The following is a 71,406-nucleotide window of genomic DNA, read 5'->3' on the forward strand; positions in this document are numbered from 1 at the left end:
TGAATTGCAGCTCTTTAAAGTCAGACTTTTTTTTTAAAAGTCTTTCTTGAATTTGTTATAACACTGCTTCTATTTTATGTCTTGGTTTTTTGGCCCAGAGGCTTGTGGAATCTTAACTCCCAGACCAGGGTTCAAACCTGCACCCCTGCATTGAAAGGCAAAATCTTAACCCCTGGATCACCAGGGAAGTCCCCTGTACAATAACTCCTAAACCATCTGCTCATACTATTTTTCCAGAAATGCTCATCACCACGGAAATGTAACTGGGCAGGGGTGGGGGGTGGCAGGATATAACACATTTTCCCATCATTGCCGTGGTTCTTATGGTGCTCGAGGATGCGCACCATGAGGAGAAAAAGCTGCCTGCACTTGGCTTCCTGCTCCTGTGGGCCAAGAGGCATTGTCTCGGGTGGTGGGAGGAGGGGAGGAGGAACCCCCCCCCCCGAGGGAAAATCCCAGAGAAGTGACTTGACCACAGGTCTGTGTGCTCCTTTGTTCTATAACTCTAGGCAGAAAACGCCAAGAGAGGATTAGATGTGTGAGAGATTTAGTGGGGGGAATGCCTGTGAGGGAGAACGGGGAGGGAGCTGTCAGACCACAGTGTGGGCCCGCCTGGCTGAAGAAGAACCAGGAGGAAGGAGGACCCAGAAGGAAGAGTCTCAGTTGGAGCAAAGTCTCAGCCGTTCTTCACAAAGCTGGTGATGAGTCATCGAGCCACCTTTCAAAGGAGGTTGACCTACAGGGATGGCTCTTCCTACTCCTGCCTTGACTAGTCATTGACGGGGACAGCCTGCAGGCAGCACCGCCTTCATGCCAAGTCATGGGGGCGATAGATTAAGGGCCCAGCCGTGGGGCCCTTGGTCAATTACACCACTGTGGTACAAGGTTCAGAGTGCATTGTTGTTTTCTTTCTTCTTTTTTATTTTTACCAAAAATTTTTATTTTTTAATTTAAGTAATTAATTAATTTATTTTTAAACTCTTGGCCACACCCTGTGGCATATAGGGTCTTTGTTCCCCGACCAGGGATCTAACCTGCACCCTCTGTATTGGGAGGCTGAGCCTTAACCCTGGACCACCAAGGAAGTCCCAGGGGTGCATTTTCATGGCCACCACAAGTCCCTCTCAGCCAGCACCCTAAGCAGCAGCTCTCCCGTCCTCCTTAACCCTTTGGAGATAATTCAGAAATACAAGGTATGTGGGATTTTTTTTTTCTTCTGTTTGCCACTCTTCAGAGACACTGAGGCGAAAAATTAAAGTTACTCCACATGTGGATAGAACAACAACAACAAAAATAGTGAATCTCATCTCTCTAGGGCCCCTGCACTGTTCACTCTTTCTCCCACTCTCTACTCCTGCCTACTAGCAACCCTGGCTCCTCGGTCAACAGAAAGATGCGGCCAGCAGACAGGAATACAGTGCCCTGACTGCCTTCATTGCCACATACTCTGTTCCCCAGGGCTCTTCTTAGCCAACACTTTCACCATTTCCACCAACTGTTTCCCAGAACTGGTGCCAAAGCTAAATGAATGACAGATTTGCAATTCATTTGAACCTGAACGTTTAGGAAGATATGCCCTTATTGGGAAGCTGAATTTCTCATTAGTCTGTAAAAGATTGATGGAGAATTAGGGCTGATGAAGCCCCCACATTGTGCCAGCTGTGGTCACAGGTGCGACACAGGTCACAGGTCATCAGTTGCATAACTCACCCCTGGGAGTTCATTGTGTATGGCTGCATTTTACAAACCCTGGGCACATACTGAGTAAGGGAACAGAGATTTGGGCAGCTATGAGGCTTGGGTCCTCTGACTCCAAGTTTAGTGTTCCTTCTGGCCCCTAAATTCTATCTGCACGTTGGACAATTTGGCTGACTTAATAAGAGGAAATAGAGATACTGGCTTATAGCAAGATTTTGTCTTTTTTTTTAAAAAAGAACTATTTGTTTATTTGGCTGTGCTGGGTCTTAGTTGTGGCATGTGGGATCTAGTTCCCTGTGTGTGTGCTCTGTCGCGCAGTCGTGTCCAACTCTTTGCGACCCCATGGACTGTAGTCTACCAGGCTCCTCTGTTTATGGCATTCTCCAGGCAAGAATACTGGAGTGGGTAGCCACTCCCTTCTCCAGGGCATCTTCCCAACCCAGGGATCGAATCCACATCTCCTGTGTCCCCTGCATTGGCAGGTGGACTCCTTACCCACTGAGGCATCAACCCAGGCCCCCTACATTGGGAGCCCAGAGTCTTAGCTACTGGACCACCAGGGAAGTCCCGAACCCCTTTAGTTTTATCTAGAAGTATCTTGTGTTGCAGTCTTTAGATTTGTATGTGTTTAACACCTAACCTGTTGCTTAATGCTCTTGGGAAACATATTTTTCATTCTTGATTGTACTTTTTAAAAATTTGTGTTCATCTGGTAGTTATGCAACAAATATTTGCCTAAAAAAACAAAGTTCTGGGGTAAATGGGATGTGAGGATCAAAGCAGATACGCCCCGCCCGTCATCCTATCTGAGCACCAAAGTGTCAAGGGCCATGTTGCCTCAGCAGTGCTTGAGAGGCCCTGCTTACTGGCCGTTTGCTAATCTGTATTCCAAATTTTCATTAATTCAGCTTAGCCATTGGGCTATATTGAACTTTTTTTCTTTTGGAGGTTAAATTCACACAATGTAAAAATGATCCATTTTATTTTATTCCCTTTATTTTTTATATTTAATTTATTTATTTCACTGTGCTAGGTCTTAGTTGTGGCAGTTCCCTAACCAGGGATCGAACCTGGGCCCCCTGCAGTGGGAGCTCAGAGTCTTACCCACTGGACCACCAGAGAAGTCCCCACATGACCCATTTTAAAGTGTACATTTTAATGATGTTTAGCGTCTTTGCAATGTTTCCCAGCCAGCCACCACCTCTATGTAGTTCCAAATCATTTTCATCACAAGATAGAAACCTGTACCTACTCAGCAGTTACTCCCTTCTTCCCTCAGCCCCTGACAATCACTGATTTGCTTTCTGTCTCTGTGGATTTACTTATTCTGGCTATTTCACATAATGGGATCATACAGTAGGAGAGCTCTTACATTTGGCTTCTTCCATTGGGCGTCCTGTTTTTGAGGTTCTGTTTTGAGGTTCCATGCTGTTAAGTGTATGGACACTTCATTTCTTTCTGTGGTTTAAGAACGTTCCACGATTCGTTTATCCCTTCATCTGTGGATGAACATTTGGTTTGTCTCCACCTTTTGGCTATTGTAAGTGATGCTGCTGTGAACATTCATATGTCAGGAGTTGTGTGAGTCCCTATTTTCATTTCTTTTGGGCATATACTTATAACTGGAATTGCTGGGTCATATGGAAATTCTATATTTAACTTTTTTTCTTTGTTTTTGGCCACACTACTCGGCATGTAGAATCTTAGTTCCCCCACCAGGGATAAAACCTGCGCCCCCTGCGTTGGAAGTGGAAATTAAACACTGGCCCCCAGGAAGGTCTCTGTATTTAAGTTTTTGAGGAACTGCCAAACGTTTCACAGTGAAAGTTCGTGAAAACTGTTCTACAATCCTACCAGCAATGCAGGAGGGTTCTGATTCTTCTGCTTCCTTGAATTTAAGACCTCAAAAACTACATTAATCACTTACAGGATGAGGAAGTGGCTTGTCTTTGAGACATTTTCCTCTTTCACATTTTATACTTTCTCTTTCACATGCAGCCCACGCCTGAAAGCGACCAGGAGGAAGGATAGCTTTAGATGATGCAAACAGAAATTCCACTGGCCTCCAGATACCATCATGTGTCATGTTTCGCCAGGCTCCACAAGCTTGTGCTTCAGACTGGCTTGGTCACTCGAAGGTGAGCAGGCTGAAGACTCTGCTCCCGGGAAAGGAGAAGATGACTGACACTGAGTTCAACTACGTTCACAGGCTGGCCGAGGACTATCTGAAATATGTGTTGCAGATACAGCAACCTGGATCCGGCCCAAGCAAAACATCCAGGGTGTTACAAGTCGTGGCTTCCTCTGTCCAGAACGAAGTGGAGAGAACGTTGAAGCAGTGCTTGGATAAGTTTGATGTGGTGTCCATAGACACTGCCAGAAGAATATTCAACCAAGTGATGGAAAAGGAATTTGAAGATGGCATTGTTAACTGGGGCAGGATTGTAACCATATTCGCCTTTGCAGGTATTCTTATCAAGAAACTTCTGGGCAAGTGTATTGCCCCAGACATGGACATGTGCAAGGACATTTCTTACTTTGTGGCGGAGTTCATCACCGAAAACACAGGAGACTGGATAAGGCAAAATGGAGGCTGGGTATGTGTGATGGAAGTATTCTTTGTTCTTTACTTTAAAACAGGAATTGAAATAGCAAGTCTCTTTGCTAATTTAAAAAAGAAATATACCTAAAGGATTATATTTTCTTTGAGTAGTTTGCTTTAAAATTTTTTTAAATTTTAAAATAAAGAGGAATTTCCCTGGTTAGTGGCTAACATTCTGCACTTCTAACCCAGGGGGCCCAGATTTGAAGCCCTGGTCAGGGAACTAGATCCCACGTGGTGCAATTAAGACCCAGCACAGCCAAATAAATTAAAATAATTTAAAAAGGGCATTTCCAGCTGATTTCCAGTGAATCTTAAACCTTTATAGCTGGGAAACACTTGTGGTTTCAATTTTTATTCCTACAGTGTAAATTGGAGGAGTGAGTTTGGGGGATTAATAAAGCACCTCCCTAATACTTCTTCAGAGTCTAGTCCACAGGACTGAGCTCTTGCCAGGGTTGTCATGACAATGTAGAATTAGTACAGAATGAGTTGGTATTAGAACCTGTTATATTTAGGTATTTATTATGTTGCAAAAGACAGGTGTAAATTTTTGCCAGTTTGTTGCTTCCTGCCCCCTCTCCCTGCCTCACCCAGTTTTCTAATATACCAAATTCTGGCTAGTAAAGCTGATGATTAAAAAAAAATGTACTGTATCACCAGCTAGAATCTATTCAAGATTTTCCAAATAAAAATTCACTTTATTATCAATGCCTCAAAAACTGAGACCATGCAGGGGTCCTAGATTACAACTCAAATCGTAGCATATCATGCATGCTCAGTTGTGTCTGATTCTTTGCGGCCCCATGGACTGTAGCCCGCCAGGCTCCCCTGTCCATGGGATTCTCCAGGCAAGAATACCGGAATAGGTTGCCATGCTCTCCTCCAGGGGCCTCTTCCCGAGCCAGGGATCGAACCCGGGTCTCTTGCATTACAGGCAGATTCTTTATCACCTGAGCCACCAGGGAAACCCCACACAACTCATTGATAAGGGGCCTGTCCCGGCTGAATGTACATGCTTTTCTTGATATTCCAATAAACTTAATGCTCACTTTTCTTACGGTACTGATTTCCCATAGAACCTCTCTTCAACCCACAATCCCTGGCCTCCTCTCTTCTCAAAGCTGTCCACTGTTATCAATTATTTTACATGCAAAGCATCCCTATTAATAAAAAAAAAAGCTTGTTGGATATATCCATAGAAAATATACATAGCACTTCTTTGTAAAAAATTATAAGTTGTTAAATAATATTTAACAATACTAATATTAATATTTGAAGTGAAAGTTGCTCAGTTGTGTCCCACTCTTTGCGATTCCATCGACTACACAGTCCATGGAATTCTCCAGGCCAGAATACCGGAATGGGTAGCCTTTCAGAAATTGTTCATGTAAATAGTTCTTGGTACTTATTCTGCTTTTTTTCCCCACCCAGGGATATGTAATAAGTATTTTAGAGGGTACTACAGGGATTTCCTTGGGGCTCCCCTGTTGGCTCAGTGGTAAAGAACTTGACTACCAACGTAGGAGACATAAGAGACATGGGCTTGATCTCTGGGTCAGGAAGATCGCCTGGAGGAGAGCATGGCAAACCCACTCCACTATTCTTGCCTGGAAAATCCCATAGACAGAGAAGCCTGGCGGGTTACAGTCCATGGGGTCCAACAGAGTCAGACATGACTGAGCTCAGCACAGAGACTTCCCCGGAGATCCAGTGATTAAGATTCCTGCAGGGGGATGGGTTCCAATCCCTGGTTGGGGAGCTAAGATCCCGCAAACAACAGGGCCACACACACACACACACACAAGAGTACTACATATATGCTGTTGTATGTGAATGCTGTTGAACCACCATTTCTAGCTGATGGATAGTTTTTTATTTCCAGCGTTATTCCAGAGCTCTCATGAACAATACTTCATTGAATATCTTTAGTCATGTCTTCCCTGTACATGTGTGCTTTTCTAGGGTGAATACTGGGATATAGAATGGCTAAGTCATGGTGTCAACACATTTTCAAACTTAGTAGATGCTTGTCGTCTTAAGTGATTCTAACCTAGTTACCCTCCTATCACAGCTAGATGGAATACACCACATTTCCTTTCTTCCCGGCTGACTAATATTACATTACGGTGCTCTGTCATAGTTTCCCTACGCTGTTGGCTTAGAAATACATACCTAATTATCTTTTTGTTGTTGTTGTCCACACCCTGTGGCACATGGAATCTTAGTCCCACGCCCCCTGCAGTGGAGCGCAGAGTCTTAACCACTGGACGGCCAGGGAAGTCTTCTGTCTTGCTGTTTTAATTCTTTTTTAAACCAGTTTCCTTGATTACTAGTGTCTTTTCACATTGAGCATCTTTTCATATGTTTATTGACTATTTGTAATTCTTATTCAGGGAACTGCCTATTTCTCTCCTTTGTCCATTTTCCCATTTTTTTGTCTTTTTCTCACTGATTTGTGGGAATTCTTGGAATATTCTGGACACAAATTATTTTTATATATGTTTTATATATGCTAAGTCACTTCAGTCGTGTCTGACTCTTTGCTACCCTGTAAACTTTAGCCTGCCAGTCTCCTCTGTCCATGGGCTTTGCCAGGCAAGAATACTGGAGTGGGTTGTCATTTTCTTCTCCAGGGGAATCTTCCCCAGGGATCGAATGTCTCTGACATCTTCTGCATCGACAGGCAGATTCTTTACCACTAATACCACCTGGGAAGCCCCTTGTATATGGTGGATATCTTCTAATATGTTGACTGCCTTTTAAAACTATAGATGTTTTCGGTGCTTACAAATGTTTTAAAAAATGATGAAATCACACGTATTAATCTTTTACTTGATGTCTTTTGCACTTTGATATCTTTCTGCATAATGAAAGGGCTTCCTTCAATCGCTCTCCTTTCTCTATCACCTTTTTTTCTTGGAACTCAGCCTGAGCTGGGGCTGGACAAAGCATGCGAGATGTTTGGTCATGATTTCTTCTGGTTGCTGTGGGGAGCTATACTGAAGGATGGGTGGAAATTGCAGCTATTATGTTGCATAGATTTCAAGTGAATGCAGAAGGTCTCTAGCACAGAGGTCCATGTGTAGAGAAATCCTAGTTGGCAAATTCTATATGAGTGGCTCAATGGTAAAGATTCTGCCTGCCATTTCAGGAGATGCAGGTTTGATCTCTGGGTCAGGAAGATCACCTGGAGGAGGAAATGGCAACCCACTCCAGTATTCTTGCCTGGAAAATTCCATGCACAGAGGAGCCTATCTGGCTACAGTCCATGGGGTTGCAAAGAGTCAGACACGACTTAGTGACTCAACAATAGCAACAAAAACAACGTATGAGCTTGGACTGTATTTGTAACACACACAAAATTAAGAAATGTTCCTGAAAAATTTTAACTTATTCACAGTGAATGTTGTAAGTTCCTGGAATTCATAATTAGTGGATGGTATGGAAATGTCTCTGAGAAATTCTAGAAGGGAAAGGTCAGTACCTGACCTTTCAGGTGTATGGAGGTTTGTAACATTGTATAGGAGGCGGTAACCAAAACTATTCCAAAGAAAAAGAAATGCAAGAAGGCAAAGTGGTTGTCTAAGGAGGCCTTACAAATAGCTGAGAAAAGAAGAGAAGCAGAAGGCAAAGGAGAAAGGGAAAGATACATCCAACTGAATGCAGAGTTCTAGAGAATAGCAAGGAAAGAAAGAAAGCCTTCTTAAGTAGTAAACTCAATACAAGTTTAGGGCTACTGTTATTATTAGTAGCATCATAGTATTGCCTAAGTTTCCTGAATATCTGCTCAGTCGCTCAGTTGTGTCCAATTCTTTGCACCCCATGAACTGTAGGGCTCCTCTGTCCATGGGATTCTCCAGGCAAGAATACTGGAGTGGGTTGCCATTTCCTCCTCCAGGGGATCTTCCCCACCCAGGGATCGAACCCGAGTCTCACATGACTCCTGCACTGGCAGGCGGGTTCTTTACCACTGGAACCACCTGGGGAAGCCCAACTTCCTTGAATAGATAGGTGTAATCTCCAGAAATTATATCACCCCCTATAGTTAGATATTAGCTACCATCTATAACAGATGCCCTACAGGAAAAAAAAAAAGACCAGTGAGATTTATTCTTTTTTTCATTGATTTTTATTAGTTGGAGGCTAATTACTTTACAATATTGTAGTGGTTTTTGCCATACATTGACATGAATCAGCCATGGATTTACATGTGTTCCCCATCCTGTAACCTCCCCTCACCTCCCTCCGCATTGCATCCCTCTGGGTCTTCCCAGTGCACCAGCCCTGAGCACTTGTCTCATGCATCCAACCTGGGCTGGCGATCTATTTCACACTTGATAATAAACATGTTTCAATGCTATTCTCTCAGATCATCCCACCCTTGCCTTCTCCCACAGAGTCCAAAAGTCTGTTATATACATCTGTGTCTCTTTTTCTGTCCTGCATATAGGGTTATCGTTACCATCTTTTTAAATCCCAATATATATGCGTTAGTATACTGTATTGGTGTTATCTTTCTGGCTTACTTCACTCTGTATAATGGGCTCCAGTTTCATCCATCTCATTAGAACTGATTCAATGTATTCTTTTTAATGACTGAGTAATATTCCATTGTGTATATGTATCATAGCTTTCTTATCCATTAGTCTGCTGATAGGCATCTAGGCTGCTTCCATGTCCTGGCTATTATAAACAATGCTGCGATGAACACTGGGGCATACGTGTCTCTTTCAGATCTGGTTTCCTCATTGTGTGCGCCCAGGAGTGGGATTGCTGGGTCATATGGCTCTTTTTTTCATTTTTATCATCTTGAGCTGCTTTCCTTTCCTTCTTCCTTCCCTCCTTTCCCCTCTCCCTTGTTTCTCCCTTCCTTTCTTTCCTTCTTTTCTTTGCTGCTTCTCATGTCACTTTTTATTCCTCTTCCACATTTACCATTACTTCCTCCTGTCTCTGCCAGCATGACGTACTAGAAAGAAAAGGCTCTCGTAGATCTGACAGGAGAGCTAGTGCTATTTTTTCTTTTTTTAAGCAGTTTGGCATTCACGAGGAAAGGCTGTTCTTAAAAACCAGCAGAATGCATCTGAGAAGACACTCATCTCACTGCCTGGGACTGTCTTTCCTTTGCAGCCAGGTGGCTTTCCTGCTTTGCCCACTTCAGTAAAACACTCTCCTGCCCCGTGCTGGTCAAGTGGAAAGGATACCCTACCTACAGTTTCACATGAGAGGAATCACCTCTATCTAATGCACACTGAATACATCATGCTTGGCCCAGGGCCTGTGGTATAGAACAGAGCCAGCAAATATTTGTTAATGGGGTGATGGAATGAACTAGCATTGAAAGTGAGATCTAAATTCCGGTTTTCCCACTCACTAGAAGTGCGATCTTGGGCGAGTTACTGAAGTCACTTGAGACCCAAATTCCTAATATAATATAAAATAATATTTTCCGTAATATATGGGCTTCCCTGGTGGCTCAAACAGTGAAGAATTCCCCTGCAATGCAGGGGACGTGTGTTCAATCCCAGGGTGGGGAAGATCCCCTGGAGAAGGGAATGGCTGCCCACTCCAGTGTGCTTGCCAGGAGAATCCCATGGACAGAGGAGCCTGGGTGTCTACAGCCATGGGTTCACAAAGAGGGACACAACTGAGGGACTGACATTTTCACTTCACCTCACATAATATATAATAAAGACAATAATATATATCGTTAAAAGTTAAAAGTTGAAAGAACTTTTCTGTAAGAGTGTTTTGTAAACTGTCAGATACAATACAACTGTGAAGGTTACATGGGAAATTCCAAAAAGTTTAAATATGCAAATTCTCAAAACTACTCTAATACCAAAAGAAAGCCCCTTCTGAAAGTAGGAATGTACAGTCAGAACTGGTGCTTTCCATGTAACCAGCATGTTAAAGTCTGAGTCATAAGAGTTATGCAAAGTAGGTTTTATTTTCTTATGATCATCTAGCTCTCAATAATGGTCTGGTAAATTTGAGGGCAGACCAAAGGACCTACACAGGTGTGTAGATGCTTGACCAAGTGTTCAGCCTGGCAAAGGCATTTCCAAAATGATGTAATACAAGCTAAAAATTTTTTATATATCCTTTGATGTATAAAATAGATTTGGGGGCCAGATTCTTCTTGTATGTCTTTTTGAATTTTAACTTGAGATTTAAAAATCATTTAATGAAGAATAAGGTTAGATGTAGTTCAGGTCTCCCTGAGGGCTCCTCCAGGGAGTTTTTGTGGAGTATCCTATCCACTTGACCAGCTCAGCTCTCTCCCCTTGGGAGTCCTCTGTGACTCCTGTGCATACCCGGCATTTGATGCATCAGCAAATTCTGATTCTGCACACCCAGCACATTGGAGCAACTCTCTTTTCTCACTTAACTGTGTCAATAGGCTCCTCTCAGCTTCCCTGCTTCCAAGCTTGCCCTGTGATGCTCTGTTCCCCATATAGCAGAGCGATCAGAGCCATCAGAGGAATTTTTAAAATAACTTGCCTTACATATTCCATGTTAACACTTCCAATGTTTAGAGACTATCCCACTGTTTTTATGCATCATAATTTACTTAAGCAGTTTCCAACAGCTAGACATTTGGGTTGTTTTCTGTTTTTCCTTCTTAGAGATAATGCTTCAGTACTAAACATGGAGATGGTTTTCCACCCCCCACCACATAAGAGAAGACTGCCTTTCACTGCCTCTCCCTCTCCATTCTGCCTTTTGACTCTAGTTCCTCACTGCTTCTCTCTCTGACACTATAAAAGAACTTGGTATCCAGGGCCAAACAGATGGTTACTTTGAGACTAAAGTCTGCCATCTTCTCAGTCAGCTGGGTTTCTGAATAGTCTTATTCCTTGCCTCAAAAGAAAAAAAGAAGGCTGCCTCATGATCACTTTCTTACAATAGAATGATTGGTTCATCTATAATCACACTACTCATACATTTTGGAATACACATTGCCTTCAAAATTTTGTTACCAATGGGACAAGCTCACAATTTGATCAGCATTAGGTGGAACCATTAAAAAAAGATTATTCTTGAGGGTTTAATAGACTTCTATTAACAAGGTCAAGTTAATAGGTCTAAAAAACAGTAAGATTCTATTAAAATGTGAATTTAACAGCTGATAATGTGGAGTTTTTTTCCCATATACTTGCTTGTGATTGATATTTATCTTCTCAACAGCCTTTGCCTTTTAAATTAATGAGGGCTTGATGATTTTCTCTTATGTTTGAATGAACTCTTTCATGGCAAATGTGTAACAAATAGTATCCTGGTCTGTTGTTCTTATTTTAGTTTCAAAAAAAAAAACCAGAATCTTCATATAGCTGAATTGTCAGTTTTTTTCCTTTGTTCTTGCTTTAGAACTTTAATAAATATAAGAGGGTGACATATTAACCCATTAACTGCCTGATCATAATGGTGATCATTGTTGATAATAATAAAAATCACTGTAGAGTGTCCCCACAGTACGGGGTTTATAGAAATTCTAGGAAGAGGAGCACTGAAGTGGATCTCACACCTGGGACGTGTGGGAAATGCCTGAGTGTGTAAAGGCAGGAGAAAGAGGAAGAGACGCAGGAGCAGCCTGTCCCCTCTGTGAGCTTGTGACAGCAAGTGCCTCCGGGCCTGACATCACACTTCACTAGGAGGCAGAAGTTGGCTTTCTTATGCAATCTTTTCAATGGAAAATTCCTCTGAATGGTGTTAGTCTTCGCTGATGGTGATGCTCCAAAAGACAGTTCCACAGCATTATGGAGTTCTCAGTCAAAGAAATATGTTTGGTTTACACTTTGGTGTTAGTCACACTAGACTGTGAACTACGAACTACTTGAAGACGTTTGTAACCCCAGAAATGGAACTTTACTAGATGAACATCTAAAAAAAATTTTTTTAAAACAATTTTCTAATCTTCTTGGGAGTGGTTTGAAAATTTATGGAGTGAAAAGAGCAGTGCTTGCATTTCAGTTTTTTTTCTGGATCTCTGTTTCCTCATTTGTCAAAATAAGAGAAGACGTTAGGCTGGATGAGCTTAGAGGTGCTTTTCAGTGAGGGTGCTCCATAATAATATATCAAAAGTTAATTAAATACAGTGTCCAGTTTATGTGTACATGCATTCTCAGTTGCTCAGTTGTGTCCGACTCTTTGCAACCCCGTGGACTATAGCCTGCCAGGTTTCTCTGTTCATGGAATTTTCTGGGCAAGAATACTGGATTGGGTTGCCATTTCCTACTCCAGGGGGTCCAGTTTATATGCTTCTTTTAAAAAAAAGTCTGATTAAAAAAGGAATGAATGTAATCTGGCTTTACTTTTGCATCCTCATGACTCTCAGCACAAAGGAGTTTACAAATAAATGCTTATTTCAGGGGCTTCCCTAGTGGCTTAATGGTAAAGAATCTGCCTGCCAATGCAGGAGACATGGGTTCGATCCTTGATCCGTGAAGATCCCACATGCCTTGGAGCAACTAGGCCCATGTGCCACAACTATTGAGCCTGTGCTCTAGAGCCGGAGAGCCATGTCTACTGAGCCCACATACTGCAACTACTGAAGCCTAAGCACCTACAGCCCTTTCTCTGCAACAAGAGAAGCCACTACAACGAGAAGCCTGAGCACTAAAACTAGAGAGTTACTCATTTGCCACAACTAGAGAAAGCCTGCATGCAGAACAAAGACACAACACAGCCAAAAACAAATCAATAAATAAAATTATTTAATAAATGCATATTTCAGTCCCAAATATTCAGAAGAAAAAGTGGGGTGGAGGGCAGGGGGGAAAAGATAGACTCTCTACCCTCTAGCGCTATGCCGTCCAATACAGTGGCCACTTGTCACTGGTGACTGTTGAACAGTTTCAATGTGGCTGGTCTGAATTGAGATATGCTGTAAGTTCAAACACACATTGGATTGTAAAGATTTAGTACCAATAAAGTAAAATATCTTATTTCCATCGTGCTTACATATTGAAATCAAAATTTATTTGTTTGCTTATCTATTTATTTATTTTTGGCCATGTGCAGCAAGGCATGTGGGATCCTAGTTTTCCACCAGTGATCAAACCCACGCCCCCCACATTGGAAGCACAAAGTCTTAATCACTGAACCACCAGGGAAGTCCCAAAATCATAATATTTTTAGATAAATTGATTATATTTTTAAAATTAATTTTGTCTCTTTTTACTTTTAAATATGTGGCTACTGGAAATTCCCTGGCGGTCCAATTGTCAGGGCTCCATGGTTTCAATGCCAAGGGAGAAGATTCAATCCCTGCTTGGGGAAATAAGATCCAGCAAAAAAAAAACCTGTGGCTAAAAAGATTACATATGTAGCTTGTACTATATTTCTGTTGGACAGTACTGCTCTAGGGTGGTCTGGAATTGAAGATAGAGAATGGTAATGAGGATGAATAGAATAAAACCAGTGAAAATATAGAGACTACCTATATTAATTAAACGAAAGTTTATTTGCTTTTCATTCTAACAAATTTAGTCTCCACTGATTTTTAAAATGTTAACTTTGTTTTCTTGTAGGAAAACGGCTTTGTAAAGAAGTTTGAAACCAAATCTGGCTGGCTGACTTTTATGGAAGTTACAGGAAAGATCTGTGAGACATTATGTCGCCTGAAGCAATACTACTGACTGAAAAGGACACTCCACATTGTGAAATTTGTCTAATTTTTTATCTCATACAAGAAGTACTGTCAACACTTACTTCTACTTCTAAACAGAGAACTTTGATGATGTAACTTGACATTCTGGAGTTATGGGAATTTTGTCCCCATTTTACTGAATAAATTGTATATATTACTTGTAGCTATATGTGATGTGTACCATCTGGGAGTCTAACAACAAAACAATAAAGCTCAATATAGGGAACAGGGGCTGAACTAAGAGAAGGATGACAGGGAAGGTGACGACTTTGGCAGATTTTCTTAAGGGTGTGTCCACTACCCCCAAATCATTTCCAGTGTCAGTAGTCTAGATTGATGGGCTTCCCAGGTGCTGTGCTCAGTCGTGCCCCGACTCTTTGCAACCCCATGGATTGTAGCCCACCACACTCCTCTGTCCATGGGAATTCTCCAGGCAAATATACTGGAGTGGGTTGCCATGCCCTCCTCCAGGGGATCTTCCCGACCCAGGGGTCGAATTACAGCCAGATTCTTTACCATCTGAGCCAGCAGGGAAGCCCCTTCCCAGGTGGCTCAGTCCGTAAACAATCTGCTGCCAAGAAGGAGATGCAGGAAACCCAGGTTCGACCCCTGGAGGAGGAAATGGCAACCCACTCCAGTATTCTTGCCTGGAAAATTCCTTGGGCCGAGGAACCTGGCAGGCTATAGTCCTTGGGGTCGCAAAGAGTCAGACACAACTTACCAACTAAACCACTACACCACAGTCTAGACTGACAGTGGGTGAGGTCTGCGGCCCACATGCCTCTGGGATCCAAGCTTTCTGAAGAACCCAGGGCCCTTGAAGGGCTACGTATGGTTTTCTACTGATGCCTTCTCAGCTCACTTCAGAGGTGTCCTTTAAAGTTTATGAATATGGCAGCGAGATATGGAGGATACCTTGGGAGAATCTGAACAAGGATAGTCAGGTAAATGACTCAACGTTGAGCCACTGTTAAACTCTCCATTTAAGAAATTTCACAAAGTAGGGACTCCCGTGTGGTCCAGTGGAAGGTCCGCCTTCCAATCCGGGGGACATGGGTTCAATCTTTGGTTGGTGAACTAAAATCCCACATGCCACAGGGCAACTAAGCCTATGATCTACAGCTACTGAGCCTGTGTGCCTCTACAACCTGACCCTAAGATCGGACGCAGCCAAAAACAAATAAAAAAATTTTTTCACAAAGTGGAAAATGATGTCATTTATTAGCCCCTGTGTTCTGATTTTTAGGTCAGCACATCTGATTGTTATATGGGAGCACTGTACCTTGTTCTAGACTTTCTCCTTCTTCCTCTCCTCCCACAATACAATCTCTACCCATCCTGGGGCTTGTTTCACCCTTCCTCTGAAGCTGTTGATGGATCCAGTAAAGAAACCAGAGCCTCCTTTCCCCACTCCCCTTCAGGCTATGGGCATGTTCACAGGGGGTTTCAGTTAATTTATGTTTTACCTCTCATGGTGATTCTTTTTCTTTTTTTTTGGTTGTGCCATGCAGCATGTGGGATTCTAACTCCCTGTTGTTGTTCAGTTGCTGTCGAGTCTGTCTCTTTGCAATCCCATGGACTGAAGCATGCCAGGCTTCCCTGTCTTTCACTCTTTAGCTCTCCGACCAGGGATCGAACCTGTGCCCCCTGAAGAAGAGTTGGATACAATTTAGTGACTTAATAGGAACAACTGCATTGGAAACTTGGAGCCTTTAGCACTGGACCACAGGTGATTCTTAATGGTGGGGATTAGGACACTGGGGTGAGTAAGCAGGGAAATATTTCTGATGAAAGTAGCTCTGGCTACTTAGCAAATCCTAGATCACCTGGGCAGTGTCTGCAGCAGGCGAAGAGCATTTTCCTTTTCCTCCTTCACCTCCCCTCCCCCTACCAAATTGTGTTCAGTATTAATCACTTTTTGCATTAATCAGCACTAATGGTGGGAATGAATAATCATGAATGGACGTCAACAGGAAGTGTGTGTCAGAGCACTGCTACCTGGAATAGGTTTGCACAGGAAACCACAAACCCTGGCTTTTATATTCTGCAATAATCTATTTAACAAAGTGACGGGGAGATATCACTGACCATTTCCGACTTGGCTGGTGACTTGGTCTTTCAAACTACAGCTTGCTGTGTGCTTTGTTTAGCACCTTACTTAAAAGAAAAAAGCTTTGAGGAATCTCAACTTCTAACTGATGCCATAAACAAAAATGAAAGTGAAACAGATCACAAACATAAATGTTAAGTTGAAACTATAAAGCTCCTGGAGGAACACACAGGAGAAAACCTTCACAGCCTTGGAACAGGTAGATTTCTTAGTAACAACACAAAAAACCTGAACTGGAAAAGAAAAGATTGGTAATTTAGAAATCACCAAACTTTTAAAAATTATTTTTAAAAGCTACAGTTGAGAAGGCAGAGAGGGTATGTGAATTATATCCAATATAACTGTTTAAAAAAATAAAGCAAGTCACAGAATGGGAGATAATATGTGTCACATTACTATCTGACAAAGGACTTGTATCCAGAATGAATATAATACTCTTACAATTTGATAAAAACATGACCATTGACCTAATTTAAAAATTGGCAAAAAATTTGACCACACACTTCGAAAATGTAGATGGTCAACAGACATGAAAAAAATTCTGGACACCATTAATCATGAGGTAAATGCAAATTAAAACCACAATGAGAGGACTTCCCTGAAGGTCCAGTGGTTAAGAATCTGCCTGCCAATGCAGGAGACATGGGTTCTATCCCTGGTCTGGGAAGATTCCACGTGCTGTGGAGCAACTAAGCCTGTGTGACACAACCAACAGGAGCCCATGCACTGCAATCAAAAGTCCACATGCTGCAACTAGGGAGAAGCCCCTGCATGCTGCAACTAAGACCCAGTGCAGCCAAAATATAAAAAATCTTAAAGCAAAAATAAAAGCCCACAATGAGACCATTGCACAGCCTCTAGGATGGCTAAAATGAAGAAGATTGATAATACTATCCTTGGGGAAGATATGGAATAACTGGAAGTCTTGTCCATCTCTGCTGGTAATGGAAAACCACAACTGCTTTGGAAAACAGCTTGGCAATTTCTCATAAAGTAAAAGTATACCTACTGTAAGACCCAGACTTTCTACTCCTAGGTGTTTACTCAAAAGAAATAAAAACATATGTCTGTACTATTCATCATAACTCCATTCACAATGGCCAAAAGAAAAAAAAAAAAACCCAAAACCCTGGAAACAACCCAAATGTTTATTTGACAGGTGAGTGGTTCAGCAAATTGTAGCATATCCACATGATGGAATATTATGAATTGAAAAAAACAAATGAAGAACTGATACACACAATGGAATGGATAAACCTCAAAAACATGGAAGAAGCTGGCCACAAAAGCAGTATATATCATACTGTATCATCTAAGTGAAATTCCAGAAAAGACAAATCTAATACATAGTGACAGAGAGCAGCTGAGTAGTGGCCAGGGACTGGTGTGTGGGTGAAGGGAGTGAAGAAAACATTCTATGTCTTGCTTGAGCTGGTAGAAATTTGCCAAAATTCAGAGAGGTTCACACTTAAAATAGGTGCCTTTTATTGTAGACAAATAATGTATCAATGAAGTTGACTTAGAAAAAAAGCCTCTTGTGTGAGGGAAAAAATGATAAACACTCATTATAAATGATGTAAACAATAAGGAAAAATACACAAGGAGAGAAATAAATACCACCCTCAATACTAATTTGAAGTGAAATGCTATTCACACTCAGATAAAACCATGTAGCACTTGATTTTCACCTCCTTGTCATGCAAAAGGACTTGGCCAGATATTAAAGACTTGCTGATGCCCTACTAGGCACTGTGTATATCTGGCCCTCCCTTCATTCATCCCCCTCGTTTCCAATGCTTCCTCCCAGTGTCTTTGTCTTTTCTGCAGCTTCACTGGTCTGTTTTCACAACCCTTGAGACCACGGTCTTTTTCATCTGTTGTTCCCTCTGCTCAGGACACATCTTTGCCCCCCACACACCTGGTCATGTTTACTTGCCCTTTGGATTTCAGTTTAAAGGTCATTTGCTTAGGGATGCCTCCCCTGACTAGGTTAGACTCTCCTATTATAGTCTCTGGAAACACCACAGTCTCAATTACAGTTTCATATTTGTGTGAGTTTGGAATCTATAGACCTGTTTCCTCAACAGGAGGGCAGGATCCATGGCTCTCTGTACTCACCGTTCTCTCTCACAGTCCTGTTCAGAGTCAAATGAAAGTTCAATAAACATGTGTTTCAAAAATAAATGAATGAGGACTTTTCTGGCAGTCCAGTGGTTAAGACTCCATCTTCCAGTGCAGGGGGTGCAAGTCCCATCCCTGGTCAGAAAGCTAAGATCCTACATGCCCTGAGGCCAAAAGAAAAAAAAATGTAAAACAGAAGCAATATTGTAACAAGTTCAATAAAGACTTTTAAAATGGTCCACATTTTTAAAAAATCTAAAAAAAAATAAATGAATGGACGTCAACTGGTTTGGGGATGGGTCACACATGAGGCTGCAGCGGGGCTGAGTGTTGTGTGTGGAAGGGAGTGATGACTGTTTATTGGTTGTCTTCCATGTGCTAGGAGCTTCGGATATTCAATCTCTTTCTATTTTTATGGCAGTTCCCTGAGGTAGGTCAAACAAATCAATCCTAAAAGAAATCAATCCTGAATATTCATTGGAAGGACAGATGCTGAAGCTGAAAGTCCAATACTTTGGCCACGTGATGCAAAGAGCCAACTCATTGGAAAAGACCCTGATGTTGGGAAAGACTGAAGGGCAGGAGGAGAAAGGGATGAAAGAGAAAGAGAGGATTGAATGGTATCATTGATTCAATGGACCCGAGTTTGAGCAAACTCCAGGAGATGGTGAAGAACAGGGGAAGCCTGGAATGTTGCAGTCCATGGGATCACAGAGTCGGACAGGACCAGCGACTCAACACCACCACCAAGAACAAGGTATTACACCCATTTTGTATGTGTGTGTATTAATCATTTGGTCATGTCTGACTCTTTGTGACCCTGTGGACTGTAGCCTGCCAGGCTCCTTTGCCCATGGAATTTTCCAGGCAAGAATACTGGAGTGGCTAGCCATTCCCTTCTCCAGGGGATCTTCCCAACCCAAGGATTGAACTGGGGTCTGCTACATCGAAGGCAGATTCTTTACCATCTGAGTCACCGGAACAGCCTACTCCCATTTTACTAACTGGAGAAACAGGCATAAAGGCAGTGAGAAACTCGCCCCCTGAAGTTGCATGGGTGTGTCACACTGGCCCCTGGGCCCCAGACTGGGGCTCACTGCCCTGGACCTCCTCTCTCTGCTGCACTTCCTCCTCTTCTCCTGGGGGTGCCCAGACCCTCCACTTCCTTCTCTAGCCTTTTCACAAGCTGGGGATGTGTGTGAAGGCCAGCTGGCTCCCAGCTGACTGCACGTGTCTTTAGCAACACTGTGGGTGTCCCCAGCCTCCCCCCTCATCATCTTCATTTCACTATGCATGTCCTCCTTGGAGCATCAGCTCAATCCAAGTTGGCCATTATGATTCTGGATCTGGAAACTTAAAAAAAAATTTAATTAATTAGTGGCTACACTGGGTCTTTATTGCTGTGTGTGCTTTCTCTAGTTGTGGTGAGTTGGGGCTCCTCTCTGTTGGGGTGCTTGGGCTTCTCATCTCGCTGGTTTCTCTTGTTGCAGAGCATATGTTCCAGGAGAGAGGGCTTCAGAAGTTGTGGCTTACGGGCTTGGTTGTTCCTCCACACGTGGGATCTTCCTAGACCAGGGATGGAACCTGTGTCTCCTGCACTGGCAGGTCAATTCTTTACCATTGAGTCTCCAGGAAAGTCCTACATCTTGAAACTGTTTTCAGAGGCTGCAAAGCTGCTGACAGGGAAATGTTGCTTTGTATTAATATAATTCCACGGAACATAAAGATAAAACAGACTGTTTCCTTATAATCGGTTGCTCTGTGTGGCCATTTCTGCTGGAAGATGCAGTTAGGGATTGGGCACTGGGGTTAAATCATTTCCCCACAGTGCTGGCGGGTTTCTCTGATTCATCTGCCTGATGACCAAAGGTGGGACTTCAAGACAGCTGAATGAGCCTATGGCTATTTTATCGCCTGAATAGCATAAATGCAACTGACTCACATGAGAGTCAAACCCATTACTAACATTCTCTGAAACTATGCTCAAATTAAAGGTTGATGATTGAGACATGAGGACGTCTACACAAGAAGCATTTTTTAGAAACACTTGCAACATGATTATTTTTGACACAATTTGATTTCCATTGACTCTGCTTTTTATTTCACTGAGAATTTCCACATATCTTCCCTCCCATATGTAGTTACCTACCTGCATCGAAACTGGTTTATCTTTCCTTCCCTCCTATTATTATTGTGAGTCAGCTGTTGGAAGGTCAACCACTGTTGTTGTTGTTCAGACACTCGTGTCCGACTCTCTGCGACTCCGTGGGCACACTATCTCCCGGAGTTTTCTCAAACTCATGTCCATTGAGTCGGTGATGCCATCCAGCCATCTCATCCTCTCTCATCTCCTTCTCCTCCTGCCCTCAATCTTTCCGAACACCAAGATCTTTTCTAATGAGTTGACTCTTCACATCAGGTGGTCAAGTATTGGAGCTTCAGCTTCAGTATCAATGCTTCCAATGAATATTCGGGGTTGATTTCCTTTATGATTAACTGGTTTGTTCTCCTTGCTGTCCAGGGGACTCTCAAGAGCCTTCTCCAGCACCACAGTTACCCTGTTCCTTACTGCCTCTGCAGAAACAGTTCTGCAGCCTCACTCTTCTGCATCCTAGAATGTTTCCTCCACTGGACCAGTGCAGTTAGCCCACAGACTTCCCTGATGGTTCAGTGGTTAAGACTCCTCGCTTCCACTGCTTCCACTGAATGTTCTGTCAGAGAGGTGAGAAGGCTCACATCCACCATCAGATAGCATCCAACTGAGAAAATCCTTTCGACATTTTTGTTCTCCAGAGTTCCTCTTCCTGGCTGTGTTGCTCCAAGGGCTTTCCTGCCTCCTCCTTGTCATGGCAGTCCAAACGCAGGTTGGAAAAGAATTTCCAGACAGAGTATTGCAGAAAGGAGTGAGCTTATTAAAAACAAAGAGCTGAGATAACGTGGGCAATGCAAGCACAGCAGGCTGACCTCCTGACAGCCCAGAGAGAGTAAACGCTTTTGGGTTAATATCCAAGTTTTTAAAAACTTTTCTTTTTTATTGGCATATAGCTGATTAACAATGTTGTGATAGTTTCAGGTGAATAGCAAAAGGACTCATCCATACATATACATGTATCCATTCTCTTCCAAACTCCCCTCCCATCCAGGCTGCCACATAACACTGAGCAGAGTTCCATGTGCTATATACAACAGGACCTTGTTAGTTATTTATTTTAAATACAGCTGTGTGGACATGTCCATTCCAAACTATCCTTTCTCCCATCCTTCCCTCACCCCCAGCAACCAAAAGTTCATTGTCTAAGTCAGTGAGAATCTTTCTGTTTTTAAGTAACTTCATTTGTTATCATTTCTTTTTAGATCCCACATATAAGGGATGTCATACAATATTTCCCCTTCTCTGACTTACTTCACTCAGTATGACACTCTCTAGGTCCATTCATGTTGCTGCAAATCGCATTATTTCATTCTTTTTAATGAGTAGTCAATTCTTATAGCCTCAAGTCAAAGAAAATTTCTGCTGGAATGTTGGTGTTAGGTGATTTGTTAGGGTGCTATGGGGAGACTATTGAGGTGGGTGTTTTTGCCTAGTTTGGGGCCAGGAAGCCTGCTGGTGATGATCGGGAGGGTTTTGGCAATGGTTACAAAGGGGCTCCATCAGCTGCAGAGGTGACCTTGGTTCTGGGCTCCACGTCGGTGGCCTTGGTGCAAGGCCTCCTATCGGTGGCCTTGGAGCAGGACTCCACACTTCTCTTCCCTCAAACACAGCGGAAACTAGCTTCATGAGCTCCACAATCTCTCCCCTTCTTTTTTTTTTTTTTTTCCCAATTTGAGTCACTACCCTCCTTCTCTTCCTTTGAGGAGCAACGTAAAGTCATCTTATGCACAGCAGTTTAGGGACTATCTTTTCAGTACTCTGATGTTCATTCTCTAACCCAAGTGAATGAAGCTTTCTCCGTATCAGCACATTGTGACAGCTGTGACATCAGCCATGCACAGAGGTCTATAGGAGCACTGCACGCTGTGGCCCAAGTGGTGAGTTATGGAGCTGCTCAGTTCATCTGGGTCCAGGCTGAGAGGAGCCTTGTGTCCCATGATGTGAGGCTGGTTTTGAAAGTAATTTTTAAAAGAGACAGTGATATGGACAGAACCTTTTCTTTGTAAGGAAGCTGGGTTTGGTGGTGGTGGTCTGTGTGCTCTGACTGCAGGAGAGCTTACTGGCTGGGAGATGCGTGAGGAACCTGCTGGAATGGATGGTTAGTGAATACTTGATTTACACCTGGGTCAATTAAAATTTCACAGTAGGAGCTTTCCCATTCCATGCTTTCACTAGTTTATATCTCAGACTTTTATTGTGAATTGGGATTTCCCTGGTGATCCAGGGATAAGACTGAGATCCCAGTGCAGGGGGCCTGGGTAAGATCCCTGGTTGGGGAACTAGATCCTGAATACCACAACAAAAGATCCTGCATGTCTCAACAAAGATCAACAAGCCTGAGTGACGATGCAGCCAAATAACTGCTCCCTCCCACTATGTTTAAAACCATGGGTGTCAGTAGACACTTCTATTTTTGTGTGTTAGTTCAAATACTGACACTTCTTTTTTTTTGGCCATATGGCCCAGCATGTGGGCTCTTAATAACCCCACCAGGTATTGAACCTGTGCTCCCTGCAGTGGAAGTGCAGAGCCTTAATGACTGGACTGCCAGGGAAGTCCTGGTTCCGAGACTTCTAATTACAACATGTTATTTTCTTGGACTCCAAAATCACTGCAGATGGTGACTGAGGCCATGAAATTAAAAGACTCTTGCTCCTTGGAAGAAAAGCTATGACAAACCTAGACAGTGTATTAAAAAGCAGACATCACTTTGCTGACAAAGGTCTGTATACTCAAAGTTACGGTTTTTCCAGTAGTCACATATGGATATGAGAGTTGGACCATAAAGAAGGCTGAGCGCCAAAGAATGGATGCTTTCGAATTGTGGTACTGGAGAAAACTCTTGACAGTCCCTTGGACAGCAAAGAGATCAAACCAGTCAATCCTAAAGGAAATAAATCCTGAATATTAATTGCTGATGCTGAAGCTCCAATACTTTGGCCACCTGATGCGAAGAGCTGACTCATTAGAAAAGACCCTGATGCTGGGAAAGATTGACGGCAGGAGGAGAAGGGGATGATAGAGGATGAGATGGTTGGATGGCATCACCAATTCAATGGACATGATTTTGAGCAAGCTCCTGGAGGTGGTGAAGGACAGGGAGGCCTGGCATACTGCACTTCATGAGGTCACGAAGAGTCGAACACGACTGAGTGACTGACAACAGCAACAACGATTGCAAACCTGCACTAGAGGGTTCATTCCCCAAGTCTTTATTTGTAACTTGTTTTTCCAACAGAGAGAAACCTGGCTGTCACTATCCACAATATCTTTCGTTATTGTTCAACTCTAGAATAAAGTCATTTCACAAGTGTTAATATTCACCCCTGTGAAAAACAAATGTACTAACTAGAGTGCAATATTTTTATAAAGCTATTTTTGTCTTTGGCCTTATGGTATACAGTCAAAATACTCTTTTCCAAAGTTACTTAACTTAGTTCTTTTTTTCTCTACCCACTTCTTTGTGGTTACATTAATCATTTACATTACAGTTCAGTTTGTTTGTCCCTGCGTGTATTCTAACATTTTGACATCTCTCCACACTTGGCTTGCATGTATATGTATGTAGAACATTATAATGGTTTCAATTTCTCCTAACTCTTATCAACATTTATCTCTGATTTTTTTGACTGTTGACACTGTAGTGCAAAGTGGTATCTCTCTGTGGTTTCGATTTGAATTTTTCTAATGACTAATTATGATCTTTTTAAGTGCTTATTGGTCATTTGGATATTTGATATGGAGAAATGTCTATTCAAGTCCTTTGCTCATTTTTAAATAGGATTATCTTTTTTTCTTAAATTGCTGAGTTTTATGAGTTTTTGTATATTTTAGATACAGGTCTCTTTTAGATAAATGACTTGTAAATAGTCTCTCCCATTCTGTAGGCTGTTTTTTCATTTTCTTGATGGTGTCCTTTGATGCACAAATGTTTTTAATTTTGATGAAGTCCAATGGACTTCTCTTGCTTGTGGTTTTGGTGTTATAACTAAGAAACCATTGCCTAATCCAAGGTGATGAAAATTTGTGCCTATGTTTTCTTCCAAGAGTTTCATTTGAGCTTTTATATTTTAGCTTTTTAAAATCTATTTTTTGTTAACTTTTGCATGTAGACTTTCAGTTGTCCCAGCATCATTTGTTAGAAAAGACTATACTTTCATTATAGAATTATCTTGGTACTCTTGTAAAAAAACAAAAACAAAAAACCCCACAATTGACTATAAATGTAAACACTTATTTCTGGATTCTCAATTCTGTGACATTTTCCTATTTCCCTTTAATCAAACACTGTACTGTCTTGATCACTGCAGGCTTGAAATAACTTTTAAAGTTGGAAAGAGTGAGTTTTCCAACTTTGTTCTTCAAGAGTGCTTTGGTTATTCTGGGTTCCCTGCATTTCCATATGAATTTTAGGACTGGCTTATTGGTTTCTGCAAAAAGGCCAAGTTTGATAGGTATTGCATCAATTCTATAATTTGTGGAGTATTACTATCTTAAAAATACTAAGTCTTTCAATCTACAAACATGGGCTCTCCTTTTGCTTATACAGGTCTTTCTTTCAAACAATGCATTTGGCTTTCAGAAGTTTAACACCCTCTTTGTTAAATTTATTAGTAAGTATCTTGTTTTTACACTGTAGTGGTGGTGGTTTAGTTGCTAAGTCATGTCCAAATAGTGTGACCCCATGGACTGTAGCCTGCCAGGCTCTTTTATCCCTGGGATTCTCCAGGCAAGAATACTGGAGTGAGTTGCCATTTCCTTCTCCAGGGGATTTTCCCAACCCAGGAATTGAACATAGGTCTCCTGCATTACAGGCAGATTCTTTATCAACTGAGCTACAAGGGAAACCCCTTTCGATGCTATAGTAAATGGAACTGTTTTTTAAATGTGAGATTGTTCATTGCTAGCATATAGAAATCTATATTAATCAGTTTTCTTCAGAGAAGCTGATCCTATAGAATATAAATACATATGTCTTATATTATATATACTTAATAATGTATCTATTAGCTTTTGATATGTGTATATAAATATATATATATATACACACACTATGGTTTTTTCAGTAGTCACACACAGATGTGAGAGTTGGACCATAAGGAAGGTTGAGCACCAAAGAACATGCTTTCAAATTGTGGTGCTGGAGAAAACTCTTCAGAGTCTCTTGGACACTAAGATCAAACCAGTCAATCGTAAAAGAAAGAAAGAATGAATATTCATTGGAAGGACTGATGCTGAAACTAAAGCTCCAAAACTTTGGCCACCTGATGCAAAGAGCTGACTCACTGGAGAAGACCCTGATGTTGGGAAAGATTGAAGACAAAAGGACAAGGGGAGGTAGAAGATGAGACAGTTAGGAGCATCTCTGACTCAATGGACACGAGTCTGAGCAAATTCTGGGAGATAATGAAGGACAGGGAAGCCTGGTGTGCTGCAATCCATGGGGTGGCAGAATTGGATACTACTGAGCCACTGAGCACACCCAACAGATTCTGTTGAGCCAATGATGCCATCCAACCACCTCATCCTTCCAGCTGCTGGAAAAGAAAAAGAGGAAAGCACTGAAACAGTAGGGAAAGGAAGCAGGGCACAACCTTGAACAGAATGACACAGCCCAAGGACACAACATAAATTGATTAGATTAGAACCAAACAGGTCCAAGATGGCATATCTCAACAGATCTTGAGCTGCAAGACCTTGACCCTCAGTGTAGGTTCATTATAACACATCAGAAAGTAGATAACACACCCACCAACACCAAGACAGTTCCACAAGGCTGACCACAAAGGTCAAAAAGTGGGCAGTGGCCCACTTTCTGGAAATCCCCACCCCTTTCCCAAAATAGCTGGAATAGGCCTCCTACTTATTAGTCTATGAATTTATCCACCCCTATAAAAAGTGACAACCCAGTAACCCCCGAACCCTGAGGCTGCTCTTGCTCTCTGAGCGGGCTCACACTGTGGACTGTCTCCAAGTAAATCCACTTCTTACCTTTCACTTCATCTCACTCTTAATTCTTTCCACAATGAGACATCAAGAACCTGAACTTCTTTAAGACCAGAGGCTAGGTGTAAGATCTCAGTTAACAGATCATGGTTTCTGGTCCCGATCTGAGTTACACAGTTTCAGAGTTATTACAAACAAAAATGGTCGTTTTCTCTTTAGCTAGTAGGACTGCCACGTCATGTAAATTTCTCAACTCCACCTGCCTCTGCTTTTTCAGGCCCCAGTACTGCAGGGGCCGTGGCACCCAGGGAATCGACAGGCCGAGAGGTCAGGCGTGTAGATCTGTCACCGCTGCTGAGCCAGCGAGCAGCAGGGGAACCCCTTCCCTTCATCTGCTGGGGGTGGGGCGCGCATCGATCGCGAAGGCTGTACGACGCCGGGTCGCCAGGGCGGGAGGCGTGGTGCACCCGGGGCCGGAAGCGGAGGGGGTGGGGGGGGGCGGCCAGACCCACCCTTGGGCCGGCGGACCTCGCGGAGTGCGGCCTGGGGCTGGATACCACCAGGAGATGGCGGCAGCGGTAGCCGTGAGCGGCGCCAAGCGGAGCCTGCGGGCAGAGCTGAAGCAGCGTCTGCGGGCGCTAAGCGCTGAGGAGCGGCTGCGCCAGTCCCACCTCCTGGCCCAGAAGGTGAGAGACCACGACGACAGCCACCTCTGAGCCGGGGCTGCAGCTGGGCGACGCCAGACCTGCGGATCTGCGCAGGCGCGGCCCTTTTGGGCGCGCGCACGTCCGCCCGCCGCGCGCACGTTCGCTGAACGCGCGCGTGCCATGTCCCCGTAAGCGCGCGCGAGTCTCACTGTGGGTGTCGGGGTGCTGTTGGGCACAGTGTGGCGGGAATCAGCGCGGCGTGGAGAGTTATAGGCCTTGTGAGGGAGAGGATGGAGGTGGGTGACAGGGTGCTGAGGCAAGAGCAGCGTGAGAACAGAAAGATCTGGAGGGCGGGACCACCTGGGTCCAAGGAGCCTTTAGTGACGCTTAAAGAATTACAGGGACTTCCGATGGTTCCGACTGCGGACTCCCAATGCAGGGGCCACGGGTTTGATCTCTGGTCTTGGAGAACTAAGATCCTTCACGCTTCGTGATGTGGCCGGAAAAAAAAAGTTATGAAAAAGCGTCCATAGCAGTAAAATGACCAGAGAAAGATAAAATTACTTCAGAGGAGCGAGTGCAAAATAGGGTGCAGAGATGCTCAAGGATGGAAGCCTTTCGGGGCCTGTGGAGGGCTGGGCCCTGTCTCCGTGGCCTCGGGCCTATCCTTCTTCTGTGACGCTGTAGGTGAACGTTAAGTACATTTTTGAATTAATGACAGAAAGAACTGATTCTCATACTCAGTCTGCTCAAGAAGATAGGAAGCAGGAGAGAGAGGGAACGGATTCCGGTTTCCTGTCTCTTGGTTATGGTGCACCCAGTTTGTTACTTTCGCAGACTAACTTGCTATACATTGATACTTTGTTCATGTGATGATACCAGTTTCTCTTATCAGTAAAACGGTCGACAGATCCTGTCCCAGAGGCATGTGCCAAAGGTGTCTGTGCGACTGGTTTTTGTTGGACACCAGAGGGGGAAAAATGAGTGTCCTGTGAATAACTAAGTATTAGTGATTCTCTGTCAAACTAGTGATCCGTCTTCCTCAACATGCGAATGTTATATTTGGATGTTATCAGGGTGTTAATATAACAATGTTATATTTGGTAAATATATTTGTTAAATTAGCTTCTTTGCCTTGATGTGCCTTGAAATTAGATGTGCCATAAGAATTTCCTAATTACCCTTTGCTATTCTACCATCCATTCGTTTCTCAAATTCAAAGTTCCTATGGTTTAAAAACAGTAAAACGAATACAAGCATTTCATTCCACTCTTTGTGTATATAGGTGTGCATGAGGGGTGCTCTATGCAGATGTTAGTTTCTTCAAACTCAGTATTTTTAGCGATTTTTGAGGATGGCATTGGTTGCTTTAGTGAATGTAGAGACGCATACCATCTTATCCTTACTCTCCAGGTGCTTAAATTTTAGCTAATTAATTCACATATACTGAACCCTTTGTTGTTTAGTCGCTAAGGCATGTTTGACTTTTGTGATCCTATGGACTGTAGCACGCCAGGCTCCTCTGTCCATGGGATTTTTCTGGCAAGAATACTGGTGTGGGTTGCTGTTTCCTTCTTCAGGGGATCTCCCCGGACCAAGGATTGAACCCATGTCTCCTTCACTGGAGGAGCCATCAGGCTTTACCACTGAGCCACCAGGGAAGCCCATTTTGAACCCTACTGTGGCCCATACTTAGCCATGTGCTTGGTTATAGGATGAAAAAGATAGGATTGTTGCTCTAAAGGAGCAGAGTCTGAAAGAAGAAACAGACATGTGAATAAAGAATTCCAGTACTTTCAGATAATCTGGATCTGGTAAACAAACATCCACTGTAGAATTATAACTTAGGGGAGGGGGACTCAGAAGGCTTTCTTTCTATATGGAGATGTTTGAGATGTTTTATGTAGTACAAGATGAATTTTGTCAGGTGAAGGGAAGGTAGGATGGATGAACATGTACAGGAATAATTTGGCAAGAGAAGGAAAGGCACAGTTGAACATGGATTTTGGAGCTCTGCAGATCTGGATTAAATCTGGCTACACTGCATTTTAGCTGCCTAGGGCCTTGGATCAATCCCTTAATCATTCTGAGCCTCTGGTTCCTTATATGTAAAAGGGATAATGCCATCCTTGCAAGACCTATTGTGAGGATTATATAAGTGGCTAAGGGATGTATTGATAAATCCTGTAGGAAGAGAATATTGGCAGCACTTTTGGAATATAGGTTGGGGATGGAAGAATGAGGAAGAAATATATGGAGGGCAGTAAGGGGCTGTTGTGATAGTTTGGATGAGAGATAATAAAGCTGTAAACAAGGGTGCGGATGGTGAAGCTGAGGGGAAAAAGGCAGGTGAGTGGGAGACTATGCAGTGAGACCCAGCAGGATTGGGCAATTGGATGACATTAGAAAGTACTGGGAATGGGGAGTCACTTATGACTTCAGAATTTAGAGCTGGAGGTAAAGGTTTATTTATTTATTTTTTAATACTTATTTATTTGGCTGTGTTGGGTCTTAGTTGAGGTACATGGGCTTAGTCGCTCCCCAGCATGTGGGGTCTTAGCTCCCCAACCAGGGATTGAACCTGCTTTCCCTGGATTGCAAGGTGGATTTTTAAATACTGGACCACCAGGGAAGTCCTGATAAAGGGTTTTTAACATTTCTAGGTGCAAGGAATATAGGTGTTGGAGTGGATTTTGGAGGGGCATGGGGAGAATAAAGATGAGTTCAGTTTGGTTTCTTTGTCTTATGGTAGATTAGAAACAAAACACTCGAGGTGGGAATAGGAGCCATATAGAGACAGGACCACTGCTAGTAGTATACTGACAGCTGAGCGCTGGCATCTGAAGAGAGACCCACAACTCTCAGTAATAAATACACTTGAGCCCATATACCCAGATGTACTCATATAAGACATCTATTTCATAACCAAAGATTTGATAACTTACTGTATATGGTGAACTCTAATATTTTCTATTTCATTTGCTGATTATAACTCACTGTTGTTTCATGACCAGCCCATGGATCAAGGCCCAAAATATCAACATAACGGGACTAGAACAGTGATGTGCCATAATGTGTGTTCAATACAATAAAGGTATTAAATGATGTCTTTCTCCAATAATTTTAAAGTAGGCATATTCTTATTGACACAGAAATTTTTAAAAAATAATTTACAATTTTACCAGAAAATGACATATAGTAAAGAAATTAAACTTTATGCTGTGTTTGACTCCTCAGCAAATAAGATGAGGAAATGAGTGCCCAGTACTCATTTTATCTTACATCCTATGTGCCAATTTCTTTCTTTTTTAAAAAATATTTATTTGACTATGCTGCGACCTGCTTCCCTGGTGGCTCAGATGTTAAAGAATCTGCCTGCAATGCGGGAGACCTGGGTTCGATCGCTGGGTTGGGAGGGTCCCCTGGGGAGGAGGGCATGGCAACCCACTCCAATATTCTTGACTGGAGAATCCCCATGGACAGAGGAGCCTGACAGGCTACAGTCCATAGGGTCTCAAAGAGTTGGACACAAGTGAGTGACTAAGCACACAGGAGGGACTTAGTTACAGCAGGTGGAATCTAGTTCCCTGACCAGGGATGGAACCCAGGACCCTTGCATTGGGAACAGAGTCTTAGCCACTGGACCAGCATGGAAGTCCCACTTCTGAATTGTTTTAACTTTGGTAATCTTAATTTCCAAGTATTCAAAAAAAATTCTCTGCTTTCTTTCCAAAGCAGCCTTTTTTTTGCCCTATAGATGCATCTATCTTCTTGAACTTGTCTGAGAAGACTAATTAGAATTTAAAAAAAATCCATGTTCTTTGAATTATAATTATCTGTTTCCTGCTGGATCACTCCCCTCACCTCCCCTTTTAAAAAATCCTTCTTAAAAAAAAAATCCTTCTAATTAGTGTTTGGCTTTCTAAAATGTTTGATGAACCTTTATTGTCTATACATATTTATGAATGAGGGTGTGATCACTAAAATGGGGATTTCCTTTGCTTTTAGTAGTCACTTTGGAATTCTGTGGTAAGAACGGATTCTTGTCTGACCTATATCCTTGTTCTCCCAGTGTTGTAATCTGTTGCTTTTATCTGTAAATATTGTCCTATCCAGGGCTTTTCTGATGGCTCAGTGGTAAAGAACCCATCTGAAAATGCAGAAGATGCAGGTTCCATCCCTGGGTCGGAAAGATCCCCTGGAGAAGGAAATGGCAACCCACTCCAGTATTCTTACCTGGGAAATCCCATGAACAGAGGAGCCTGCCACGCTACAGTCCGTGGGGTTGCAAAAGAATTGGACAGGACCGAGCACTTAGGTGCACGCGTGTGTGTGTGCACGTAAATGAGATTTGAGGAAGAAAGGTATGTGTGTATACACAGTCTCACCCTGAATTTTAACTGATGTTTGTTACTGCTTGTTCAGGTTTTGATTTTCTATGTTCTGCTTTAAAGAGCCCAAGATAGACACTTAACTTTCCCAGAAACTACTTGGGTGCCAAAAGCCTCAGGTCTGCCCAGTATCCAGGTCTCACAGTTCCATTTGCTTTGCCCACTTCGGGCCTGATAACAGCTTTGTAACTGCTCAGAAAGATGGAGTTAGCTTCCTTCCTTGGCACTGGTTTGGTGTGCTTTGTCTCCTTAACTCTGTGTCCCTTTTTATTAGGAATAACTGGACACTGTGCCTGTGTCTTTCTGGCACTCATATTTATAAGCCACCTTTGCAGTCACTTTTCCTTCTTAGCTCGGAGAACAGGGCAGAACAGAAAAGGAAGAAAAAGGGAGCTGAGGGACTGGGGATGTTCTGGGATTATTAACATTTCTATAGTGAGCAACGCTCAGCCCATTGCTCCTGCTTCTTGTTAAACTGAGTACAAAAAAATGCTTTCACCCAGGTCCTCCTTCTTATTAACACAACATGGCACTCATTTTAGAGGGCCTTTGCTTATCCAGGATCCCCCACCTTCCATTTTTGTGAACACTTTTATTTTTTATATTATTAAAAAAATTATTTTTGGTGCACCTACTAACCCTAAATATTCACTGGAAGGAATAATGCCCAAGCTGATGCTCCAATACTTTGGCCACCTGATGTGAAGAGCCGACCCATTGGAAAAGACCCTGATGCTGGGAAATATTGAGGACAGGAGGAGAAGGGGGACAACAGAGGATGAGATGGTTGGATGGCATCACTGACTCAATGGACCTAAGTTTGAGCAAACTCTGAGAGATGGTGAAGGACAGGGAAGCCTGGTGTGCTGCAGTCCACGGGGTTGCAAAGAGTTGGACATGACTGAGCAGCAACAACTGTGGGATGTGGGATTTTAGTTGCCCGACCACTTGCCCCGTGCAGTGGAAGTCTTAATCACTGGACCATCAGAGAAATCCTGGTCTTTTTAACATTTTAACATTGATTTGAATAGAAGAGCTTTAGGAATTGGGAGGGACGTGGATAGTGCCAACAGAATTGTATGGCATGTAGTCTGCCCCAGGGAGTTTATAGACTGGCTAGGATGCTCTGTTTAGGACACACAAAACAATGAATAATTGACTTACAGCAGCAGCACATAGCTGTTAGGTTGTATAGTGACTCTACATATAGTAAGGGTTCTGCAGAAGTCAGGAAAAGTTAGGACTTGAATTGGGCTTAAGTGGTGGAATTTGAGAGGAGAGAAGGCTGACAATCTAGGGAGTAAAGAAATTTGTGCTGGTTGGGGGTTGGGGGGTGGCTTCCCTGGTGGTCCAGTGCCTAAGACTATGTGCTTCCAATGCAGGGGGCTGGGTTCCATCCCTGATCAGGGAAATAGATCCCACATGCTACAACTAAATACCCCACATGTTGCAACTAAGATCTGATGCAGTCAAATAAATAAATATTAAAACAAAGACAACAACAGCCACAGAGGATAAAAAAAAAACAAGCTTGTGGGAGCCAAGCTTCAGAGTTAAAGCAGAGACTCTCAGGGAAAAAGACAGAGAAGTCTGCTAGAATGGGCACTACACACCTCCTTCCTAATTGCTAAAGCTCTTCTATTCAAATGAATGTTAAAATGTTAACAAAGACAAGGACTTCCCTGGTGGTCCAGTGGTGGTGGTCAAGTTTGGAATTTTCCATATTTTTAGACAGCAGGGTCCCACCGTGACCTTTTAATGAAGTTTTGCATCTGCTAGAGTAGGAAAAGATCTGGGAAGAATGAAGGCAAAAGGAGAATGGGCCAGCAGAGGATGAGATGGTTATATAGCATCACCGACTCAGTGGGCATGAATCTGAGCAAACTGTGGGAGATAGTGGAGGGCAGGGGAGTCTGGCATGCTACAGTCCATGGGGTCCCAAAGAGTCGGACATGACTTAGAGATTCAACAACAAAGAGTAGATGTGCCAGAGAGGTGTTAAGGGATCAGAGAAGTAAGCGTTGGGTCCAGAAGTACGAGTCAGGCTTCAGGATGCAATATTATTTGACATATTTTATCACTCCACTGTTTGTATGTGTGTTTTTGGTTAAAGAGTTTGGAGAAGTCTGAGAGAAAAGGGAGGAAGTGTTAAACCTGTTAAGGGGAGCCACTTGTTTTAAAAGTATCATCTGGGAAAATTTAACTGCCATCATTTCTCGCTTAGGTGTTTACCCATAGTGAATATCAAAAGTCCAAAAGAGTGTCCATCTTTCTGAGCATGCCGGATGAAATTGAGACAGAGGAGATCATCAAGGACATTTTCCGACAAGGCAAAACCTGCTTCATCCCGCGGTACCAGGTGCAGAGCAATCACATGGATATGGTGAAGTTAGCATCACCAGAGGAGATCGCTTCACTGCCCAGAACTTCCTGGAACATTCAGCAGCCCGGGGAGGATGCGGTTCTGGAGGAGGCCTTGTCAACAGGTGAGCGTTACAATGTTAGAACTGCCACCGTAGGATGCTGTCCTGCTGCGCTGGCTGTTAGACCTCTGATCTGCTTGTCGTGGTCGAGTCAGGAGGGTCACTTTTTCTACAGGGATGAATGTGCATTTCACTTATGTTCCAAGCCACCCACCTAACCTGACTTAGGGTGAGATGCCCTCTGTGACATGTCAACTGTAATAGTAAAGTATCAAGATATGTTAGGGGCTTCTCTGGTAGCTCAGTTGGCAAAGAATCCATCTACAGTGCAAGGAGACCTGGGTTCACGCCCTGGGTCAGGAAGATCCCCTGGGAAAAGAAATGGCAACCCACTCCACCTTTCTTGCTCGGAGAATCCCATGGACAGAGGACGTGGCGGACTGCAGTCCATGGGGTCACAAAGAGTCAGACATGACTGACTGACTAAGCAGGACAAAGGTATTGTTCCTTTTCACAGACTGTTGCCCTGAGCTTCTGGGTTGGATAATACATTTTTCCTAAATAATACTCTGTTTCCCAGGACTTCCCTGGAGGTCCAGTGTTTAAGAACCCGCCTTCCAATGCAGGGGATGCAGGTTCAGTCACTGGTTGGGAAACTGAGATCCCACATGGCTTGGGGCAACTAAACCCTCCAGCCGTAGGAAGAACCCTTGTGCTTCAGCAAAGACCCAGCGCAGCCAAATTAAAAAAAAACCCTGCATTTTCCGTGGTTTCAGTTGCAGTCTGTCTGGTAATCAGTGAGTGAGTGAAGTCGCTCAGTTGTGTCCAACTCTTTGTGACCCCGTGAACTGTAGGCTCCTTCATCCATGGAATTTTCCAGGCAAGAATACTAGAGTGGGTTGCCATTTCCTTCTCCAGATCTTCCCGTCCCAAGGATTGAACCAAGGTCTCCCACATTGTAGGCAGATACTTTACCGTCTGAGCCACCAGGGAAGTCTGGTCATGAGTACGTTATTATTAATGCTATGAGCATTTGTGTCTCCAGCACAGACTTGTCAACTACTTGGGCGTCACATGGTCATATCACACACAACATGTTCCAAAGTGAATCATGCTCCCTCATGCCTCCTGTCTTGTGTTTCTCTTAGTGTATTGTACGATCACTCACCCAGTTGACCACGTCAGAAGTCTCAAGATCACCCTTGATTATTCTCTTTCTCACATGTTCCATGTGTGGCCCATTGCCAACTCCTGGTGATTTTACTTGTTGTTCAGTCACTAAGTTGTGTCCAACCCCACGGACTGCAGCCCGACAGACTTCTCTGTTCATGAGATTTCCCAGGCAAGAATTCTGGAGTGGGTTCCCATTTCCTTCTCCTGGGGATCTTCCTGATCCAGGGATTGAACCCAGGTCTCCTGCATTGGCAGATAGGTTCTTTACTACTGTGCCACCAGGGAAACCCCTGAGGATTAATACTTGTTGAATCTATCCACTTCTCTCTTATCCCACTGCAGTCCAAACCACTATCCCCCCTTGTCTGGGTTATAATAGCCTCCCAACTCTTCTTCCTCTCCACGCCTTTTATTCTGTCCTCCCTCTCAGTCATATTATTTATATAGTCATTGCAACAAGATTTCTGAAATGCAAAGTTGACTTCTCTCCCCAGTTTAAAGTCTTTCATTGACTTTCTGCTGCCCTTACTTTGAAGTAAACATTCCTTAACAAGATTCTTCCTGGACTTCCCTGGAGATCCAGTGGTTTAGATGCCACCTTCCAGTGTAAGGGGTGCAGGTTAGATCCCTGGTGAGGGAACTAAGGTCCCACATGCTGCAAGGTGTGACCAAAAAAATAAAAATAAAACAAAAAATCCAAGGCTCTTCCTGATTGAGCCTTGCTATTCTTTCCGTTTGTACATCTTTCTACTCCCTTACTTTATCATCTGAATTCCAGCCCACTCTGAATCTCTTTCAGTTCCCCAACCCTATTTAAAAAAAAATTGAAATATAGTTGCTTTACAACATTGTGTTAATTTTAGGTGTGTAGCAAAGTGATTCCATCATACATATGTTACATATATGTATTTTTCCCATTGTTGTCCATTAAAAGTTATTTTAAGATATCGAACATAGTTTCCTGTGCTATATAGTAAATCCTTGTTGCTTATCTATTTTATGAATAGTAATTTGTGTCTGCTAGTCCTATACTCCTAATTTATCCAAACCTGTTTCCCCCTTTGGTAAACATAAGTTTGTTTTCTGTGTCTGTGAGTCTGTTTCTATTTTGTATATAGATTCATTTGTATTATTTTTTTAGGTTCCACATACAAGTGAGATCATATAATATTTGATATTATATCCATCCATGATGGGCTTTGCCAGTGGCTCAGTAAAGAATCTGCTTGCAATGCAGGAGCCACAGGAGACATGGGTTGGATCCCTGGGTCAGTCAAGAAGATCCTCTGGAGGAGGAAATGACAACCCACTGCAGTATTAATGCCTGGAGAATCCCATGGACAGAGGAGCCTGGTGGGCTACCGTCCATGGAGCCACAAAAGAGGTGGACATGACTGAGCGACTAAACAACAATAATAGCATATCTTGCACCCTGCACCCGCAACTCCTCTGCACCACTGGCTCTAAGGTGCCTGTTCTTGTCCTTTATCCTCTGTCCGTTTGACTGAGGTCACCTGTGCCTTTCAGCAGCAGGAGCAGCGTATGCTGTGGAATTGCAATCCACCTGGACTGCAAGCCCTCAGCTTCATTTCTTACGAGCTGAATGCCTTCAAGGAGCAGTTAGACCTCTCTGAGCACTGTATGTATCTTTCTTCAGGGGATGGTAGTAATGCTTGCCCTCCTGCCTCACCAGGTAGATGAACTGATCAGTTTATGTGATTCATCGTTCTGTCCCAGGGGTATAGAATGGTGCCTGCCACATTGTAGACACTTCACAAATGTTAGCTTCTGTGCTTCTTCTCCTCTTCTAGAAGGTGGACTTTGGATAAGAGTCAGATGTTGCATAGGATGATCTGAACAGGTAGCTACTTGAATATAGTCAGGAAACTTAGATAACAAGAGATGTCTTATTTTATCTTTTACTCTCATTCTTCCCTTCATAGTAAATAGAACTGAGATCAGCATCTTTTTGGGGAACCACAAAAACTGTTCCCAGAGGTAGGGGAAAGGATTCTGCCTGCTTAATGGACCATGGGCACCTCGCAGTGTAGGATATGAGCTGGTCACATCAGACTGCATGGGCAGGGATAGCTGGATGAACATTTCACTGTGGTCTGTGAGGACTGTTATAATAGACAAATTGATGAAAAGATTAAACATGTGCACACTGCTATATTTAAAATGGATAACCAACAAGGACCTACTGTACAGCACAGGGAACTCTGCTGAATGTTATGTGGTAGCCTGGATGGGAGGGGAGTTTGGGGGAGAATGGATACATGTATATGTATGGCTGAGTCCCTTCTCTCTTCACCTGAAACTATCAAACTGTCACAACATTGTTAATTGACTATACCCCAAAACAAAATAAAAAGTTAAAAAAAAAGATTATTTGCAGACATGGAAAATAGCATCCCAAGAGCAAAAGCAGGAAGTCATGGGGCAGACGTGTGGGACAAGGAATCTATCCATTTATCTAGGATCGCCCAAGTGTAATGGGAGATGCTGTGGGCGAGGTGATTGGGGTGAGAGTGTTGTGGCTGTGCCCCCAGTTAAGGATGTGGATGTTACCTTTAGGAGATTGTTATTGACGGACAGTTTTGGGACATAGGGAGTCATGGTGAAGATGGATTTGGACCAGCAGGGCCTGGAGCTGGGATGACAGTTGGAATTCCAGGAGAAATGGCATCTTCAAAAAGTTGAGCTGAGGTTTCTGGCAGGATACAGAGCGTGCATGGAGAAGTTTATCAAGTTCCTGCAGAGGATTTTGTGGGAGATGTGGCCATGACACTGAACTTGGCAAGAAGAGCAAGGAGAAAGAGAGAGAAGGTTATGCATAGGATGTGTTGAAAGGAATGTTAGAAAGCTCCGTTTAACTGCTGGACTCTTACTGTTTTCAGCTTTCTCTTTAGTATTAAAAGGAGTCCTCTGGCCAAGCTGATTATATTGTCCTACAAAACCCAGGATGGACAGTTTGAGTTCAGAGCATCCTAAGAGGTGTCTGTGGCCCAGCTGCTGCCTCCTTGGCCAGAGGTAAAAAGGATGTTTTGTGAAGGTGAACTGAATCCTCAGTGCCTAGCGTGTACTTTCAGTCTCAAGAATAAATTAAGGCCTTTAGAGAATCCTCTTTCCTCATTTTTTTTCAGGGCCTAGTTCCTAGGCTTTTATTTTTTTGCCAGGGAGCGGGGGAGTGTCGATGAAGATTGTACAGCTCCGCGTCTGCCCCATCTCCCAAAGTTAACCTTACCCTGCCAATTCCCTTGTTGCTGACTCTGATGATAGTGTCCTGTCTGCACCTTACTGTCCTTTTTGCCAGCTCCTGACGTTGTTTCCACTTCCTTCTACGGGAAACTCTTTCCTTATGTTCTGTGACGTGGGTCCGCAAAGGAATGGAGGAAAAGATGTGTGCAGATGTGTTCTGGGCGTAATGACAGAGCTGAACTCTAAGCTCAGGAGGAGGACTTGGAGGGGGTGGAGTCTAAGCCAGAAGACACTGTGATTCCTGAGAGAGATGAGCAGAGCAGGGACAGGGAGGGAAGGTGACGGTCAGTGGCCAGAGCCCTATAGCAAGTTGGGATTAGAGTAGATGAGCAGGTTTCCTCAAGAAGGTCATGCCTGTCATTGGAAGTGTGCTCAGCCAGGTTTTAGCAGGCTAGGGTTGGCAGGTATGCTGAGTGCCCAGGAGAAGCTGAGTTCATCTTGCAGTTCCGCAGGCAGTCAGAACAGCTGCTGATAGTGGGCGGCCAGCCTGGCTGGCAGTCTGAACACTTCTACCCTGAACAGCCCATTCCAGAGAATACATGGCTCCCAGCCCTTGCTGGTACGTCTTTGCCAGCAACACTGCGTGCGTGGTCAGTCCCTGCTAAGCTGGAGGTCACTTGGAGCCCCCCAGGACAGCCCTCAGAAGGCTGAGGCTCGATACAGGATGGCCACCAGGTAGACGGCTGGGTTGGGTGTGTTCTGCTGCTTGTGGGCAGTGCTGGTGTGTCTGGCTCCCCGCCAGGGGCTGGAGGGTCACTCCCTGGACCTCACAGAGTCCACGGAGCTCCTTAACGACCTTTGTGGCCTTCTGCACACCTCTAACTGTGGACAGCTTTTTGTAACCTTGAAGACCCTGCCCTCCTCTCTGAGCCCTGTGCTGACAACAACACCGTGGCCATTCTGGTCCTTGTGTCCCTGGGAGAGTTCCGGCCAGAGGACCAACCACGGGACCCCATCTGGTACCTTCGGAATGTTCCTGAATAGGTCAAAGGTCGCATTCACATGAATCCAGGAAAGCAGGACAATTTGGCCTCCCCACTTCTGTAAGAGGGGAGATGAAAAGGGTCAGCTTGGCCCTCCTAACAGCTTACCCTACTGCTGCTCATCGACTTTGACAAGAGCTCTGTCCTCCCTGATTTCCCTCTGACCCTCTCCCGCTCTGCCAGTTGTCAGCGCCCTGGGACATTGGCTCCCAAACTTGGCAGGAGTGTGTGTAGGGTCATCTGTATGCTTAGAGAAAGAAATTAAGAGAAAAAGGACTTCTTAGGCCCTATCCTTGGAAATTCTCTTTATCTTCTTTAACATTTATTTTTAGTTATTTGGCTGTGCCAGGTCTTAGTTGTGGCATGTGGGATCTTTAGTTGAGCCATGTGAACTCTTAATTGTGGCTCGTGGGATCTAGTTCCCTGACCAGAGATAAAATCCAGGGCACCTGTGTAGGGATAGCAGCCTCTCAGCCACTGGACCACCAGGGAAGTCTTGAGATTCTCTTTAACTAGGTGTGGATAGGGCCTGGGAATCTAGCATTTTTGTACATGTATACATGAAAAATGGAGAAGGGCATGGCAATCCACGCCAGTATTCTTGCCTGGAGAATCCCATGGACAGAGGAGCCTGGCAGGCTACAGTCCATGGGATCGCAGAGTCAGACACGACTGAAGCAAGTTTAGCATGCATACTTGAAAGAACTGCCAGAGGATGGATGATGGGCTTACTAGTTGCTGAGTAATTTTTATTTCTTTCTTTGTCTTTTCAGTTTTTTCAGAATTTCTACAGTGATCATGTATTTCATTAAAAGTCAGAGAAGAAATAGAAATCATTTATCAATCCTTATATACACTACCATGTGTGAGATAGCTAGTGGGAAGCTGCTGTGTAACACAGGGAGCTCAGCTTGGTGCTCTGTGATGACCTAGAGGGGTGAGGGTGGGAGATCCAAGCAGGAGTGGACATATGTAAACATATAGCTGGTTCACTTTGCTGTACAGAGAAACTAACACAACATTGTAAAGCAACTGTACTCCAAAAAAAAGAAAAAAAGGACGTCGTTGAAAAACAAAATCCAGATTGGGAAGTGATCGGTATTTTCCTGCCCACATTGGACATTGTGCCATGGTAGGGCCCGAGGAGAAAGATGGGTGGGTTGTTACTGACATCTTGCACCTTGATAATGAACTCCGATGGGGGCTCCGGGGGTCAATTGGCTGTCTGATCCACGGCTTGGGCCAGTAGCACATACTGTGCCTTCCCCTCCTGGCCCAGGCTCTTGGTGACATGGATATTGCCTGTGGCCTCATCAATCACAAATACAGTAGCTGCCCCCTCTCCGGTCAGTGGGTACCTGGTGTGGCCCTCGCCCCTGTCCATATTAACCTTCCTTATAAATTTGCTCCTCTTTTCCACAGGGGGACTTGACCTCATCTTCATGCCGGGTCTCGGGTTCGACAAACAGAACAACCGTTTGGGACGGGGCAAAGGCTACTATGATGCCTACCTGAAGCGCTGTCTGCAGTCCCAGGACGTGAAACCCTACACCCTGGCCTTGGCTTTCAAGGAGCAGATCTGCCTCCAGGTCCCGGTAGATGAGAATGATGTGAAGGTAGACGAAGTGCTTTATGAAGACTGCTGAGCATCTTTGGCTCTGACGACCACAGCTGAATAATCAAGGTTTTGTGCCAGAAAAAAAGTCAACTATATGTATTTTCTCTTTGTCAGAAATAAGTAGAAATTGCACACTAATGTGAATGTGGGCTATATTGTTTTTAACGTAAGATACACCTAACATGAAACCAGTTTTAAAAATCAATAGCCTTATGTGTAATAGAACATTGATTAAAACAGAGGCTATCACTGTGTGATTTTCAATTTAACTTTCTGGCCTTAATGTCCCATGTTGGTCCATCTGCTTTGTGGTGGTGGTGGTTTAGTTGCTCAGTCGAGCCTGACTCTTGGTGACCCCATGGACTATAGCCCGCTAGGCGCCTCTGTCTATGGGATTCTCCAGGCAAGAATACTGGGGTGGATTGCTGTTATCTCCTTTCGACTCAGGGATTGAACCCAGGTCTCTCACATTGCAGGCAGATTTTTTACCACTTGAGCCCTTAGGGAATCCCTGGTTCTGCTTTGAAGTGTAAACTGAACATTCATGAGGCGCTGTGCTCCAACTCAGTGTCTGAGGGGAAAGGAAACTTATGGGGAATGGACACTGTCATGAAGTCCTGTCAGGGGTCTGGGTCAGTCTGGTGGGCACACAGAGACCCAGCAATTACTGAATTACTTGGGGTTTGCTTTGCATTCAAAGTTCCCCAAGAATATTCTCCCCTTTCATCATAGCTTCACTTACTCAACCTGAAATTGTGTCTGATGCTTTCTAACATTTGATGGACAACAGACTGAAATCTTTTATGATTTAAATATTTAAATCTGGCTGATGTGTTCCCATCTCTGCTGTTCCGGGTGTCAGTCACTGATGAATTTAAGATCTGGTGTCTTAAAAGGACGCATTTGAATCAGTTCTAATGAGATGGATGAAACTGGAGCCAGAGTGAAGTAAGTCAGAAAGAAAAACACCAATAGAGTATATTAACGCATATAGATGGAATTTAGAAAGATGGTAATGATGACCCTATATGTGAGACAGCAAAAGAGACACCGATATAAAGAACAGACTTTTGGACTCTGGAAGAAGGCGAGGGTTGAATGATTTGAGAGAATAGCATTGAAACATGTATATTATGATATGTGAAATAGATGACCAGTCCAAGCTCAATGCATGAAACAGGGCACTCAAAGCTGGTGCACTGGGACAACCCTGAGGGATGGGAGGGGGAGGGAGGTGGGAGGGGGGGGTCAGGATGGGGGACACATGTACACCCGTGGCTGATTCATGTCAATGTATAGCAAAAACTGCCACAATATTGTAAAGTAATTAGCCTCCAATTAAAATTAAAAAAAAGTAAAGGTTTGGTGTCCTGCAAGTTAGATGTTATTTCTGTTGATTGGTGGTGTCTGCTTAGGAAATGAGATTTGAGCTGATGGCTGGTAGATGGGATCACAGCCATGGATCCCATGGCTCGTGGGGGAAGTCTGGCTATAGCCAGAGACCCAGGAGGCTTCCAGGGTGCTGCTCTTTCACTCACATCCCACACCGTACCTATCCCCAGGTCCCATTGTTTCTGCCTCTGAGCATGCATACTAGCTCAGTCTCTTCAGTTATGTTCGGTTGTCTCTTTGAGACCCTATGGACTGTAGCCCACCAGGCTCTTCTGTTCATGGGCTTCTCCAGGCAAGAATACTGGACCACTCCAGTGGTTGCCATGCCTTTCTCCAGGGGATCTTCCTAACCCCAGGATCAAACTCATGTCTCCTGTGTCTCCTGGATTGCAGGCAGATTCCTTACCCACCAAGCCACCTGGGAAGTCTCTCTTAACCTGTTCCCTCCTCGCCTCGTCCTATTGTCCCTTTTGTCCAGGCTCTGAGTGTCTAAGCTGAACTGGGCAAGAGCCCCACCCTGGGTTCCTGCCTTTTGTCTACTTCTCTTCCCTTTCTTTCTCAGACCACAGTCACGGTGATCTTACCAGACATGAACCTGACCACGAAGGACCCCTGCTCATTTCCTTCCAGGCTCAGCTCTCCTGGCAGTCTTCCCTGTCCCAGTTGTGTGGACGACCACACAACTCCTCAAACGCCACCAGTTTCTTCCACCCTTCCTGCCTCTTGGGCTAATTTTTCTCTGGCTGCAGTGCTTCTCCCTCTTTTGTTCATCTGAAAAACTCCAGTTTATCCTTCAAGACAGCTCCATTGCCTCCTCTTCTGTGAAATCTTCCCCTGTCTCTTCACTTGCATAAATGGCCCTGGGCATTGTCTGCCTCATCACATCATCCTTCATGTCAGTTTAGTTGTCACGGGACCTCCCATGCTGATCCCGTGGCCCCGTGGCAAGAATCCATCTTCCAATGCAGGGGATGTGGGTTTGATCCCTGGGTCAGGAAGGTCCTCTAGAGAAGGAAACGACCACCCACTCCAGTATTTTTTTTTCTTTTCAAATTTATTTTTATTCTTTAACACCAAAAACGTTTGTATTGGGGTATAGCCAATTAACAACGTTGTGATAGTTTAAAATGAACAGTGGAGGAACTCAGACATACATATACATGTATCCGTTCTCCCCCAAACCCCCCTCCCATTCAGGCTGGCACATAGCATTGAGCAGAATTCCATGTGTTATACAATAGTTTTTTGTTACCCATTTTAAATATAGCAGTGTGTACATGTCCCAGCAAGATGGTAGGAGGGGCAAAAGCACATATAGAATCAAACCCCATGCCTACCAGAGACACTCAAAGGGCTCAAACAAAACCTTGTGTGTACCAGGAGAAATCCACAGAGACTGAGCCAGACCTGCCTTTGTTTGAGTGTCTCCTGTGGAGGTATGAGTCAGCAGTGGCCTGCCACAGGGGCAGGGGCTCTGAGTGCAGCAAAACTGGGTATGGCATAAGCCCTCTTGGAGGAGGTTGCCATTAACCCCAACATAGTGCCACCAGAACTTACACAGAATGGGGGAAACAGACTCCTGGAGGGCACAAACAAAACTTTGTGTGCACCAGGACCCAGGAGAAAGGAGCAGTGACCCCACAAAAGACTGACCCAGACTTGTCTGTGAGTATCCAGGAGTCTGGCAAAGGCATGGGTCGGCTATGGCCAGGTGCACGGTCGGGGGCACTGAGTGTGCTAGTGCCTGCATGGGACCTTTTGAAGGAAGTTGCCATTATCTTCATTACCTCCTCCATAGTTTGGCCTCAGGTCAAACAATAGGAAACACAGCCCCACCTATCAATAGAAAATTGGATTAAAGATTCACTGACCATGGCCCTGCTCTTTAGAAAAAGACCCAGTTTCCCCCTCAGTTAGTCTCTCCCATCAGGAAAGACTCATTCGTATCCATCAGAGGGCTGGACAGAATGAAAACCACAATCACAGAAAACTCAACAAACTGATCACATGGAACACAGCTTTGTCGGTAACTCAGTGAAACCATGAGCCATGCTGTGTAGGGCCACCCAAGACAGACGGGTCATGGTGGAGAGTTCTGACAAAACGTGGTCCACTGGAGAAGGGAATGGCAAACCACTTCAGTATTCTTGCCTTGAGAACCCCATGAACCGTGTGAAAAGGCAGAAAGACAGGACACTGAAAGATGAACTCCCCAGGTTGGTAGGTGCCCAATATGCTACTGGAGAACAGTGGAGAAATACCTTCAGAGAAAATGAAGAGACAGAGCCAAAGCAAAAACAACACCCAGTTGTGGATGTGACTGGTGATAGAAGTAAAGTCTGATGCTATAAAGAACAATATTGCATAGGAACCTGGAATGTTAAGTCCACGAATCAAGGTAAATTGGAAGTGGTCAAACAGGAGATGGTAAGTGTGAACATCGACATTTTAGGAATCAGTGAACTAAAATGGACTGGAATGCGTGAGTTTAACTCAGGTGACCATTATATCTACTAATGTGAGCAAGAATCCCTTAGAAGAAATGGAGTAGCCCTCGTAGTTAACAAAAGAGTCTGAAATGCAGTACTTGGGTGCAATCTCAAAAATGAAAGAGTGATCTCTGTTCGTTTCCAAGCAAACCATTCAGTATCACAGTAATCCAAAACTATGCCCCGACCAGTAATGCTGAAGAAGCTGAAGCTGAATTGTTCTATGAAGACTTACAAGACCTCCTAGAACTAACACCCCAAAAAGATGTCCTTTTCATTATAGGGGACTGGAATGCAAAAGTAGGAAGTCAAGAGATACCTGGAGTCACAGGCAAATTTGGCCTTGGAGTACAGAGAAGCAGGGCAAAGGCTAACAGAGTTTTGCCAAGAAAATGCACTGGTCATAGTAAACATTCTCTTCCAACAATACAAGAGAAGACTCTACACATGGACATCACCAGATGGTCAATACTGAAATCAGATTGCTTATATTCTTTGCAGCCAAAGATGGAGAAGCTCTATACAGTCAGCAAAAACAAGACCGGGAGCTGACTGTGGCTCATATTATGAACTCCTTATTGCCAAATTCAGACTTAAATTGAAGAAAGTACGGAAGACCACTAGACCATTCAGGTATGACCTAAATCAAATCCCTTACGATTATACAGTGGAAGCTACAAATAGATCAAGGGATTAGATCTGATATGCAGAGTGCCTGAAGAAGTATGGATAGAGGTTCATGACATTGTACAGGAGGCAATGGTCAAGACCACCCAAGAAAGAAATGCAAAAAGGCAAAATGGCTGTCTGAGGAGGACTTACAAATAGCTGAGAAAAGAAGAGAAGCTAAAGGCAAAGGACGAAAGGAAAGATATACCCATTTGAATGCAGAGTTCCAAAAAATAGCAAGGAGGGATAAGAAAGCCTTCCTCAGTGATCAATGCAAAGAAATAGAGGAAAACAATAGAATGGGAAAGACTAGGGATCTCTTTAAGAAAATTAGAGATACCAAGGGAACATTTCATGCAAAGATAGGCACAATAAAGGACAGAAATGGTATGGACCTAACAGAAGCAGAAGATGTTAAGAAGAGGTGGAAAGAATACACAGAAGCACTATACAAAAGAGATCTTCATGACACAGATAATCACAAGGGTGTGATCACTCACTTAGAGCCAGACATCCTGGAATGTGAAGTCAAGTGGGCCTTAAAAAGCATCACTACGAACAAAGCTAGTGGAGGTGATGGAATTCCAGTTGAGCTATTCCAATCCTAAAAGATGACACTGTGAAAGTGCTGCACTCAATATCAGCAAATTTGGAAAACTCAGCAGTGGCCACAGGACTTGAAAAGGTCAGTTTTCATTCCAATCCCAAAGAAAGGCAATGCCAAAGAATGTTGAAACTGCCACACAATTGCACTCATCTCACAGGCTATCAAAGTAATGCTCAAAATCTTCCAAGCCAGGCTTCAACAGTACGTGAACTGTGAACTTCCATTTGTTCAAACTGGATTTAGAAAAGGCAGAGGAACCAGAGATCAAATTGCCAACATCTGTTGGATCAGAGAAAATGCAAGAGATTTCCACAAATACATCTACTTCTGCTTTATTGATTATGCCAAAGCCTTTGACTGTGTGGATCACAACAAACTGTGGAAAATTCTTAGAGTTGAGAATACCAGGTCACTTGACCTGCCTCCTGGGAAACCTGTATGCAGGTCAAGAAGCAACAATTAGAACCAGACATGGAACAACAGACTGGTTCCAAATCAGGAAAGGAGTACATCAAGGCTGAATATTGTCACCCTGCTTATTTAACTTATATGCAGAGTACATCATGAGAAATGCCAGGCTAGATGAAGTACAATCTGAAATCAAGATTTCTGGGAGAAATATCAATAACCTCAGATATGCAGATGATACCACCCTTATGGCAGAAAGTGAAGAGATTCTTAATGAAAGTGAAAGAGGAGAGTGAAAAAGTTGGCTTAAGACTCAACATTCAGAAAACTAAGACCGTGGCATCTGGTCCCATTCACTTCGTTGCAAATAGATGGGGAAACAATGGAAACAGTGACAGACTTCATTTTGGGGGGCTCCAAAATCACTGCAGATGGTGATTGCAGCCATGAAATTAAAAGACGCTTGCTCCTTGGAAGAAAAGCTATTACCAACCTAGACAGCATATTAAAAAGCAGATATATTACTTTGTCAACAAGGTCCGTCTAGTCAAAGCTATGGTTTTTCCAGTAGTCTTGTATGGATGTGAGAGTTGGACTACAAAGAAAGCTGAGCGCTGATGAATTGATGCTTCTGAACATCAGCTCCAACATCAATGTTGGAGAGGACTCTTGAGAGTCCTTGGACTGCAAAGAGATCAAACCAGTCAATTCTAAAGGAAATCAACCCTGAATATTCATTGGAAAGACTGATGCTGAAGCTGAAACTCCAATACTTTGGCCACCTGATGTGAAGAACTGACTAATTTGAAAAGACCCTGATACTGGGGAAGATTGAAGGTGGGAGGAGAAGGGGACGACAGAGGATGAGATGGTTGGATGGCATCACTGACTCAACGGACATGAGTTTGAGTAAGCTCCAGGAACTGGTGATGGACAGGGAAGCCTGGCTTACTGCAGTCCATGGGATCACAAAGAGTCGGATACGACTGAGTGACTGAATTGACATGTCCATCCCAAACTCCCTAACTATCCCATCCCCCCAGCAACCATAAGTTTGTTCAGAAAGTGGTATTATTTCAATGACAGTAGTGTCAAGATCCCTTGGAAAAGGGAATGGCTGCCCATGCCAGTATTCTTGCTGGGAAAAGCCCATGGACAGAGGGGCCTGGTGAGATACAGTCCATGGGGTTGCAAAGAGTTGGACATGACTGTGTGACTGAGCACACAAACACACAGACCCATTTTAAGAGGATGGATTTAGTAAAAACTATATAATATAACACATAAATCACATGTCTGGAAATATTGGAAAAACACAGTACATCTCAATATGTTGAAAGGAACTAAGCACCTCCGTTCACACTTCCAACAACTATTTTCTGACTTGCATCTTAATGACATGGGACTTTCTGATGTGCCAGTGGAGTTCAGGGCAGATGCCAATCTGTGTTTTAAGTTTTAGCAAAACTTAATTCATTGTCTTTTGAAGATAAAAAGTAAGTATAGGTAGGGACTCTAATTTCTTCTTCTGAAGCCCCAGTGGTTCACCTTGCCCACTCCCTGGTGCATGTCACCTTGTTTGGAGACCACTGCTCCAAGGACTTGTCCTCCTAGTGGGATTGGTAGAGGTTTCAGTTCGCTGGTCCCTCCACTAACAGACTTGCCTGAGCTTTGGAGCACTGACTTCATCCACCCCTTCTCTCCTTGCCTCTTTACAAAAAAATTTTATTGATTTATTATTTTTGGCTATGCTGGGTCTTCATTGCTGCTTGCAGGCTTTCTCTAGTTGCCACAAGTCAGGGCTACTCTCTAGTTGCAGTGCATAGGCCTCTCATTGCAGTGGCTTCTCTTGTTGTAGAGCTCTAGAGTACAGGCTCAGTAGTTGTGGTGAACGGGCTTAGTTGCTCCACAGCACGTAGGATCTTCCAAGTCCAGGGATTGAATCTGTGTCCCCTGCCTTGGCAGGTGGATTCTTAACCACTGGACTAACAGGAAAGTCCCTCTCCTTGCCTCTTATTGACCACATGTATCTGGCCTCCCGCAACCCCTTCATCTCTCTGGTCTTGTCTTCCGAGTGCTCTGCCAGGCTATTCTCTTGCTCGTGTTTGAGTACTAGGAGAAATCATTTCTCTAAGTTTTTCTTTGAAAAACAGCATGGCCTAAAGAACCCTTTTGCCTAGAAAACAGCAGATCCCTATGTCTTGGTTCTTTCCCTCTCAGAGACCCTGGCTGACCAATCTCCACCCTTTTGGTGCATCAAAGGACTTCTGAACCCGGATAAAAGATGAGGAACGCTTTTTAAGTCCTTCACTTTCTTGCATGTCATCCCTCTGTCCACCCCCAGTTGCAGCTATTCTTCATTTTCATGTTTGTGACAATAGACCACATGAATACTAATGGGAAAGATATCTAAAGGAAAGTCCATTGTTTTGATTTTGTGTGTTCCGTGAATATCCTCCTTATATTTTAGCGTGTAGAAAGTACACTTTATCTTTTAAATTTTTTACACTTTAATTTTTAAATGTATATTTACATTATTTTTACTTGAGTCTAATTGGTTTGTAATGTGTTAGTTTCTGCTGTACAATGAAGTGTAAAAAAGTATACTTTACACCTGTGGCTAATTCATGTTAATGAATGCCAGAAATGAAACCAATATTGTATAGCAATTATCCTTCAATTCAAAATAAATAAAATTTTAAAAAAGTATACTTTAGAAGCAAACAATTGTTGCAGGGGTGAATCGGATCCCAAACAGTTCACTACTAGAAATGGTGGACTTCTGGTTTATCGCTGAGAAATTATCTCTTAGGGATTAAAATACAAAAAGTATCTGTTATTTTCTTTCAAGAAAAGAGAATACTACATTATTCTGAAGATCTGGATTGAGATACTTATGGCCATGGATGCTGGAGGATAGACAGATTTTGTAAGTCCTAAATATTTGCTGTTCCTCAAATCTAGTGATAAGATTGGATAGCAAATGCTTCTCCCTGTAATTACACTTTAAGACCCAATGGACAATGGAGATTCCTGTGTGACCACCCCATCCTCCACAGTTAGGAGCCTTATTGTCAGAAAACAACCGTACTTATATTATCTGCTTGCTTAACATCTTTGATGGTTCTCTATTGCCGAAACCCTTGGTTAGCATATAGGACCCATTCTAACTGGACTACACCGTCTCTTCATCTTTCTCTTTCCCTCTTTATATTAACACTCACACACGTCCTCTTATTTCTTCTAAACCAATAATACTAGTTACTGGAGAAGGAAATGGCAACCCACTCCAGTATTCTTGCCTGGAAAAATCCATGGACAGAGGAGTCTGGCAGGCTGAAGTCCATGGGATTACATGACTGAGCATGTGTGCACGAGGGTGGAGGGTGATGGGTTGGTAGCAATAAACTGGTAGAACTAAAACAAACAAAAAAAAAATAATACTAGTTACATCAGAATCCTGTATTCTGGGTAAAAATTGGTTTAGACTGTTAATACAGTTGGATAGTAGAATTTGTTTATAACAAGAAGGTGGTGTTAACGGATGGCAGGTGGCTCAGGAATGGGGCATTTCAGTGAGGCACCAAAATGTTCTTGAAAGTGAGTGTCAACCTTCATTGACTTATGGTTTGCCTGAGGATCTTGTTCGTTTTTAAATTTTTATTTATTATTATTATTATTTTTTGGCATGTGAGATCTTACTTCCCTGACCAGGGATCAAACCCACTCCTCGCTGCAGTGGAAGCTTGGAGTCTTAGCCACTGGATCTCCAGGGAGCTTCTGCTTGGGCATCTTGTTGGACTGCAGATCTTGATTCAGTAGGTCTAGAGTGGGACCTGAAATTCTGCATTTCTAACAAACCCCAGGAGCTGCTGTTGGTTTGCTGTGCACCCTGGGCATCAAGGCCTAAGCTGTGCTGTTCAAGATGGTGACCCTCGTCACCTGTAGCTATTTAAATTGAAATTGATTAAAACTGAATGGCTACCCACTCCAGTATTCTTGCCTGGAGAATTTCATGGACAGAGGAGCCTGCTGGTCTCCGTCATGTCCATGGGGTTGCAAAGAGTCAAACACGACCGAACGATTACACTTTCACTTTTCAGAACTGAATAAAACTTAAAATTCACTTCCTTTGTCACACTAGCCACCTATTAGGTGCCTACTATACTGAATAGTGTCGAGATAAAACATGGCCATCACTGCAGAAAGTTCTATTAGACAGCACTGTTTTCTAGAGCGCTGTTTTTCAAGCTGTTTTCTACAGGCCATCTACTAAATCAGAATCTCTAGGGGTAGCAGCCTAGGGATTTGCATTGTAAGCAAGCACCCCTATGGGTTCTTATGCATGTTAAAGTCATAGGAAAGCTTTTATAGAGAACTAGAGTCTGATGTTTAGAGATAAATGTAATATTTACTCGCTCAGTCATGTCTGGCTCTTTTTCGATCCCATGGACTGTGGCCCACCAGGCTCCTCTGTTCATGGGATTTCCCAGGCAAGAAATCCCGTGCCATTTCCTTCTCCAAGTGTGGGGATGGGTAATGGAGAAGCTCAGCTTAAACTGGGAAGCCCTTTCTGCCCGCCGTGAAAAGTATATGCAGTTATCTACAGGTATAGTAGGTTTCACCTGGTGGGACTAACCTCTGACACCAAAGTTCTGTAGGGTGGAAGAGGTGTGAACCCCACAAGTCAGCAGTGTTCTGCAGGTGTGCGACCTATCCCAGTTGTGTTCTGTGGTCCCATGTGCATTCTGCGCTTGCAATGCAGGGGGTCTGGGTTCGATTCCTGGTCAGGGAACAAGAACCCATACATGCAACTAAGACCTGGCATATGGGCTTCCCTGGTGGCTCAGACGGTAAGGAAACCGCCTGCAATGCAGGAGACCCAGGTTCGATCCCTGGGTCAGGAAGATCCCCTGGAGAAGGGCATGGCATCCCATTCCAGTATTCTTGCCTGGGAAATCCCATGGGCAGAGGGGCCTGGAGGGCTACGGTCCCGTGTGGGGGTCGGGTCACAGAGAGTCAGACATGATTGAGTGACTAACACAGACACAAGACCCAGTGCAGCAAGAACAACAATAACAAAATGTAGATACCTGTCTCCCATTGTCCCTGCCTTGGAGATTCCCGAAATTCCACACAGAAGGCAAAACCTGTGTAACGACCATTTTCACATAGTAATTGGACCTGGAGGGTCAACAGGCAGGGACTTATGCCAAGGCAGAACTCTACGATGGGTAGCAGTCTGCAGAGTTTTCCTTCTGATAGAAGTTCACATTCTTGTGCTCGTTTTTGACTGGGGTCGTGCAAAGCGGACAGACAAAGCTGGAGTTAGTTGTTGAAGAGAGCTCTCCAAAGGCAAGAGGTCCGAGATCTCTTTGTGTCTGAATAAATCAGCTGTGGTCCTTTACCTCAAGCAGAGACTGAACTTAAGTCTGAGAAGAAGATGAGGGAAGGAGCAGCGGGTGCTGTGACGAGCTGCCCGACCCCTCCTTGAGGTCTAAACTTTGCTTTCTCCAGGTGCTCGTGGCCCAGAGCTGAGCCCCTCCCCTGGAATTGCTCCTGCCTAAACAATTGCTCCTGATGCTGCAGCTCCAGTACTTAGGCCACCTGATGCAAGGAGCCTGATGCTGGAAAAGATTGAGGGCAGAAGGAGAAGGGGGCAGCAGAGGATGAGATGGTTGGATGGCATCACTGACTCAATGGACGTGAGTTTGAGCAACTCTGGGGGATGGTGAAGGACAAGGAAGCCTGGTATGCCACAGTCCATGGGGTCGCAAAGAGTCAGACATGACTTAGTGACTGAACAGCAACAACAAAACAAAGGCATCTCTTCTAAGGTTAGAGCCCCTTCTTGGTGACAGCCCACACTAGCATCTGGTCACTGAAGAGGTGGGAAGGTCTGGCCCCTTTGCTTCAGGGCAGGCCACCGGTGAGGGGCCATCCCAGGGCAGCCACCATGGGCCTGGCTGAGGCCATGTGCCCATGCATGCCTGCATTGCAGTTCCACTTCTCCCCCTACCTGGTCCTTTTTTTAAATTATATTAACTTCATTTTTTTTTTTTTTTTTTTTTGCTGTTCGGGAGATTCTGCACTCGGGCTTTCTCTAGTTGCAGAGAGTGGGGGCTACTGTAGTTGCAGTGCGCTGGCTTCTCATTGTGGGGGCTTCTCTGGTTGCAGGGCACAGGATCTAGGGCTCATGGGCTTCAGTGGTTTTGACATGTGGCTCAGTAGTTGCAGCTCCTGGGGCTTAGTTGCTCCGCAGCATGTGGGATCTTCCCCGATCAGGGATCGAACATATCTCAGGCATTGGCAGGCGGATTCTTTACCACTAACGCCACCTGGGAAGCCCCTTCTGCAGGCTGCTGCTGCTGCTACTGTTAAGTCATTTCAGTCGTGTCAGACTCTGTGTGACCCCATAGACGGCAGCCCAACAGGCTCTGCCATCCCTGGGATTCTCCAGGCAAGAATACTGGAGTGGGTTGCCATTTCCTTCTCCAAAGCATGAAAGTGAAAAGTGAAAGTGAAGTTGCTCAGTTGTGTCTGACTCTTTGCAACCCCACGGACTGCAGCCCACCAGGCTCCTTCATCCGTGGGATTTTCCAGGCAAGAGTACTGGAGTGGGGTGCCGTTGCCTTCTCCGATCTTCCGCAGGCTACTTTCCTCAAATCTGGGTTTTCTCTTGATTTCCCTATCAGCCTTTCCGGCACCACTGAGTGAGGATGTTTTTTGCTTTTCAGTTTCTACATATGGTCCAACCATCACACACCTGCATCCCCTCCCGTTCTTTCTTCTTCCCCCGACCCCTGCATCTCTTGGCCCCCTCTCTTTTGTTCTTTCTCTGCTTCTTCCTTTGTCTCCCTCCAAATCTGTCTCCCATCTCTGTGTCTCTCTCTTCCTCTCTCTTCTTCCCCAAGCCCCCTCACTTTGAACCCTACACGGACAGGGCTATCTGCAAAGGAGGGGTCTCAGTCACATGAGTATGAGGCACCCCTCCATATTTTTTTTAATTAAAAAAATTTTAAATCATAGTATCATTGCTTTACACTGCTGTGTTAATTTCTGCTGTACAGAAACATGAATCACCTATATGTATACATATATTCCCTCCCTCGGGAGCCTCCCTCCCCCCCTGAATCCCACCCATCTAGGTCATCATAGAGCACCAAGCTGAGCTCCCTGTGCTACACAGCAGCTTCCTGCTAGCTGTCTATTTCACACAGTGTAGTGTGGGGCTTTCCAGGTGGTGCTAGTGGTAAAGAACCTGCCTGCCAGTGCAGGAGATGCAAGAGACTCAGGTTCGATCTCTGGGTTGGGAAGATCCCTGGAGAAGGAAACGGCAACTTGCTCCAGTATTCTTGCTTGGAGAATCTCATGGATAGAGGAGCCTGGCAGGCTACAGTCCTTGGGGTCACAAAGAGTTGGGCATGACTGAGCTCATATAACACACACACACACACACACACACACACACACACACAGTGTATATGTGTCAATGCTACTCTCCCAATTTGTCCCTCCCCTTCCCCCTCTGTGTCCAAAAGTCAGTTCAAGACCCTCTCTCCCTTTATCTAACAGAAAGCAGTACCCTGGGAATGTTCTGCTGGGGGCTGAGGGCTCATGAAGAAGTCCTGAATATGATGAAAACTCTCTGAAAGGTGCTGGGCTTGGGGCAGCTGCTGTGGGAAGGAAGGTGGGTATCTGCCCCTCCCACCCCCTGAGTGAGCGAGAACATGACAGAAGGAGAGGGGAGGGGTTCCCCACCTCATTTTATCCTCTTGACAGTTTTGCCCAGAACTAGTGCTGCCAGTGTGATTTTTGCTTGTAAATGCGATTTATTTCTACTGTCAAATCCATCCTTTTTTAAAAAATTATCATTAAAATTTAGATAAAGTTAAAAAAAAATCCCCTCAACATCTGGCACCAGAAGGGAGATTTCAGAGAATGAGATGTTCAGATTTCCAAGTTTATTGAAAAACCTATAGATAGATAACTGCATGGCTGCTCAGGCCATTTTAAAAAACAAGAGCAGCTAGGCGGGCCATTTAAAAATGTGGGAGTTGTTGGCCGTGTGAGTTGTGGTCAGAAGCAGGGAGATGAACACTGGCCCGAGGCCAGCCAACAGCAAAGAGTCACACTGCAGACTGAGCCTCTTAGCAGCCTCCACCGTGCTGCCGGCCCCCTGAAGGCAGAGTGTCTAGGTGTGCCTGAGAGCAACAGAACCCAAACTCACCCCCTTCCATGTCAAGCCTCACCCTGGAGCTCCCTTTTTGAGCAGTGATAGGTCTCTAGAGGCATTTAATACCCATCAGAATCCTGAGATTCGTATCATTACCCCTGTTTGCTAGGGGAAGAACATTGATGAGCACAGGAGGGAGGGACCACAGGGCTTCACTGGTGGGCCAGTGGTTAAGAATCAGCCTGCTTGTATAGGGGACACAGGTTTGATCCCTGATTCGGGCAGATCCCATGTGCCGAGGAGCAACTAAGCTCGTTACTCCTGAGCCTGTGCTCTGGAGCCTGGGAGCTGCAATCACTGAAGCCCATACAGCCTAGAGCCTGTGCTCCACAGATCGGGACACCACAGTGAGAAGCTCACGCGCCGCAACTAGAGAGTAGACCCTGCTCACTGCAACTAAAGACAAACTTGCTCGGCAGTGAAGACCCAGTGCAGCCAAAATAAATAAATAATTTAAAATAATTAATTAATTAATTAAAAAAATAAATACAGAATCATAGAATGGAACAGCAGAGCTAGGGCAGTAGCCCAGATTTTCCAAGTCCTAGTCACGTGTGCACTTTGCTCTATCAAGTTACCTTACCACCAAAAGCAGTCTAGAGGGAGATGTTAGGGGAACCATCTTTTGGCCACAGGGATAAATGTGCAAGAATTGATAGGTGAAAGGGGCACGGGAGTTAGGTAGAGGCTGTGGAACATAGAGGTTACAAGTATAGATCTAAAATCAAGCTCTGGGAGTTCAAGTCCTGGGTTCCCCACTTAGGAACTGTGTGACCTTGTATAAGGTACTTAATGTCTCTGTGTCTCTTTGTAAAAATGGGAAATGATAATAATATCTACCTTGTAGGTGTGAGGTAAAGGTTAAAAAAAATAAGGGGGAACTTCCCTGGTGGTCCAGTGGTTAAGACTTTGCACTCCCAGAGCAAGGGGGGGTCCTCGATCCCTGATCAGGAAACTAGATCCCACATACTGCATGGCCTTATTTGCTATTAAACCCACCTATGGAATTCTTAGTTATTTTATTTTCAGTTCTAGAATTTTTATTTGTTTTTAAAAACACATTTTCATCTTTCATTAGTAGTAATATTCTCCATCTTGTCCTTCATTTTCTTGGGCATATTACTTGCAGTTATCTTGAAAGCCTATCTGATAATTCCACTATTACATCTCCCTGGATCTGTTTTTGTGTCTGTTCTTTCTCTTGGTCTTTGGCCTTTCACATCTCCTAGGACGCTTTGTGGGCTTTTCTGGTGGCTCAGATGGTAAAAGTATTTCCCCCCAGTTTGGGAGACTTGAGTTTGATCCCTGGGTCGGGGAGATCCCTCTGGGAGTGGAATGGCTACCCACTCCAGTTTTCCTGCCTGGAGAATCCCATAGACAGAGGAGCCTGGCAGGCTATTGACCATAGAGTCGCAGAGTCGGACATGACTGAGCAAACAATACACACACACACCCCGGTTGCTTTATAATTTGCTTATTAAGGGTTAGATATTGTTTATGAAGAATTGCGAGACAATCCGAGACTCTGAGAGGATTTATTCTTGTCCTTGGAAGTTAAAGGAGGGGCGGATAGTTGTGATCCAGTCTAGGATTGAGCAGATTTGAAATTAGGCTTTAGTCTATGGTATCACTGACTCAATGGACATGAGTTTGGGTAAACTCCAGGAGTTGGTGATGGACAGGGAGTCCTGGCATGCTGCAGTCCATGGGGTCCTGAAGAGTCAGATACGACTGAGAGACTGAACTGAACTTTAGTCTTTGTGAAAACGGAAATGACTCTTTCTGGTTAGTCCATATTCCTAGGCTTCAGATCCCATCTGAAATCTTGGGGTGCACGCCAGGATTCTACTTCTTGCCCTGAACCCCCATCTTTGCTCCACCAGTTTGCCAAGAGGACGAAAACCCTGCTTAACTTCAATCTGCTTGGCTGATAGTTTCTACTTTGTTTCTCCTTCTCTTGGCTTCCTCAGTGATCTGTTTCAGCAAAGCACGTCTCTGCTTTTAGGTTTCTTAAGAATCAGCAAATGCCTCAAGGCAAAAAGCTGTGCCAAATATCAGGTTCCCCTCTTGTGACTTCCTTCTGTGAGATCTCAGTGCCTTAAGATCTTATCACCTTTGATAACTCTGTTTTGTTTTAGTTTTTGGCCACAACATGTGGCAGGAATCTTCCCTGATCAGGGGTTGAACCCATACCTTCTGCATTGGGAGCACGGAATTATAACCACTGAACCACTAGGGAAGTTCCCTCTCTGTTGTTTTTAAACAGAATTTTTAAAAAATATAGTTTTGTTCATAGTTTTTATTTGTTTGTGGTAAAAATGTTGATCTGTATACATTCAGTTCAGTTCAGGTGCTCAGTCATGTCCGACTCTTTGCAACCCAATGGACTGCAGCATGCCAGGCCTCCCTGTTTCATCACCAACTCCCTGAGTTTACTCAAACTCACATCCACTGAGCCAGTAATGCCATCCAACCATCTCATCTTCTGTCATCCCCTTCTCCTCCTGCCTTCAATCTTTCCCAGCATCAGGATCTTTTCAAACGAGTCAGTTCTTCGCATCAGATGGCCAAAGCATTGGAGTTTCAGCTTCAACATCAGTCCTTCCAATGAATATTCAGGACAGACTGTGTACATTAGTCTGTCACAGAAATGGAGCTCCTTGGTATTGTTTGTCAGATCTTCTCAGAGGATTTTAGTGTGAGAAGTGCTGGATAGAATCAACTCCTTGACGGATCATGAGAAGCACCTGAGGCCCTTGTTTAAAAGTCTTATTTCTGGTCCTACCTTAGGCATACTGAATCACAGGCTCCAGGGAAAAAGACTGATGATTTGCAGTTCCAACAAGTACGTCTAACACAGGCACAATAGGGAAACACTGAACGTGACCAGGTCCAAGTGCGTGTGTGCATGTGTGTTTAGTCGTGTCCAACTCTTTGTGACCCCATGGACTGTAGCCCAGCAGGCACCTCTGTCTATGGGATTTCCCAGGCAAGAATACCGGAGTGGATTGCCATTTCCTCCTCCAGGGGATCTTCCCCACCCAGGGATGGAATTCATGCCTCCTGTGTCTCCCACATTGGCAGGTGAATTCTTTACTTCTTGAGCCATCAGGGAAGCCCTGACTAAGAGTCCAAAGCACATTCCACTTGTGTTCTGCTTGTCCAAGCTATTCCAGTTACTCCAGGGACCCCTCTGTACCTACCAGCAAGCCCTATGTATATGGATGAGAAAGAGCCTGGTTGCCCTGAGACACAGGCAGGGCACAGAGCTGCTTTTTCACTACCTCCTCCAAATTTCCTTTGCATCCCACAGCTTCAAGAGTGGGAGCTTCCTTTTGCTGAATTATTTCCAATTTCCTCCTCAGACATTTTAATCAGAGATGAAAAATGATTGGTCTTCAGCCAGCCTTTTCAGTCTAAGAGGAAGTTATTTTCCTCTTAAAGGTCCATTAATTTGCAATGGCTTTAGCGCAGAAGACAGAGTGGTGCTGTAGAAAGGGCCCTAAAATCTGGGGTTGGGGTGATGAGCCCAGAGTACCTGGGTGGCCTAGGAGTCCCTCCTCACCTCCACTCCTCCCTCTGTTAGTGTAAGTTCCCTTTGCCACCTTGGTGGCTCAGTGGTGAAGAACGCGCCTGCCAATGTAGGAGACTCGGGTTTGATCCCTGGGTCAGGAAGATGCCCTGGAGAAGGAAATGGCACCTCACTCCAGTACTCTTGCTGGAAAACCCCATGGACAGAGGAGAGTCTAGCAGTCTGCAGTCCATGGGGTCACAAAGAGACAGAGACGACTTAGTGACTGAACAACAACCAATAAGAAAGCAAGGAAATATGCCCAAGGAAAAAGAAAAAAAGGATGTGAATAGGTAATTCATAAAGGAAAAGGCACAAATAGCCATAAATGTATGAGAAAAGATTAATTTCATATATCATCACAGAAAGCAAGTCGAACCATGGGAGTGATAAAAAACTAATCAGAATAATCATAGTGAGTTTGGGCTCTGAGTTTGGCAACTGACCCCAGTTTTCTTGCCTGGAGAATTCCATGAACAGAGGAACCTGGCAGACTACAATCCACGGGGTTGCAGAGTCGGACATGACTGAGCAACTGAGCACGCACATGTGCATATAGTTCTGCGAGATTATAAATTTTTCAGTCTTTCTGGAAAGCAATTTGGCAAAATGTAACAGAAATCTTGTAATTTTCTAAGACTTTCGACTCTGTGAGTTTTGTTGTTGTTTTGGGTTAGATTTTTTTGTTTCTTTCAATTCGGCTGTGTGGGCTCAGTTACTGTGTGTGGGCTCCAGAGCATGTGGACTTAGTTGCTCCACAGCATATGGGATCTTAGTTCCCTGACCAGGGATTGAACCTGCATCCTCTGCATTGGAAGGTGGTTTCTTTACCACTGGACCCCAGGGATGTCCCAACCCTGTGTTTTTACTTGCAGGAACTTTGCAAAGAGTTGGACATGACTTAGCAACTGAACAGTAACACCATCATCCTAGTGAAATAATGTAAGCTATTTTCCCAGAGAAATATACAAGGATGTTCGGCATGGGGCTGTTTTCATAGTGATAGTTGGTGTTATCTGGTGAAATACAGCCACATAACAACAGGGGACTGGCATTATTATACCAATGATACACTGCATAGCCATTAAAAATATTGCTGATGAATGTTTAAAGAGGAGAAATGTTCAAGTTTTAAGCTTTGAGAAGAAAAACAGCTTACAAAGCAATATATCACAACAATTGCATTTTATAGAAGGAAAAAAATCAATGAAAAAAATATACTAAAATGTTAATATGGCTATATCACTTTATTTTATTATACACAAAAAAATCACAGAGACATGAGTTATTCAAAAAGACAGAAAGAAAGTAGGAATATTATCACTATTATGTGGGAAGAGTGGCTTCCATTCTAGTTGTGAATTTGCCTACTTTGCTCTAAGAGAACCTGAGCAGGTCACCTTGGCTCTTTGAGGGGCCGTTTCCTCATCTGTAACATAGAAGTGGTCTTTGCTCCATGTAATAGCATCCATATATGTTTGGGACTTTCCTGATTACAGGTCCTTTTTTGGTTTGTTTTAAATTTATTTGGCTGTGCCGGGTCTTGGTTGCAGCACAAGAACTCTCTCAGTTGTGGCATGTGGAATCTAGTTCCCTGACCAAGGATGGATGGTAGAGAATCCACCTGCAATATGGGAGACCTGGGTTCAATTCCTGGGTTGGGGAGATCCCCTGGAAGAGGGTATGGTAACCCACTCCAGTATTCTTGCCTGGAGAATCCCCTTGGACAGAGAAGCCTGGCGGGCTACCGTCCATTGGGTTGGTGAAGAGTTGGACACGACTGAGTGACTAACCACAGCACAGTGGCCGAGTTGAGGCTGGGCAGGGCCTGGGGGGAAATTGGTCTGCACTGTTGGGTCTGTGGTCAGTTACTAGTTGAGGATGGAGAGGTTGGTAGCAAGCCACAGCCAGGACTGGAGAAGGCCAAAGAGAAATGTTGGAAAAACCAGAAAGTGTTGAGGGAGAGAGGTGCAGGGGCTGACCTAGCAGTGATGGTCTCCCTGGAGGTCCAATACAGGGTCCTGGTGGTCAGATATAGGACTTGAAGGCCCCCCCAAAAAAGAGCAGAAACCAGACCAGGAGGATCCAACTGGGCAGAGGAGAGACTGAATACTTTTGGGTCTGGGAGCTAGCCTGGCAGGCATTACTTTGACACAGGTGGACTTGTGTGCAAGTTGCAAGTCTGCATTTATGCAAAACCAGCAGCAGTGGAGCATGGGTAATAGATGAACTGATCTGCAGATAACCTGGACAAATGAACTCACTTAAGTGAAAATCGAGCAGTTCATTTCCTGCTCGCTAACAAGTCGAAGCCTAATCTTTAAAACTGATGCCCCTGATCTCAGGGTGCCTGCGGTGGTAATGTTGGCCATCACTGACATGGTATATCTTATCTTTTAAGTACATTTCCTCTGATAACAACTGAACTGAATGCCTCAGTTTATGGAAAAGGCTCAGCATGAAACTGCAGATTGACTCTCCCATCTCAATCTTTTTAATTACTGCACGAACCCAATTTTATTATCCAATTATGAGTAAGGTTAAAGTTCATCAAACTACTCGCTTTATGTGAAATTCCTTTATTTCCGAAAGAGCTGAGGAACATTAAAGAACAAATGAAACAGTCGGCTGCAGATTACACAGGGTGATTTATCACCCATCTTCCACAAACAGCAAAATGGCTCTAAGACTTCCCCCAGTCTAACAGTTCTGGGTGTCCAGTGGACTGTAGATTTTTTCATTTCAGCCTTGAAAAAAAATATGATCTACCCCCGGCGGGAGTCATAATTTCACCGAATGTACAGTGCTTAAAGCTGCACAGGGCTCAGCCAGTTTGTTATGGCAGATGGATGACAACCCACTGTTTCATGAAATTGCTTTTGAATATTTGCAGAATGACCTTTTCCCACTCAATCCCATCGAAATGCACTAACTCATTCTACACACAAGGAAAAAAAAGGCAAACCGCTCTCCTGCAACATCTGGTTGAAACAACACATCTTTTTCTAGGAAACCTATGGTCCAAGCTTCTGTCAGATGGCCCCCACCCGTATCACTTTAATCTATACTCAGTCTCCAAATAAAAACAATGACAAAGTCATGCTTGTGTGTGATATGCTACAACGAACCTACATTCAGTCAAAGAGGCACTCACCGTTTTCTCAGAAGAGGATATAGAGTCCTGTTTTTTGTTTTTTGTTTTTTTTTGTCTTGGGGTACTGTTCCCTCTTCTCTTAGCCAGTTACCACTCTCCCTTTGAGATATTAAGTACTGACCGATAAAGCTAAATGTTGCTAATGCACCTTATGCAGATATTGAGGGGGTGATAGAACAGTACTTGGTTTACTTGTGCCAGTATTTATATCAAAATAAGAAACAGTCATGAGCATGATAGTCTCCTTTTCTACAGCTGGTTACCTGTCATAGCTGGCATTTATAGGTACCTTATTTCCTTGCTCATTCAGTATTTCCTTTGCCTACAGTAGGTACCTGGGTGGTGGGTTTAGTCCAGGAATTTGCAAGTTTTTTTGTGAAGGGTCAGATAGTAAACATTTGGGCTCTGAGGGTCATAGAGACTCTGTCTCCACTGAGCAGTGGAGATTTTTGTGGTTACAATGGAAAACAGGCATTTGTTGTTGTTCAGTTGCTAAGTAGTATCTGACTCTGCCATCCCATGGACTGCAGCACACCAGGCTTCCCTGTCCTTCCCTATCTCCCAGAGTTTGCTTAAAATCATGTCCATTGAGTTGGTGATGCCATCCAACCATCTCATCCTCTGTCACCCTCTTCTCCTCCTGCCCTCAATCATTCCCAGCATCAGGGTCTTTTCCAATGAGTTGGATTTTGCATCAGGTGGTCAAAGTAATGGAGCTTCAGCTTTAGTAACAATCCATCCAATGAATATTCAGGGTGATTTCCTTTAGTGACTGGCTTGATCTTGCTGTCCAAGTGACTCTCAAGAGTCTTCTCTAGCACCACAATTCGAGAGCATTCATTCTTTGGTGCTCAGCCTTCTTTATGGTCCAATTCACACAACTACTGGAAAAGTCATAGCTTTGACTAGATGGACCTTTGTCAGCAAAGTGATGTCTCTGCTTTTTAATACACTGTCTAGATTTGTCACAGCTTTTCTTCCAAGGAGCAAGTGTCTTACTTTCATGGCTGCAGTCACCATCTTCAGTGATTTTGGAGCCCAAGAAAATAAAATATGTCACTGCAAAACAGTCACAGACAACATATAAACAAATGGGTGTGGCTGTGTTACAGTAAAACTTTATTTACAAAATACGTGGAGAGACAGATTTGGCCTTTGGGCTACATTTTGCTGATCACTACCTAGATCATTAACAGTCCTGCCTGAAATGGGTTGTTGCAGTTTTCCCATTAACAAAGTGGAACTCTTGCAAATTGGGATGATTCAGTTGACTCTGCAAGTGTTCTCGTGTCTAGAAGTACGTGTCTTATAGAGCATGCATTGGCTGCACGTCATGGAAAATACTTTTTTTTTTTCTTTCTGGTGCAGTTCTTCTGTGTATTCTTGCCACCTCTTCTTAGTATCTTCTGCTTCTGTTAGGTCCATACTGTTTCTGTCCTTTATTGTGCCCATCTTTGCATGAAGTGTTCCCTTGGTATTTCTAATTTTTAAGAAATCCTAAGTCTTTCCCATTCTATTGTTTTTCTCTATTTCTTTGCGTTGTTCACTTAAGGAGGCTTTCTTATCTCTCCTGGCTATTCTTTGGAACTCCGCATTCAGATGGGTATACATTTCCTTTTCTCCTTTGTCTTTCACTTCTCTTCTTGGCTATTTGCAACCATTTTGCCTTTTTTGCATTTCTTTTTCTTGGGGATGGTTTTGATCATCGCATCCTATACAGTGTTATGAACCTCTGTACACAGTTTTTCAGACACTCTATCAGATATAATCACTTGAATTTATTTGGCTCTTCCACTGCTTTAAGGGCTGTTGCCAATTTTCTTCCCGTCAACAGCACAGGGGGATTCTTCTTCCTCCAGGTTCTCTCTTCCATTTATTGTTTGTAGACATATGAGGATGACCATTGTGACTGATGGGATTTGATTTCCAATTGTTGTTCTAATGGCATTCCTCCAGCAATTAGGGATGCTGAGCATCTAGTCCTGTGGTGAAGGTTTGCGTTCTTTTTTTTTTTTTTCAGTAAATGGTGTGAGGAAAATTTCCCAGTGGAAGTTGCCTTCCTGATAGTCGGTTGTGTTTGGAATTTATTTCAGCAATACCCACCCCATGACATTTCACGAGGCCAGGTGTCAGTCACAGAACCCCAGGTCTTGAGAATTAGAGGTGCCAGTTGGCACCTGTGATTAAATTGTAGTTATAGTAAATATTTGCAAGGCAGTAGCACTTTCCCATGCCCACCTCTGGCTAACAGGGCAACCAGAGCCTTAGGGAAATTTGGCTTCCTGGGCTGTGAATTTAAAGTGGAATGCCTGAGCAAATATCCAAGAGCTTGTTTCTTATGACTTTCTTGTTTTAAAGCATCACACACACACATATTCACTAGACTAATTCCTCCTGGGTCCGCAGCACCCTGCTCAGGGTGCTTAGGATCCTAAGAGGTTGCACTGAAGGAAGGAGGCTTGAGCTGGGATCCCCAGCACCAGGAGATTAGGAGGCTTGGTAATTACTGCCCCCAAGTTCCTCAGGACGTTGATCCCCGTTGGGACTCTGGTGCAAGCCAGAACATAGCAGAGAGTAGATCTTAAAAAAGTTCAGTGAAGGGCACCATGCCAGACTGTCTTGATCCCATCCCAGTCCAGCTGTGGGACCCAAGCCCACTCAGGGTCCCGGGATTGAACACCAGCCCAAGTCAGGGAGGTTGGTGGGAATAAAGAAGGCACTACTTTTCTTTCCTTCTCTTTAACATCATGGCCTTGCTATGTTGCAGCACAGTCAATTACAATGTTGTGATTGTCGTCAGTATACAGCTGCTTGATTCAGGTATGACATATCTATGCGGTATCTGGATTCTTTCTTGGACATTTTGCCATAAAAGTCAAGCTGATTGCTAAGCATCAGGTCTTTGTGGATAATGTATCTCAGGTACAGTGTTTTGCGTATACAACAAAGGAAGGAAGGATATAATTTTTGTGGATTATCTTCTAGAAACACAGATTTCTGTTGTATAGGTTAAAGATAATGGATTTCTGTGTACGTGTGTAAGGAAAGAAGGAAGGAAGAAAGGAAGAGGATAATCCGTGTGCATTATCTATTACAGGTACAGATTTCTGTATCTGTGTTAGTCCGGACCTCCTAACTCATTTCCAACCTTTCACTTTTTTTTTCTTTGAACCCTTTCAGTACTCAGGGTCTCACATCATATACTATTGTCTTCCTTGGCCTTACTGACCTCCCTTAGTTTATGATTCTTCAAGGTCCATCTCTGTGGCTAGACCAGTGTCATAACTTCCTAATTTCTATGACGGTTTTTTTATGGCTGGGTCATAGTCCATCATACATACGTACCACATGTTTTTTTAAGCTTTCAACCTCTCGGTTTAGATTGTGCTTGTCGTCTGCCTTGGCTATTGGAATCAGTGCTGCAGTGTTGGTTGGGGTGTGTGTTTCTGGTGACTGTTGGCCCCAAGGTCCTCGGGGCCTTGTTCCCTCCCAGGACTCTGGTCCTAGCTGGAGGACAACAGACAGTAGAGGTTTAAAAAGGGCTCGGTGAAGGGCACCCTGCCAGGCTCTCTCGACCCTATGCAGTCCAGCCATCTGACCCAAGCCTGCTCAAGCTCCAAGGATCAAAAGCAGCCAATGTCTGGGAGGTCGGAGGGAAAAAAACAAACCGTGGCTTTTTCTAAATTTCTTTAATTTTATGCCTGTGATGTATTGGAGTATAATCGATGTGCAGTGTTTTTCTTTTCAGTGTATGGATGGCTTATTCATTTATAACATGTACGTAAAGCATATCTATGCTTTTTTGGATTCTTCTGCCATAGAAGTTATTATAGAGGTTGAGCCAACTTCCTTGTACTAAACATCAGGTCCTTTTGGAGCATCTGTGGGAGATACAGATTTCTGTGGTTATGTTGGTGATACAGATGTCTGTGAATATGTTAGTCTTGACCTCCTAATTCATCCCCAGCCCTTTCACTTTCTTTTTTCGCCTGGCAGGGCGGCCGGGGCGGGGGAGGGGAGGTGAGGTGGAGGGGAGCTCTTTGTGTTTGTATTCTCTGATTCTCTTTTTCTGTTGTAACTTACTTAGTTCCTTTGTCTTTTTAATTTTAATTTTAATTTCCTTTGATTCAGGAAATCAACCCTTAATACTCACTGGTTCAGCTGAAGCTGAACCTCCAATACTGAGGCCACCTGATGCGAAAAGCAGACTCACTGGAAAGACCCTGATGCTGGGAAAGACTGAGGGCAGGAGGGGAAGGGGGTGACAGAGAATGAGATGGTGGGATGGCATCATCAACTCAGTGGGCATGAGCTTGAGCCAACTCTGGGACATAGTGAAGGACAGGGGAGCCTGGCATGCTGCAGTCCATGGGGTCACAAAGAGTTGGACACGACTGAGCGACTGAACAATGACAAGTGGTATTACAAAATAATGGCTATATTTACACTTTGCTGTTCACTACATCTTTGTAGCTTATTTATTTTATACATAGTGGTTTGTATCTCTTAATAGTTTTACTCTCTGAGCTACCAGGGAAGACACTGTTCAAGGAACCAGTGAGATAGGAGACAGATGGGCTCCAGGTTGGAAAGTCACAGCCAGCCTCCATTCTGCATTCCCTGGGGCAACAGATAGGTGGGTTCCAGTTGAGGAATTTACAACCAGCCCCCTGTTTGCTCTCAGAAATTGAAGTAACAACAGAAACAGAGTAAGCAGCCAGTCTTTGTCTCTTGTAAACACCTCCAGAGAATAATCTTGGCAAGGACAAAGAGAGGTAAAACCCTGTCTGAGTAAAGAATTAGGGAGAACACTACACATGTGCGGAAAGGCTCTTTGGAGTCAAAAGTCAGAGGATAATTCCAGGCCATAATGAGCCTTGCTCCTCCCAGAAGCCTTCACTTCGAGATCCGTCTTGGCTAAGGTGTGTGTGCATACCCTATGGGTCCTGAGGCAAATTACTGGGATGTGGGAGACAAATGCGATTGGCCTGAGGGAAGACAAATACCGGAGAACTGCCCCCTTATAAAGGATATAAACTTCCAAAGGCACGACTGTCTCTGAGGTCCCCCACGCACCTTTCCCCATGTACTTTTCTTTCAAATAAACTTTTCACTTCACTCTTCACCTTCTGCCTCCTCACCTGAATTCATTCTTGACAAGGCGGGCAAAGACTAGGGACTTCAGCTCTGACTGCTGGCTCCTGTGGTCCAGAGGTTAGGACTCAGTCTGGGAAGCTAAGACCCTGCTTCCAGCTATCGCTCGCTGCCACTTACCACTCACTGTATGAGTTGGAAATGACCAGCACGCTGTCCTCCAGAGTGGCTGTCACCAATTTGTATTTCAAGTAGCACAGGAGAAGGGTTCCCGTTCTTCCACAGCGTCTGCAGCATTTAACGTTCGTGGAGTGTTTAAAAATGGCTGCTCTGACCGGAGTGAGGGATACCTCGTTGCAGGGTTGACTGGACTTCCCTAATAGTCACAGATGTTGACATCGTATGACTTTTTTCTTAAAGGATTTGAGTTAAAGGTACCTAATGAAATCGGCTCCCTGGACGTCTGCCCATTTTGATTTCTTTTTTGTGGACCACCCCTGGGGGACTTCCGGAGGGCAGTTGTTGTTTACTTCCAGCCCCACGGACCTTGGGAATATGAAGTGCCCATCAGCGCGGCTTTTATAGTTGCTGTTACAAAACATGTCCACAAGGAGGCAGCATTTCTTCATGTCCCAGTTTCATTTTTCCTTTTTCTGGACCTCCATTGTTATTTTATTTTGGAGTAGAGCTGATTTCTGATATTACATTTATCAGTTCTTTTGGGGGTTCTCTTCTCCATGTAGATAATTAAACTGTGTTCCGTGGGCTACCCTATACTATTCAATGGATTTATTTTGATCAACTGTCTGATAAATATTAATGAGCATGTGTTATTAGCAAAGTCTTAATTTATCCCTCAATCCTAAGATTTTTTTTATAGTGATAAGCTTGTTTTCTAAGTTTGTGTCAGTTTCTCTTGTGTAATATCTGAAATTTGCATTCATTTCAAGAATACACCTGTCAGTGATACCCTGTGGTATTTGTCTTTCTCTCTCTGACTTCCTTCACTTAGTAAGGTCATCACTGTGTCCATCCATGCTGCTGTCAGTGGCATTATTCTGTTCTGATTTATGGTTGAGTAGTATTCCAGTGTAGAGGAGCACCACTCGGTCCTCATTTTTCTGTTGATGGATTTCTTGGTTGAATTTGTTGCAGGGAAAAGGAAAAAAAAAGAGGAATGAGTTTTTTCTTTCATGTTCCTGAGAACAAAGATGATAAGGAGAACAGTGAGCAGGCCTGAAAGTTCCTAGTTTTTTTAACTTTGCTCCTAACTCTGCATGTCTGTAACTAAGTGTGCTTTTCTGCCCCCTAACCCTGCAGGAGCTATGCTTTGGATCTATTTTCCTTCTACTCTAGGCTAAATTCATCTCCTGTCTGCGGCCTACTTTTACTAACACCTTCCCCCTTGTAGTTGCACATCAGAAAGAACGCTGCAGAACCACCGAACTGTCAGACTCAATTACGGGATTACTGACACCAGTTTATGACTGTCCTTGAAACCATGCAAGAGGAAGAAATCAAAATCCTATCACCTTTGTTCCTCATCACTGACTCCTGACTGTGAGCCCTCATCTTATATAAGCCTCTAAACTCCTCATGGTGGGGGGCACAATTCTTGAGGCTCGAACCTACTGTGTTCCCCTCTTCACCAACTGAGAATTAAAGCCACTTTCTGTTTCCTCCAACCCCTGTCTCCATATTTTTTATTTGGCTTCACCAGGCAGAGAAAGCCAATATTTTGTCCAGCAGCAATTCTAGTTCTTGGCCATTTTCAATTGCGCTGCCCTGAAAACAAGGGTTCATAGATTACCGTGAATTCTGATTTTCTCTGGCTCTAAGCCCAGACGTGGGATTATGGGACCATGTGGTTTCTGGATGTTTAGTTTATAAGGAACCTCCTTTCTGGCTTTTATAGTTCCTGCACCCACTTACATCCACACCAAGGCTGTAGGAGAATTCCCTTTGGCCTCCATCCTCTGTAGCATGGGTTCTCTGTGGATGTTTTAGATGGTGGCCAGTCTGACCTGTGTGAGGTGATTTTTCATGGTAGTTTTGATTTTGTTGTTTTCAATTGCTCAGTTGTGTCCAACTCTTTTCAGCCCTGTGGACTGCAGCACACCAGGCTCCCTGTCCTTTACCATCTCCTGGAGCTTGCTCAGATTCATGTCCACTGAGTCTGTGATGCCATCCAACCACCTCATCTTCTGTCATCCCCTTCTCCTGCCTTCAGTCTTTCCCAGCATCAGAGTCTTTTCCAGTGAGTCAGCTCTTCGAATCAGGTTGCCAAAGTCTTGGAGCTTCAGCTTCAGCATACGCATCAGTCCTTCCAATGAATATTCAGGATTGATTTCCTTTAGGATTCACTGGTTCGATCTCCTTAGAGTCCAAGGGACTCTCAAGTGTTTTTTCCAGCATTACAATTGGTAAGCATCCATTCTTTGGTGCTCAGCCTTCTTTATGGTCCAACTCTCACATCTGTACATGACTACTGGAAAAACCATGGTTTTGACTAGACAGACCTTTGTTGGCAAAGCGATGTCTCTGCTTTTTAATACACTGTCTAGGTTTGTCATAGCTTTTCTTCCAAGGAGCAAGAGTCTTTTAATTCCATGGCTGCAGCCACCATCCCCGGTGATTTTGGAGCCCATGACATTATTATATTGTCACTGTTATACTGCTGCCTGATTCAGTTATGACGTACACATACAGCATATCTCTTCTTTTGAATTCTTTTACCATAGAGGAATTGCAGAAGATCTAGCAAAGTTCCCTGTGCTGAGCATCAGGTCTTTGTGGAGTATCTATTAGAGATACAGATTTCTGTGTATATGTTAAAGATACAAATTTTGGTATATATGTTAGACATACAAATTTTTGTTTATATCTGGAGGAAGAAAGCAAGGAAGGTGATTATCTATTACAGATACAGATTTCTGTACAGATACAGATTTCTGTGTGTTCTCAGAGATTCTGAGATTTCTGTATTTGTGGGAGGAAAGTAGGAAAAAAAAAGTGAAAGTGTTAGTCGCTCTGTCATATCTGACTTTTTGCCACACTATGGACCTAGCCTACCAGGTTCCTCTGTCCATGGAATTTTCCAGGCAAGAGTACTAGAGTGAGTAGCCATTTCCTTCTCCAAGGAATCTTCCTGACCCAGGGATCAAACCCAGGTCCCCTGCATTGCAGATTCTTTACTGTCTGAGTCACCAGGGAAACCCATTTGTGGGAGGAAGGGACAAGGAAAGAAGAAAGGAGGGAATCCTTTTGGATTATCTATTTTAGATTCAGATTTCTGTGTATATGTTAGTCACTACATTCTAATTCATCCTTGCTCTTTCCGTTTTTTTGAACCCTCTGTGTTTGAATTCTCAGAGTCTCCTTAGGTGTTGTAAATTAATTTGTCTATTTCTTTTCAAATTTTGCCTAGTAGTCACATCATATGCTGTTTTCTCCCTCTGTCTGCCTGACTTAATTTAGTGTATGATTTTCCAAGGTCCATCCTTGTAGTGACCAGTGGAATAATTTCTTAATTTCAGTGGTGGTTTTTCATGGTTGAGTAATGGTCCATTGTAGATATGTACCACATTTTTAAGCTTTATTGTATCAGTGGACATTTTCCTGGATCTGTGTTTTGGCTACTGTAAGTAGTGCTGTGGTGAACATCGGGGTGCATGTGTTTTTTTGAATGATGGTCTTCTTGGGATATAGGCCTACATGTCGGAACATCATCCCTGCATTGGGAAGATCCCCTGGATAATGGATCCGCTGCCCACTCTAGTATTCTGGCCTGGAGAATTCCATGGACTGTATAGTCCATGGGGTCGCAAAGAGTCGGACACAACTAAGCGACTTCCACTTTCATTTTCTCTGGATATAGGCCCACATGTGGGAACATCAGATCCTAGGCTTAGCTCTCTAGAAAAAAAAATTTTTTTTCTGGCAGGGGAGGCTGTCCTTTCTACTGTCTATTGCTAATGTCCATTCCCACGTCCTGTGTAGGTGGATTCTCTTTCCTCCTGGCTTGCTCCTGCACTATTGCTGTGACATGTGAGAATGGCCATTCTGAGTCGTGGGATTTGATTTGTCATCGTCATTTTGATTTTCAGTTTTGTGCTTGTTGGCAGTGCACAGCCACCTGAGTCAGTTGTGACATATACAGACAGCATATCTGTTGTTTTTTTTATTCTTTTTCCATAGAGGAAATTGCACAAACTCAAGTAAAGTTTGGTGTGATGATCATCAAGTTTTTGTGGAGTATCTGTTAGAGATATAGATTTTCTGCACATGTGGAAGGAAGGAAGGAGATAAACTCTCCTTTTTTTTTTTTTTTTTTGGCTCTCCTTTTTTGGGTTTGAAGTCTCAAAGTCTCTTTTTGTCTTGTAAATTAGTTCCCTGTATCTGCTTTTTTCTTTTGCCTAGAATGGACTCATATGCTATTGTCTTTTTCTGTCTGGCTGACTCCACTTAGTGTATGATCGTCCAAGTTTCATCCCTGTGCCTAGCAGTGGAGTAATTTCAATTTCAGTGGCAGTTTGTCTTGGATGAGTAGCAGTCCATTATCTACATGTACCACGTATCTTTTAAGTTTTAGCCTGTTGGTGGACTTCTGGCTGGTTCTGTGTCTTGGCTATTGTAAGGAGTGCTGCAGTGCAGGTTGGCGTGCATGTGCCTTTGTGAATGTTGGTTTTCTCAGGACACTGACCCAGGTGTGGGAAGGTCAGATCATAGGATTAACTGCCTCAGGGGGCTGTCTCTACCCCATCCAGTTCTTCCTCCCTTCCTATTGAATGTCTATTTATCTTTTTTGGCCAGGTGTGTGTTTCAATCCTTACCAAATTTTAGTTGGGTTGTTTGGTATAATTTGGTATAATTTGAGGAGAGAGAACCCACCTACACAGTACGTGGGAATGGACATTAGCAATAGACACTAGAAAGGACAGCCTCCCCTGCCAGAAATTTTTTTTTTCTAGAGAGCTAAGCCTAGGATCTGATGTTCCCACATGTGGGCC

General features: G+C 43.9%; 2 protein-coding genes and 1 long non-coding RNA gene across 9 annotated transcripts; 2 read left to right on the forward strand and 1 right to left on the reverse strand.

The window, feature by feature from the left end:
* The first annotated feature begins 982 nt into the window (after positions 1-982).
* Positions 983-14,115, forward strand: BCL2A1 (BCL2 related protein A1). Its single transcript, XM_020900678.2, has 3 exons — positions 983-1,193; positions 3,697-4,295; positions 13,834-14,115. The coding sequence occupies exons 2-3, from the start codon at positions 3,783-3,785 to the stop codon at positions 13,939-13,941; spliced, it is 621 nt and encodes a 206-aa protein (XP_020756337.2). The 5' UTR covers positions 983-1,193; positions 3,697-3,782; the 3' UTR covers positions 13,942-14,115.
* LOC139038750 (uncharacterized) lies at positions 13,001-26,799 on the reverse strand. Its single transcript, XR_011491903.1, has 4 exons — positions 26,327-26,799; positions 18,181-18,347; positions 15,419-15,599; positions 13,001-13,187 (listed from the first exon to the last, which is right to left on the reverse strand). It is a non-coding gene; the product is annotated as an uncharacterized lncRNA (long non-coding RNA).
* Positions 18,725-41,041, forward strand: MTHFS (methenyltetrahydrofolate synthetase). 7 transcript variants are annotated; one of them, XM_020900676.2, is made up of 3 exons: positions 18,725-18,940; positions 33,544-33,805; positions 40,582-41,041. In XM_020900676.2, exons 1-3 carry the CDS (start codon positions 18,818-18,820, stop codon positions 40,803-40,805), a joined length of 609 nt encoding a protein of 202 aa, XP_020756335.2. In that variant the 5' UTR covers positions 18,725-18,817; the 3' UTR covers positions 40,806-41,041. The 7 variants fall into 7 exon arrangements, with proteins under 7 accessions (XP_020756335.2, XP_020756333.2, XP_070334354.1 ...); XM_020900674.2 differs by lacking the exon at positions 18,725-18,940 and adding an exon at positions 26,762-26,967; XM_070478253.1 differs by lacking the exon at positions 18,725-18,940 and adding an exon at positions 27,026-27,116.
* Positions 41,042-71,406: the final 30,365 nt, after the last annotated feature.

This window comes from Odocoileus virginianus, chromosome 16 (assembly GCF_023699985.2).
Source record: "Odocoileus virginianus isolate 20LAN1187 ecotype Illinois chromosome 16, Ovbor_1.2, whole genome shotgun sequence".
In the NCBI taxonomy this organism is placed as follows: domain Eukaryota; kingdom Metazoa; phylum Chordata; class Mammalia; order Artiodactyla; family Cervidae; genus Odocoileus; species Odocoileus virginianus.

What these genes read in the sequence shown, in the direction of transcription:
- BCL2A1 (XM_020900678.2), top strand. Translation starts at nt 3,783, where the DNA reads ATGTTTCGCCAGGCTCCACAAGCTTGTGCTTCAGACTGGCTTGGTCAC. An exon ending in TAAGGCAAAATGGAGGCTGG is followed by an intron (nt 4,296 to 13,833) that starts GTATGTGTGATG and finishes GTTTTCTTGTAG; the next exon opens with GAAAACGGCTTTGTAAAGAA.
- MTHFS (XM_020900676.2), top strand. Translation starts at nt 18,818, where the DNA reads ATGGACCCGAGTTTGAGCAAACTCCAGGAGATGGTGAAGAACAGGGGA. An exon ending in ACACCACCACCAAGAACAAG is followed by an intron (nt 18,941 to 33,543) that starts GTATTACACCCA and finishes TTTCTCGCTTAG; the next exon opens with GTGTTTACCCATAGTGAATA. An exon ending in GGAGGAGGCCTTGTCAACAG is followed by an intron (nt 33,806 to 40,581) that starts GTGAGCGTTACA and finishes TCTTTTCCACAG; the next exon opens with GGGGACTTGACCTCATCTTC.